Source organism: Podarcis muralis, chromosome 4 (assembly GCF_964188315.1).
Source record: "Podarcis muralis chromosome 4, rPodMur119.hap1.1, whole genome shotgun sequence".
Taxonomy (NCBI): domain Eukaryota; kingdom Metazoa; phylum Chordata; class Lepidosauria; order Squamata; family Lacertidae; genus Podarcis; species Podarcis muralis.
The window spans coordinates 17,401,305-17,473,393 of NC_135658.1; the positions used below are offsets into that span (position 1 = coordinate 17,401,305).

The window sequence follows — 72,089 nt, forward strand, 5'->3', positions numbered from 1 at the left end:
TCTATTCATCTTTATACACCCTTTCCTCTTATATATGCAGGCTTGTTTGTTTGTTTGTTTGTTTGTTTGTTTTTACAAAATATTATTATTATCTTTGCAAACACTGACTAGTGCATCACAAAATCTGAATAAGTGTGAATTTTGACAGATGGCTGTGCTTTGATTCTCATACTGTTTGGGAAAGGGATTATATATGATAGATCCACAATCAAATGGGTTACACCATCAGGAAGCTCTTGTTGTGTCAAACGTGTGCCGCTCCCCAAGGGGAGAGACTCTATCAGGCAAGGCTTTCTTCTACCTGTCTTGCCCCACTCCCTGGCCCTGGGACTCCTCATAAGGAAGCTGTGCCTGGAGGAAGAACTGTGAGGGGAGAGAGACTATTAGGCAAGGCCTTTTTCTGTTAGAATTCCTGCTCCACGATTGCAGTCATAGGATTGTTGTCTTTCACATGACGGTATATGTTTTGACTCCACAGAGTGGGATGTGACGGAGACAGGATGTTTGTGTTACTGTGTTCCGTGAAGTGGGACTATTGTCCTTTGTTCCTTTTCTCTTTGCTATCTGATGCTAGAGAGAGAGGGAGCCATGTTGCAGTGCTCCATGTGTGTTTATATGTAAATTAAGTGAATTAGCCAAAATGCTGAGTTGCTGAGGTCTGTCACGCGCATGATACGCAAACTCTGTGGATCCCTAAGTGTGCTGGTGTTGGTTGCTGTGATGTTCGGGATGAAGAAAGCTTTTGAAGCTCCTGAAAGATCGACCAGGAGGGAGAGAACATGCCAGTTGGACATGTGTCTCTGACAGGGTCCTACTCGAGTGTAGGCCGAGCTCCTGACAAAAGCTTGGTGATTAAAATGAGGAGGGCAGTTGCACAGCCACCATCTGCTCTGATCAGCCACCTGTCCAAGGTCTGAAAATGCTTCCCTTTCTGGAAAAAGGTACTGGAAACCAACGCTCTTGCCTAGTCTGTTGTTGGTGCTCTCAGAAATAATAATCTCTTTTGAAGCTCCCAAACGATCAACCAGGAGGGAGAGAACATGCCAGTTAGGCATGTGTCTCTGCCAGGGTCCTACTTGAGTGTAGGCTGAACTCCTGACAGTTTCCACCTCCTCGCCCCACCTCCCGGCCCTCATAAGGAAGCTGTGCCTGGAGGAAGAACTGTGAGGGGAGAGACTTCATCAGGCAAGGTCTCCTTCCACCTGCCTTGCCCCACCCTCTAGTCTCTGCTTCTCAATTTGTATTGTATTATTTTATGTACGGTGGCTTGCCATTGTTTTATTGATTATAGTTTAGAAATTATTTATTGTAACTGTTGAGTGGATTTCTGTTTAACTTTTATATGTTGACATAATTATTTTATACTACTCTAATAATTGTTGAATATTACTTTTTGATGTAGGTTGCTTATTTTAAAGTTTTGTTTTATTATCACATTTGTGTGTTGCATTAGATTGTTATAAACGTACATTTTTTTGTTTCTTCAGCTTGTAAACCGCCTTGAGTATTGTAAGATAGAAAGACGGTATACAAATAAAATAATAATAATAAGTGTGTAGGTTTGTGGAAGTGCAGTTTTGTGCTGGAAGAAATTCAGCCAGACTCCCAACTCTTCAGTCAGTTCAGTCCTTTACTGACAGGGCCAAAGCCTTAAGGCAGTTTCACTATATACAGGCTTCTACTAGATCCCTAGCACAGTGTTTCCCAACCGGTGTTCCGCGGCACACTAGTGTGCCGCGAGACGTTGCCTGGTGTGCCGTGGGAGGGAGGCGGGCGAGTCGGGCGGCGAGAGGCGGGGCGGCGGCGGCGAGGATCCGCGTCGAGCCGGGGGCGGCTCCGCGGTGGTGGTGCCGAGGTTTCTCTCTCCATTCTCCCCTCACACACACACACAGGAAATAACACAGGATCAGCTGACAGGACCAGGCCAATGGGGCGGCGGCGGGGCAGCGCACGCAAAAGGGAGGAGCGCGAGACAGCGGACGAGGAGGAGGCCGGCATGTCCGGGCAGCAGCAGCAACAACAGCAGCAGCAACTCCCGGCGACGGCTCCTCAAGCTCCGGGCAACCCTACTCCCTCACCGGCCTCGGCCGCCCTCCTGCTCCACCCGCCGCCGCCTCCCCCGCCGCCGCCCCCTCCTCCGCCCGCTATCGCCGCCACCACCACAACAGCCGCCGCCGCCTCAGCTGGGCCCATGCCTGCCGGGAGCGGCGGCGGCAGCAGCAGCAGCGCCCCGGCGCCCTTCCCTCCCGGTGTGACGCTGCGCGCTGATGTCACGGGGCTGTAATGGTGGTGTGCCTCAAGATTTTTTTCATCAAACAAGTGTGCCTTTGCCCAAAAAAGGTTGGGAAACACTGCCCTAGCAGAAGGTGCAAGCTTCAAATGCAAAGCAAGTACAACTCACAGCATGCATACGACACAGAGTTCAGCATCAATTTGGCAGAGCTTCCTTGCAATGAAGCAAAGAGTCAGTGTACAGCCCCCTCTTCATATACCCAAGAACCACCACACCCTTGGCAGGTTGTCAGAACACAGTGACCTACTTGGCTGGTTGCCAGGTCACAGTGACTTTTAAACACTAATGACAAGTCCTGCAGGTGCAAGATAAGGGAAGCACAGTGCTTTCCAGCAATTAAAGGAACCTCAAGAGCTCTTCCTAACATTTTAATTTGAACCTATTGGTTGTGGGTCCTGCCCTCTGGAAGCAAGAGTTCCCTCTGTCATTTACAAGATAGCGCTTTGGATATTTGAAGATGGCTATCATATTGCCTCTTAATTGCCTCTTCTCCAGAATCAACGTACCAGCTCCCATCAACCTTTCCACATTGGGCCTTGCTTCCATTTCCCTAACCATCTTTGTCACCCGCCTCTAAGACATGTTCTAGAACTGAAGTCTGTGCTCCATCTGAGGTCTGACCAAAGGAGCTAGGTCTTCCCTCATCGGATTTGGTCTTCAATCTCCTCGCTCTTGTTTCACCAGCTGCTCTTTTGATGGTGCAGAGAGTGGCAATGCAAGACGGGGTCTTCTCAGTGGCAGCTCCCTATCTGGGGAACGCTCTCCCCTAGAAGACATGCCTGGCACCATCATTGTGCTTAGTTTTTTTCTGTGACGCATGAGATTGGCAGCGTTTGTGCGTCGGCTGAGTGATTTCCTCCCCAAACAAAGCTCAACTACTCTGGGCCATCTCCTCCGATTTTCTTAAATCGGAGTCCCCAAAAGTAGGGGGCATATTATGCATGGGGGCGTGTTATACACGGGAAAATACGGTAGCTTTTCTCTATGCAGAGGCACATAAGAACCTAATGAGTACCGCTGGGTTTTTTTATTCCATTCTCTGCTCTAGTAGGAAATTCAGCATTCACAGGATGCCAGTTTCTGCGGCGCTGTCTGTCTTCCTATATTTTCCACTCCTACTAATGAAGAGTTTGAAGCTTTGGAGAATTGGTTCGAGATAAGCTTGTAGGGTGGAAGGAGGGGAAGCAGCAGAGACGCATCTCCAGGCCGCAGCTATAAAACTACACAGTATAAAAATGAAAGAACAACGGGGAAGGAGTAGCCTACGGCAGGAAAAGTGGTGCGCAGAGTGTTTGATGGCTTCACTATAGAGGCTGTTGCTCAGTTTTCTTTCCCAGAGCACAAGCACAAACAGGGACTTGGGGGAGGCAGAGAATAAACTGAAAGTAGGACTGACCTGCATCTCAAAAAAGCAAATCTCTTAACACTAATCTGAGACAGGGAACCCCTTGGCAATAATTCAGAAGGCATTCTTTTCTTTAACACCCCTCACCAAAAAAAACCTTCTGCAATACGTTATTTAAAAGTATACCGCTTTGCCTTAGAGACGCGACTCAGGATGATTTCTGATACGATCGTTTTGTAAGTCATCGCAGCTCAGTTCCACGGGGCACACTTTTGGCCTGGCAAAATTTCGAACTCCTTTGCACTTTGTAGTTCCTAACATCCCTGAAGCTTCCTCTGTAGTTGTTATGGAAGTGGAAGCTTACAGAGCAAGGATAGTCAATGTGGAGCCCTCTCCAGATATTGTTGGACTACAACTCCCATCAGCCCTGGCCATGCTGGGTGGGGCTGATGGGAGATGGAGTCCAACAGCTTTTGGAGGGCACCGTGTTGTCTACCCCTGTGGCAGAGTATGCAACTCTTTTCCTTTTGATGGGGGCAAAGGTAAAGGTAAAGGGACCCCTGGCCATTAGGTCCAGTCGTGACCGACTCTGCGGTTGCGGTGCTCATCTCGCTTTATTGGCCAAGGGAGCCGGCGTACAGCTTCCGGGTCATGTGGCCAGCATGACTAAGCCGCTTCTGGCGAACCAAAGCAGCGCACGGAAACACCGTTTACCTTCCCGCCGGAGCGGTACCTATTTATCTACTTGCACTTTGATGTGCTTTCGAACTGCTAGGTTGGCAGGAGCAGGGACCGAGCAATGGGAGCTCACCCCGTCGCAGGGATTCGAACTGCTGACCTTCTGATCAGCAAGTCTTAGGCTCTGTGGTTTAACCCACAGCGCCACCCGTGTCCCTTATGATGGGGGCAAAAGATGAAGTCAATTATTCTGGGATGCAGGGAGGAGTCCTTTTAGCATCCCTGGTGCAACACCCACCCACAATCCATTGCATCCCATTTGACTCCTGTTAATTCTTCATGAACAAACCCATCTGATTTGTTCCCTTTGTACTTGCTACAGATTCCATTGCTCATATTCACATTTGGCATTGTTGTTGTTGTATTTCTTTCTTTTGATTTTTTAAAAAACCCACTGTTCCCAGAGCAGCATAAAGTCCACGAAAAGACAGTCCCTCACGTTGACCATCTAAAAGGACATGGCACGAAAGGAAAGCAGACTGGGAGGAAAGAGGAAATGAGCAAACTCAGGTTCAAGTTCATAGTTACAATATGTTCTAATGGAGAGGAAAGTTCAAGGAGAGGAGGTACCAAATGTTCCCAGTCCCTCAGCTGTGCTGAAGGAGTGACTTGACGTCCCTTGTTTCCCCCTCTGCTTTAGCCTGATGTAAATTATTTATTTGTATCTTATATCTTTTTTTTATTCTGATGATTATTCTGATCTGGGTACAGCAGAAAAAAGCAGGCTGAAATATGTATCATCGTCATCACTATTAACGCTATTGACAAGGGCACCACAATGTGCACCTGTCGTTTTAGAATATAGTCATTATTTATTTGCTTGCTTTTTCCATTTGAACCATGAAGAGACGGGTGCTGTTGTGTCTCAGCACTTGGACATTTCAGACAACTGGTGATGCCACTGAGACATTTATTTTCCAACATGAAAATGTTAATTCTTGGTGGCTCATCATGTCCACCTCGAAAGCAGCCCAAGCATAACAGCCCCACAGATTTTTCTCCAGCAAGGGGTTTTTATCTGTGCCATGGTAGAAATATCAGGAATTGTGGGTAGGAAGATGGGAATATCTAAATTAATGGTTCTTATTAGTCTGAGTAGCACCGAGTTAAAAACAAAAGAGTAAATGGGTAAAATTGATGGTATCTGCAGCCAGACAGGTTATAGCAAGCAATTGGAAAAATGCAGAAGAGCTAGGGGTAAACCAATGGAGGAAAAAACTAAATAATATTATAATTTTAGAATATCTAACTGTGAAGATACACAGAACGAAAAGGTTTAAGGTCAGTGAGAAAGAGGAGGATTGGTTTGTGAAGATATTGAATTGTTTGGGTAGATTTGAACAATTTGGGGCAATTAAAATGTCAAAAGTTAAATAAACCCTGTGGATGGAGGAGTCTTAACATTTATAAAATTGTACATATGGTTGATTTGAACATGTTATTATTGATTATGTATACCCAATGTATCAGCCCCCTGGGGGATTTCACTGTGTTTCAGTTGTTGTGTTGGTAAAAAAATAAAAAAATAAACATTAAAAAAAATCTGTGCCATGGAAGAAATAAACTCCTCCCTTCCTTCATTCTATAGTTAAAACTATGTAATTTCCCTCCCTCCCTCTCTCATAATAGTAGAAGCTAGGATCATCCAAAGAAGCTAGGTGCTGGGAGATTCTGGACAGGCGAAAGAAAATACTGCCTCACAAAGCACATACTTAAAGCTATTGAATTCGCTCCCAGCAACTTGGATGGCTTTTAAAGAGGATTGTACAAATTCATGGAGGAAGAGGCTGTCAATAGCTAATTGCCATGTTCTACCTCCACTCTCAGCGGGACGCGGGTGGCGCTGTGGGTAAAAGCCTCAGCGCCTAGGGCTTGCCGATCGAAAGGTCGCGGTTCGAATCCCTGCGGCGGGGTGCGCTCCCGTTGCTCGGTCCCAGCGCCTGCCAACCTAGCAGTTCGAAAGCACCCCCGGGTGCAAGTAGATAAATAGGGACCGCTTACTGGCGGGAAGGTAAACGGCGTTTCCGTGTGCTGCGCTGGCTCGCCAGATGCAGCTTTATCACACTGGCCACGTGACCCGGAAGTGTCTGCGGACAGCGCTGGCCCCCGGCCTCTTAAGTGAGATGGGCGCACAACCCTAGAGTCTGTCAAGACTGGCCCGTACGGGCAGGGGTACCTTTACCTTTACCTTTTTACCGTTCTCGAAGCTACCAGCATGAGTTTGACCAAACTGTGGGAGGCAGTGGAAGACAGGAGTGCCTGGTGTGCTCTGGTCCATGGGGTCACGAAAAGTCGGACACGACTAAACGACTAAACAATAACACAACAACACCTCCACTCTCAAGAGGCAGACCCTGAATACCAGCTGCTGAGAATTACAAGGAGTGAGAGTACAGTTGTGCCCAGGTCCTCCTTCTTGTGGACTTCTCAAAGGCATCTGCTAGGTAGACCACAAGAAGAAGAAGATTCTGGAGAAGATGGGCTGCTGATGGAATCCAGCAGGGCTCTTTAATTCAAGCATTGCACAGCAGATCAATATGTTTGGCCAGAACAGGACAAATTGTTCTCTTTTCTTTTCTTTTCTTTTCTTTTCTTTTCATCTTTTCTTTCAACAAAGCACACTTCTTTCTCTAGTAAAACTGGCTCTCAGCCTTCTTGAACACAATAATACTGTATTTTTCGCCTTATAGGATGCACCGGCCCATAGGACGCACCTAGTTTTTTTTGGGGGGGGGGAATAAAGGGGAAAAAATTTATTCCCCCCCCAGCCGCGGATATCTGCCCAAAGCGCGGGGCGCTCTGCTTCAGTGCGCCCCACGCTCCGGGCAGCAGGCTGCTATCCGCAGCCTAGGGAGCCCTGCAGGAACTCCCGCGGGCTCCCCAGGCTTGCTGATAGCTTCCTGAAGCCTGGAGAGCGAGAGGGGTTGGTGCACACCGACCCCTCTCGCTCTCCACGCTTCAGCGAAAGCCTGCATTCGCCCCATAGGACGCACACAGATTTCCCCTTCATTTTTGGAGGGGGAAAAGTGCGTCCTATAGGGCGAAAAATACGGTAATATTTGTGAGGCATCCAAGAACAGGAATTGACTGTACTAGACACCCTTTGAATACAACACACATTGATTTTTCAAGCGTTGAGTTGTCCTTGGCTATTAATTTCCCTGAAACGTCCTCTTAGGACTGCAAAACTGTTGGGACAGGAAACTCACAAAATGATAGCACAGCCAAGAAATACCCCTCCTACGTCTCAAATGGTAGGGTTAGGCCTGTTTTGTGGCTTTTGCCTTTGCCTGTTGCGGTGAGTGAAATTGATTTGAAAATTATTTTTGAGGTGCATTTTTTTTAAAAAAAGATAAACTAGGCCAAATTCTGCAGAAACTCCCGTATACTAGCAGTGATTCAATCAGTGCCCCTGCTTAGTTTCAGATGCTTGGTTCATAACCATGTTTGGTTCATAACCATTCATGATGCTTTTGCATCATGAATGCTTCTCTGGTGGTTTAAAAATAAATTTAAAAAGAACTGGTGCTTTAAATATCTGAAGTTTCCAAATGTTTGAGGTTTAGGGAGTAATCCTATGTGCAGGAAACTGGTGCGAAGCAAGACAGCATAATTTAAGCCAGTGTATCTGACCCCCTAGGGGAACGCGGGTGGCGCTGTGGGTTAAACCACAGAGCCTAGGACTTGCCGACCAGAAGGTTGGCAGTTCGAATCCCTGCGACGGGGTGAGCTCCCGTTGCTCGGTCCCTGCTCCTGCCAACCTAGCAGTTCGAAAGCACGTCAAAGTGCAAGTAGATAAATAGGTACCGCTCCAGCAGGAAGGTTATTGGCATTTCCGTGCTCTCTGGTTTCCGTCACGGTGTTCCATTGCACCAGAAGCGGTTTAGTCATGCTGGCCATATGACCCAGGAGCTGTATCCTGTCTCCCTCGGCCAATAAAGCGAGATGAGCGCCGCAACTCCAGAGTCGGTTTTTAATTTTGCATATATTTTTAAACAATTGAACATTGCTTTAAGAACTAGATAGTGGAAAGCAGAATGTGTGTGTGTGTGTGTGTGTGTGTGCATTTCACGCAACCCTTCTCCCGCGAGAGAGAAGTAAAGGATCATAGCACAAAAAATACTCCCTTTATTTCAGGTACGGAGAGTGGGAAATCAGTTAGGTCGCATGAAAATGAACTGCAGTGAGTCAATCAATTAAGCAACTCTAGGCAGGAGAAAAGAAACTCCATAAATTGACTTCTGAACGGGGGGGCAGGGGGGCTGAGTAGTTAGCTGTGCACGGAAGACAGCTTTATTATGTGACTTGGGAGTGAATGAATATATTTATTGCTATTGATGAATTACTGCTCCAAGAAATGCTAGGAATCAATGAACTACAGAAGAATAACATACCAGGAAACAGGACACGAAACAAAGCCAAAGTAAGAGTGCTAGCTGACCAAAGGATTTCTCAGCTGATGGTTGCTTATTTGATTTTTTCACAAAACATTTCCCCACTAAGGGAGTCTGAACAACACACACATTCTCTTGCCAGGTGGGTACGATGATTTTTTCCTTCTTCCTAATGTGCACCTCTGGATTCCAGGTCCATCTTGGGCTCTTCCCAAAGGCTGCCTAAGAGTTCCTGGTTAAAAGGAACCTATCCTCACCAGATTCTGAAACTCCCAAGGCTGCGGAGAGACAGTTAAGATAAGAGGCAGATTACATGGACTCCTTAATTAAGGCATGAACTAAAAACCCAATGCTCTCTACCCTGTTCAATGAAGGAGATAAAGGAGGATTACGCAGATGTTTCCAGGGCTTGATTACCTTATCTTGGATTTTCAGGCCGTACAAGGAATTAATGAATGACAGAAGGTCCCCTCTACCAACGTCTGCTGGAGCAGCCTTCGGACCTCTAAAGGACCTAAAAAGTTCAGGTCAAAGGTCCATCTGGTCGAACATCACCTATGAGAAAGTTCCAAGCCAGACTGAACACAAGAGAATTTTCAGCGGATCAATGCCCTTTCACCTAAGAAGGATAACACTAAAAGTAAAGGTAAAGGACCCCTGGACAATTAAGTCCAGTCAAAGGCAACTATGGGGTGCGGTGCTCATCTCACTTTCAGGCCGAGGGAGCTAGCGTTTGTCCACAGACAACTTTCCGGGTCATGTGGCCAGCATGACTAAACAGCTTCCGGCGCAATGGAACACTGTGACAGAAGCCAGAGGGCACGGAAACACCGTTTACCATCCTACCGCAGCAGTATCTAATTATCTACTTGCATTGGTGTGCTTTCGAACTGCTAGGTTGACAGGAGCTGGGACAGAGCAATGGGAGCTCACTCCATCATGGGGATTCAAACCGCCCACCTTCTGATCGGCAAGCCCAAGAGGCTCAGTGGTTTAGTGTGGAGAAAGGGAATCAGCAGAAGTCTCTCTCCTTCTCTCAAAATAGTAGAATCCAGAGCCATCTAATGAAGCTGCCAAGTGAGAGAATCAGGACTGTTTAACTACAACACTCTTCACGAGGTGCATATTTAATCTGTGGAATATGCTACCCACAGGACGTAGCGATGACCACAAGCTTGGAGAACTTGAGAAGGCAATTGGGCAAACTCATGGGGGGATGTGGCTATCAACGGCCGCTGGTGATGATGGCTATATATTACCACCAATATCAAAGGCAGCTTGCCTCTGAATGCTATCTGCGGGATAGCACAAGCAGTAGTGTTACTGTGCTCGTGCTCTGCTTTAGTTGACCACCACGAGAAGATGATGATGACCCAGATAGGCCTGCTGTGATCCTGCAGGGCTCTTTTTACCTTCTCATATGTTTCGGGCATGGGACGCGGGTGGCGCTGTGGGTAAAAGCCTCAGCGCCTAGGGCTTGCTGATCGAAAGGTCGGCGGTTCGAATCCCCGCGGCGGGGTGCGCTCCTGTTGTTCGGTCCCAGCGCCTGCCAACCTAGCAGTTCGAAAGCACCCCTGGGTGCAAGTAGATAAATAGGGACCGCTTACCAGCGGGAAGGTAAACGGCGTTTCCGTGTGCAGCTCTGGCTAGCCAGAGCAGCGATGTCACGCTGGCCACGTGACCCGGAAGTGTCTCCGGACAGCGCTGGCCCCCGGCCTCTTGAGTGAGATGGGCGCACAACCCTAGAGTCTGGCAAGACTGGCCCGTACGGGCAGGGGTACCTTTATGTTTTAGGCATTGGACAGAGTGAGATATCTGGGTTCGTGAGCTCATCCATGAAGCTCGATGTGTGTTCTTGAGCCAACCACTATATCTCAGCATCATGTACCAATGTGCCATCTTCTCCTGCTTCTTGATGAAACGGCATTCACGCATGTGTGGATGGATCCAAAATCAAGGGATGGTCCGAATGTCTGGAGGCAGCATTACAGACTGCACACTGAGCTTTCATGAGTCTCAAAAAACCCCAAAACCTACTCCTATGTCAAGGCCACTGTCATGCTCAACTTCAAACCGTCAGGTGATAAAAGGTCAATTGGTGACTGTGTGAATCGGCACAAAGACAGACATTGGGAGATGCAGACACTTCTTGACAGCCATTGATGGTAGAATAGCACTGCCATTGTGTTGTGGCAAGAGCACTTGTGTCCAGCATGGTGCCCTCCCTATGTTGCTGGACTACAACTCCCATCACCCTGGACCATATAAACTCCCAGAAAAATGAGTAAGAGGAGTTGCAGTCAGGGCCGACTATATGGTTGCACGCCACCCCAATCTCCAAGCGATGTGAGATTCCAGAGACTTACTCAGCACTTACTCAGAGTTTAGTTTCCTTGGACCACAGGGAGGTTAGGCTGGCCTCAACCAGAGCCGGGGCTTTTTCAGCTGTGGCCCCGATCTGGTGGAACGCCCTACCGCAGGAGATCAGGGCCTGCAGGACTTGACATCTTTCTGCAGGGCCTGCAAGACAGAGCTGTTCCACCAGGTCTTTGGCCAAGACACAGTCTGACCCGCCTCCTTTGGTAATCCTCACAGAACTCTAGCCCAATGGTTGCCATTAATTTGATTTTGAATTGATTTTAAAATGAATTGATTTTAGAATGCTGTGTTACTTTTATTGTTGTTAGCTGCTCTGAGCCCAGCTTCAGCTGGGGAGGGTGGGATATAAATAAATCTTTATTTATTTATTATTATTTATTGGAAAGAGGGTCAGCAGAGATGGTGGTGTCTTTAGGATATATGGTTTATTTACACATTTGTACAACCTGGGCCTATGATGGAGGGGCTCAACACCCCCCAAAAGGGCTTGCTTTCCCCACAGCCACAGCCTTGGTTCCAGCAGAAATCAAGCATGTCTCTCCCTCACATGCTTCTGCCTGCAGCCTGCTTCTAGCTCTCTTTCACACAACTCTCCTTTCTTCCCTCTAGCTACCAGCCAGTTAAGGGAGAGGGGGGTAGATCTACGCACTTGCCCTCTGGTGTGGAGCTACTTCCTGTTAGGATATAGTTCCGTTCCACCTTAAAAGGGAACAGGCATGACTGTTGTGTGTCACATGCCTGTTTACATTCCAGCAGTCTGCTGGGAAGTTCCGTTTGTATATTGCTCTTGCTATGTTGCTGTTTGTTGGACACAGAAGGGAGGCAGACATGTTTTTCCTTTGTTCCTGAACTATGCTGAATAAATGCCTATAAACAATGCTTACACATGTCACTGTCTGCCACTTCCATTGTGAGAAGTTATTCACTCTGCTGATTAGAGAGTGCACTGTCCTCTGAAGGTTTTGGAGGCTCGTGTCGCTGATTGATGCTGTACCGGGAACAGGTGTTCGCCCGGCTGCCGGCAAATGCCCCTGTCTCCCCGGCAGCATCCCAACACTTCCTTTGTTCCCTTAACAACCCATCCTTAGGGAGCCATTACCTCAACAAGAGGCTCAAGTGGCTATTCTAGCAATGGAATATTTGCTGGATCCAAGAACTGGAAGGAGCACAGGCATGCATCCTAACCTCAACCCTCAACCCTCAACTCACAACTCCCCCCTACAAAACGTGACTGTTGGGTTGAAATAAACGACAGACGAGTGGCAAGTGTCATGTGGGAGGCATCTCCCGAGCATGTCTCAGGGAGTCCCTTTTATTGAATATTACAGCATTGCCACATATGTGCTTGTTGCTGATTGGTTAACACAAATACAATACAAGGGTCGCATATAGGCATTAATCGTCAATAGATTAAAGGTTGGGAAAGGGAACACAGAATTAGACAGGCATGAAAACCTCCTTATTAAACAATTACTAATGATTGATATGGCAAAACTTAACAGGGCATAACTATTGTATTCCATAGATGTGGTCAACCATGCATTAGGAACAGGTCAGGATATGATGTTTCATGAACTCAATGTGAACTGAACATTCTAGGATGGGTGAGGCGATGTTTCAGCTTAGAGTGGTTTGCCAAAGTCATGTGCAGAAACAAAATGTCCCATCACGTGACACTGAGCCTAGAATTCAATTTCCATAGAATGTCACGTTCCTGGTGTCCTCCTTGTTTAACAGCACTGCTTCCCCCCATGGTTACCAAGATCTAGTTACTGGCTATTTCCCCATGGACTCTCAAGAAACCAAAGCAGCTGCTAAGAATGGTTTCCAGTCATCAGAGACAGCGATTCCGTGCCATATACAGCTCTTAGCTTTTCAGTCAGATTAGCAGAAATTGAATCAGATTTATATATATATAAAAGACTAGATATTGGGCTCGCTTGCTTAATATGCATTGTTTATAGAGCCCACAGGATCAAGTTCATCTCAGTGCACAGTTTGGACTTCTTTGTGGAGGTAACGCTCCGCTTTGCGAAGGCACACCTCGCACCAGACGTGCAACAGTATGTCAAGGAGGGTTGCGCCTGCTTTCCCTGACCTTTCACCTTCTTGACTAGAAAACAGGGTTCTCCGCCTGACCTTTTGTCCTCTCACAATTTGTTGGACATATCACTTGGCTGGAGCATGACCAGGGACGCAGACGTAATCAAGTATCGGGGAAAACTTTGAGGGAAACACCTGCTGACAAGTGTATATGCTAACGCTAAAAATGTGCTTAGATGGAAATACGTTAAGTTCAGGGTGGTTTCACTACTGTTTCCAATTGTTGACTTCTGCTAATAAAAGGAGCCTCAGCAGAGCTAGCCGGCAGCTTGCTTGGAGCATGCTTGCCAGTGTGCTTCTGCACTGCGCACCTGCATTCAACCTCCTGTCGTCTCAGTTATTCCTACACTTCTTATTTTCAAGCAGAGGACACTCAGTGCTGGTTATTCTTCTGCATGATAGTAGCACTGCAGATGACAGGAGTGTGTGTGTGTGTGTGTGTGTGTGTGTGTGTGTGTGTGTGTGTTCCTGGATTTAGAGTGGTGCAGGCGGTTCAACTGCACAGCTCAGCCAGGGATCCTCCCAGCTCAAGGAACCTCCCAGCTCAGCCAGGAATCCAGTGGATCCTAACCCACCCACCCTGGAGCATCTTGCTATAGGGTTGCTCCCACCATTTGCCCACCAGTTGCCTTAGCCTTTGTTTCCAGCTTTAACAAACCCTGATGAGCATATATTTATTGCATTTTTTTACTATTTATTGGAAACTGTTAGGGTTCCAAGGGGTTGCTCGAGAGCAAGCAGGCAAATAACTCCCTGCTCGGCTGTGAAGCCTTGCTTTTGATGCCAAAATAAACTTTATCTGTCCAGAGTGCCACTCTCCCGTGGCTGGCTCATTCACTGGCAGAATCTGTGAGTGGGCGGTCCTTAAACCTTCCCCAGCAAAGTAATTTATTGACGCCCAGTCTGCGCCTCCCCTCTCAGCGCGAAAGCTTACTACGCAAGTAGGGCGTGGGTAACGGTGGACCTCTCTCCTCCCTGCTTTGCCCAGGCAAGGTGTCCTGGCACCGCCTCGCCTCCTCCGAACCCTGCAGCTCCTCTCCGCTGGAGGCGTGGTTACTCTCCTCCGCTGAGGAGGAGCTGCTTCCCACGATCTTTGGGGGCTCTCTGTAATCCATCCGGCTTTTCCTCTCTCCCTCCTGAACCAATGGCAGTTCCCTGACAGAAACCATTGCTGTTTCATGAAAGTCCACATATCAATGATTTTGAACAAATAAAATAAAATGACGTTCTGTTCTTTGGTGGCCAATCAGATGCCCATGGGAATCCCACGCGGAGGATGTGAGCAGGATAGCTTTCAGGGCTATACAGCCTCTCACCATCAGTAGCAGCTACACTGATAGACACTGATAGGGGGGACGCGGGTGGCGCTGTGGTCTAAACCACTGAGCTTCTTGGGCTTGCCGATAGGAAGGTTGGCGGTTTGGCTAGTCACCTTTGACTGGACTTAACCGTTCAGGGGTCCTTTACCTTTTTACCTGCATAATCATAGAATCGTAGAATTGTAGAGTTGGAAGGGACCCCGTGGTTCATCTAGTCCAACCCCCTGCAATGCAGGAATCTCAGCTAAAGCATCCATGACAGACAGTCGTCCAGCCTTTATACCTCCATCGTCCTGCTTTACTCACCTCCTTTTTGCTGAACTAAAAAAATCCGAGAGCTGCAACCTTTCTTCTTAGGGCAGCTTTTCTCAACCTGTGGGTCCCCAGATGTTGTTGAACTACAACTCCCATCATCCCTAGCTAGCAAGGCCAGAGCTCAGGGATGATGGGAGTTGTAGTCCAACAACATCTGGGGACCCACAGGTTGAGAACCACTGTCTTAGGGAGTTCCTCTAGCCCAGGCATAGTCAAACTCGGCCTTCCAAATGTTTTGGGACTACAACTCACATCAGCCCTAGCTAACAGGACCAGTGGTCAGGGACGATGGGAACTGTGGTCCCAAAACATCTGGAGGGCAGAGTTTGCCTATGCCTGCTCTAGCCCCTTGATCATTTTGGCTGCCCTTTTTCTGCACCTCACCAATTTGCATCTATGCTGCATATATTTAGGACAGCGTACTAAGATAGGAAATACAAATAAAATACCCTGTTGGAGGGATCAACCTCCACACAGAAACGATTTCTAGCAACACCCCTACCCCCACCCCGCCCGCCAGGAGCTGTATCATGAGAAGCAGCTTTAGATCATCTTAGCTGTTGCCAAATATACTAGGGCGTATTGCCATAAGAAATTGAATGTGTATTCCAAAAATAGCTTTAATAATTTGGCATCCTCCCTGGGGCGTCTGTTGTGGATGAGAAACAACGGGTGATGAAAGAGTTGGATTTTAGCTTTGGAATGTGCGCGCGCGCGCACACACACACACACACACACCAATTTGATTTGGGTCCTAATGTGATGCTTTGGAGCAGCTCCCATCTGATAAAAGGAATAGCCTGACCTGGAAGGATCCAATGGTTGACCCAAACAGGATCTGGACTGGACACAGTTTTTAATTGGGGTTTAAACCCCTAATTAAACATGTGGTTATTGGGAGGCGGGGGAGAAGGAGTAGCACAGAGGCTGCATACTCACAAGCATGGTTTCAGAATAAGGGAAATCCGCCGATTTCAATTCTCTCATTTTTCCAATCTTAAATTCAACTCTCTGCATTTCTGCAGCGCTCTGCAAATTTCTCGTGAAAATCCACTAGCGTTTTAGGGCCAGTTTCCTCTAACGAACGTTTTTGTGTGCAGTTTTGACTAATATACGCATCTACCATGGTTGGGAGTGTTGACAAAGTGGAAGGATCAGGAGCTGTGACTTATGCAATTTAATATTTGTGTGAACAAGAACATCGCTGGCTGCAGTTCTAGACATCAGGATGTTGCGATAGAGGAAGAATCACAGAGTTGGAAGGGACCCTGAGGATCATCTGGTCCAACCCTCAGCAATACAGGAATATGCAGCTGTCCCATATGGGGACTGAACGTGCAACCTTGGCGTTACCATGTTGTTAAAGTCAAAGACCCAGGGCCAGAGAAACCAGGATTCCACATGGTACTTGGTTGGACAAAGGCATGCACTAAACTAAATGGGGAAAGTGCAGTTCTTTATCTCCATGAAAGGCCGAAGCTTTTAGAAGGATGCAATCCCAGCTGAACGAAGAAAGGGCCTGCCTCCAAGTAAATGTATTTACGATCAGGCAAGACATGCGAAATACAGAGCTGCCGTGAAATTGAGCCCATGTGCTTTGGAATAACTATTGCTGTGCTCAATAGGGCACACTCACTTGTAGAATGCCCAGTGGTGTGTATTCCTTAGTACAAGGTGTGACGTTAACATATGAGAGTGCTGGAGGTGAAATAGTTAAACGGGTTACCCAATCAGAACCCGGGGGTAGAGTCAGCGAGACTATAAAATCAGCTCTGGGAGGGGCGAAGGGAGGAGTTTGTTGGGAGTTGGGTGGTTGCTTGGAGTGGGAGTGAATGGGGATAGAGTCTGTGGGTAGGTGGAGTTAATGTAGCAGAATAAGCTGAGTCAGGAACAGTTAGGAGCTAGGAAGACGAGTAAATATCTGAGAGGTGGTTTAGTGAGTGAGAGCAGGTAGCGGAAGTTATAGGTCTGGATAGGCAACCCATGTTTGTAATTGACCGATACTGTTTATGAAACCACACGCTTGTTAAACTGAAATAAATAAACAGAAGTTTGTGTTCTGATTTAACCCTGACAGTGAAACCTCTGGAGACCCTGTGTGATCACCACAGAAAAACTGGGTGCCCAGTTCCACCATCCCTGACCATTGACCAGGCTGGTGGGGGCTTACGGGAGTTGGAGCCCAACCACTTTTGGAGGTCATGGATTGTCCACCCTGTCATAGGTGTATGCCATGCTTCACCAATCTGGTCTCCTCCAGATATTTTTGGAGGCTACAACACCAGTCCGTTAATGGCTATTGGCTGTGCTGGCTCTGGCTGATGGGAGATGGTGAGCAGTGATATCTGGAGGCGCATACAGGTTCTCCACAGCTGCCCTAGTAAGCATGTTTGAGATTTCAGCCTTACAGCACAATCCCACACCTGCCCATTCAGGAGCAAATCCCACGGCATTCGGTGGAACCTTTCCCCAAGGTAAGTGTGCATAAGATTAGAGCCTTAGAAAGCTCAAGTATGTTGGTGTGCAATGCAAAGACTCTCACTCAGAGTAACAGCCACCAGTTCAGAGGGGACTATGAAATTTCTGAAGGAGTTGTTTGACAATGGAAACATAGAATCACAGAACTGGAAGTGTTGGAGGGGACATCAAGGGTCATCTAGTTTAACTCCCTGCAATGCAGGAATCTCAACTTGAGCATTGGAGTACTGTGTCCAGTTCTGGGCACCACAGTTCAAGAAGGACACTGACAAACTGGAACGTGTCCAGAGGAGGGCAACCAAAATGGTCAAAGGCCTGGAAACGATGCCTTATGAGGAACGGCTAAGGGAGCTGGGCATGTTTAGCCTGGAGAAGAGGAGGTTAAGGGGTGATATGATAGCCATGTTCAAATATATAAAAGGATGTCATATAGAGAAGGGAGAAAGGTTGTTTTCTGCTGCTCCAGAGAAGCGGACACGGGGCAATGGATCCAAACTACAAGAAAGAAGATTCCACCTAAACATTAGGAAGAACTTCCTGACAGTAAGAGCTGTTTGACAGTGGAATTTGCTGCCAAGGAGTGTGGTGGAGTCTCCTTCTTTGGAGGTCTTTAAGCAGAGGCTTGACAACCATATGTCAGGAGTGCTCTGATGGTGTTTCCTGCTTGGCAGGGGGTTGGACTCGATGGCCCTTGTGGTCTCTTCCAACTCTATGATTCTATGATCCATGGCATGTCTGCCGACAGCTGTTCTCCAGTAGTTTCGAGGCAGGACTTTTTGAATTCCAAATGTGAGGGAGATACAGGGAACATGTGTGTGTTGCATTAATGCCTAGGTTGTGGACCTCGCAGAAGCATCTGACCGGGCACTGCTAGAGAACAGGATGCTGCATAACGGCTCATCTTATGCAGCTATGTTTGGGAATATTGTAATACGAGACACAGAATATTCTTTTATTGATCCATCCAATGTACATCACAAACACACACTTTGGAACCCCCCTGCTTGTCTAACTTTTGTTAAACTTTTGACTATTCAAACTGTTCGCAAACGATCTGTTTCTAACCTGCGCCTGTGGCTGCATACACAGCATGCATTTGAAGCATCCACACGCCCCAAGAATCCTGGGAACTATAGTTTGCCAAGGGTGCTGGGAAACATAGCTCTGTAAGGGATAAAATGCAGCTCCCGAGATTCTTGGGGAGCGGCGTGCGCTTGAAACACGGGCTGTGCATGCAGCCGCCACCTATTTCTCTCCTATTTCTTTGCAGCGTTTTCCAAAATAGCGCGCATCTGCCAACAATGAGAACAATTGCGATTTGCAGTCTCGCCGTTGCTCCCCTCCCAGTCCTCCTGGACACTTCTTCCCTTCCGCGCACCAAAACGCGTGCTCTCCTCCTCCTCCTCCTCCTCCTCCTCCGTCCGCGTTTCCACACAGCTAATCCGGTGAGTAATCGGCGTGTGTCACTCCGTGTCGGCGTGCAAAGAGTAAGGGACACCTTCCCACCCGCGCGCCTTACCTCTTCAGAAGCTGCCGGCGAACTGTAAGCAGCGAAGAAAAAGTTCCCTCGCAGCCTGGCAGGCCCCGCCTACGTGGGGGCGGGGCCAGGGCGCCAGTGGGCGGGGCCTGGCGCCTTGACCCCTCCTCCCACTCCCCTCGGTCCCCTTTTCCCTTACAGGAGTCGAACGAGAGGGGGCGGGGATTGGGCTGGAGCCCCGCCTCCTTTCCTTTTTTTAACAAAAGAGCCGAGTGCGAGGGGCGGAGCATGGCGAGTGGGAAGCCGTCTATTAAAACCCTTGGCGCTGGCGGGAGCCGGGCAGTCACCGGAGGCAGCGCACCTGGGACGGGGCAAGGAGAGGAGGGGAAGTCCCGGAGGCGCCTCTTTCCGATGCGAGCAGAGGGAGCGCAGCGAGGGCCGGGCTGGGGGCGCAGGGGTCCGCGATGCTGGAGAATGGCTCCTTAAGGAACTGCTGCGGGCTGGGCGGCCGAGGGGGCTTCGGCTTCTCCCAGCGAGGGGAGGCCGAGGCAGCGGCGGATGCAGAAGCGGAGGCGGCCGGAGGAGAAGCAGCAGGGGCGGCTGCTGGGGCAGCAGACCCCCGGCCGGGCTGGGTAGTCGCGGCGCTGTCCAGCGTGCTGATCTTCACCACCGTGGTGGATATCGCGGGCAGCCTGCTGGTCATTATCTCGGTGTTCAAGAACCGCAAGCTCAGGAATTCAGGTAACAGGAGGACGCGCGCGGGTGCGTAAAGCGAGCGCGTGCGGGCAGGGCTTGAGTCCTTTGCGCGCGTTCCAGCGGCGATGGGACGGGGAGAGGGATGGCGCATGGCGTTGTGCAGCCTTATTTTTGGGATGCGGGGTTCTGGCTGCTTTTGACAGGCTGAGTGAGCTGTTGTGCGGGTGGCGATTTGCCTCCAGGGATCGACCCCTTCTTACATTTCTCCTGGAACACAGAGGGAGAAAGTATGCGGAACCACCGGAGCCTGCAAAAAGTTTGCTTGTTGTTTATTTAAGATACATTGCACACTGCTAGCCGCCCAAATAGAACCTGAATCTCCACCTCGGATCTCATCCTAATACCGTCCCATACTTCTAAAGGAATACCAGATGCCACCGTGCTCCCCGTTTTTACTTTCTGAAGTCCCAAGATTCAAACCTCCCTCCAAGTCCCACAAGCCTCTATCTGGTTCGTAAAATAATCCCGGCTGGATCAGACCAAAAGGTCTAGTTAGCCCAGAATCCTTTTTCCAAGAGTGGCCAAGTAGATGCCTATAGGAAGCTCACTTGCAAAGCTTAAAGGCTGTAGACCCCCCTGTTCTTGCTCCCTGGCAATGTCTGGTATACTCTCATTGAACACAGAGTCTCCATTTAAGTACCATAGCGAATAACTATTGATAGATCCATCCTCTGTCATTCGACTTAACTTGCAAACAGTCCAGCTTCGTTCTGTGTTGTACTTTGTCAGCCCTAAAAGCTACAGGGCGCACAGTGTGATTCTGCAACTTTGCAATGAACTTGACTGAACTACTGTGCCACAACTGCATGCTATGCTGCGTCCAGCATTGCTATGATACTAACCTCAACACTATTCGAGACCTTCTGTTGATCTTTACACCTACGCAACGCATTGAACTGAGGGACCATCCTCTCTCCACCCTGGTCCCAGTTTGCACATAGTCAAGCTGTGTTGGACATCTTCAGCCTTGTGTATAAAGAGACAGTTGCAGTCCCTTCCAATATACCTGCCTGAAGATCAATACATGCTCTAGATACAAATCTTATCGAGTTCACACACCGACGGGGTGGGGGAGAAAGAGACCGGAGGAGTGGGTTGCTGTCACACAATTCTTACCCGATCTACTTAGAAATAAGTTCTACTGGCTATAAGCAGTTTTATTTCCTTTTGTGTGAGTTATCATTCCATCCTTGTTGCAGTCTCCTGAAGTAACCCTAAAACTGTTTACCAGGAAGTAAGCCCCATTGCTCTCAATGGCACATAGCAGCCAATCTTATATATCTGGTTGTCAAGTTCACACCGTGCTCACTTACCATCTGCAACAGCAAACAGAGTTAAGCTGCTATGAAATCCTGTTGGCTTCAGGAGGATAGAGTTAAACACGGTTGAACTCTCCCATTAAACGCAGTGGATCTTAAACACGCTTAGACTGGGCTGGATTGTGCTCAGTGGTTGCCAGTTTTGTCTTGTAATTTTCAATAGCCTTGGCCATTTTATGAATGGTGGGATTAAAGCAAGGGAGCTCTCCGTAGTTTAGAGTTTAGATCCCGTGGGAAACTGACAGCAATTCATTTCCAGCAGTGTTTGCAAAACTCTCCCCCTGTGGGGAGTTCTTCTTAACTGCAGGCTGCCGGAATGAATGGAAATCTGTGAGCTTTTCAGCACTCTGTGGTAGACGGACTGGACAGCTCCAGCACTTGTGACCTCACCCATATTGAATGGGGAGCGTGAACGAGCTGAAGATGGGGATACCCCCCCCCCCCCGTTTTAGGAGAGCTTTGTAAAAGTGGGTTAGATAGGTGGTGGGAGTCTCCATTTCATCCTTAAAGGAGACGAAATTGCTTCACTTTTACTCTGTTGGTGTCAATAAATCCCAGAGAGGAGCTCTCTTCAAATATTCACAGAGCTGTCACTCGGAAGAAGATGGAGCTGGATTGTTCTTTCGTTGCTCCGGCTGGACTAGAACCGATGTAAGGGAGCAGATTTGAATTAAACATTAGGAGAAGCTTCCTAATGATAAGAGCCATTTGGCTATGGAACAGTCTTCCTCATGAGGTGGTAAGCTCTCTTTTTCTGGAGTTATTTAAGCAGATGCTGGCTGGCCACCTGTCAATGATGTCACTGGATCCTCCATTGCAGATTCTGCATTGAACAAGGGGTTCTCCTAAATGGCCTCTATGGTCCCTTCCAGCTGTACGATCCTAAGCTTCTGTGCTTAGTCTATTGCAGCAAACACAGAAGGAATCTCTGGGGTACCACACGACCAACATATTTAACATATTGTTGGGGGATTACTCTTGCCGCAATGTATCTGCTAGGCTGTAAGGGGTCCGAAGACTCTTTCTTGTCTGTGGGTCGAGGAGATGCTTGCTCTGTTGATGGGTAGTAAGAGAGAGTTGACAGCAGTGTGGTGGAGTGGGTGGAGTGTTGGACTTAGTCTGGGTGGATCTGGGTTCAAATCTACATTCTCTTAGGGAGTTTATAAAGTAACAGTGGGTCAGAGCACATCCCTCAGCCAAACCTCCCTCAAAGTGTCGCAAAAATGAAGGGGGCACACAGATGGTTTCACTTTCTGAACTCATTGGAAGAAGGATGGGATAAAAACATTGGGTAGGCAACAGGCACTCAGCATATGCTCTGGGACACTCTCATCTTCTCTTTCATCATATATTATGGGGTTGCTTCCAGACATTGGAAGAAGATGCCAGGGCCAGGGACAAGTTGTTGTTGTTGTTTAGTCATGTCCGACTCTTTGTGACCCCATGGACCAGAGCATGCCAGGCACTTTTGTCTTCCACTGCCTCCCGCAGTTGGGTCAAACTCATGCTGGTCGCTTCGATAACACTGTCCAACCATCTCATCCTCTGTCGTCCCCTTCTCCTTGTGCCCTCCATCTTTCCCAACATCAGTGTCTTCTCCAGGGAGTCTTCTCTTCTCATGATGTGGCCAAAGTATTGGAGCCTCAGCTTCAGGATCTGTCCTTCCAGTGAGCACTCAGGGCTGATTTCCTTCAGAATGGATCGGTTTGATCTTCTTGCAGTCCATGGGACTCTCAAGAGTCTCCTCCAGCACCATAATTCAAAAGCTTATTTTTTTATAGCTATATAGATGTAGAATAGATGAGAGCATCTGCTGAGTGCCTGTTGCTCACCCAGTGGTGAATAACTGTATACTGTAATGTGCTTCCACGTATCAGGGACTAGAACTGAAGTCTTAAGAGGATGGCATTTTGAGGGAGATCAGAGTCTCTTTCTCTAGAAATAGTGTGCCGTATCTTAAACACTGCCAAGTGAATAATGAAGTCTTGGGGAGAAATCACTCTCTTTGAAGTGGTGTGGACCCTCCAGTTCAGCAGATGTTGCTAGCTTGAACTAAACTGGGTGCCTGTAAGGTTTGTTTTAAAATGAAGGATCTTGGGTGGTATTAGGGGATGGCAAAGGGAGGCAGTGGGTGGGGGCATCCATCCACTTCTTGTGCAAATTATTTCCCATGAAGAGAGTGTACCTAAAGAACATGAAGGATCCTGGCATTTGAACCATTGAACTAAAATGTAATGTGAAGTCTGTAACTTGGTCCCTAACAGAACTGGCTTATCTTGCAGCCAAAATGGGAGTAACCTTTGTCCATCTACACGTTGCTTAACAATAGATCATCTCTGACCATCTGGTCTACGGATTGGGGCTGATGGGAGTCAAGTCCAGCAACACATCAGGACTGACCACGGTCCCATCCTTGCCTTCCAGAGGATTGAGACAACATATATATTTGAATACCCAGACAACCAGGTTCCTCCATCATTGAAATAAACACATATTCTTCTCCAATTTACCTTGAATCCATCTTCCTCTGTTTTTCCCCACGTAGAACTTTAGCTTGTAAGCTATTTGCAGGCAGAAAACTACTCCTGTTGTTTTCTGTACAGAACCAGCCATGCTGAAGTTACTATCGATGAACTGACAATATCCCCTACCAATTCACCACCCTGCTGGGGGCAAAAAATGGGGGGGCATATTTAATAATTTGGACTGGCACATTTTCCAAAAGATTTTGAGAGGTTGTGCAGCAGTAGCACATCAAGAAGCTTACTTGGTGGCTGTCATGGCCTGCTGTGACCCCATCCCTTAATGCCTCATATGTGGTATTGCCAAGGGGGCTGCATTAGTGGGAGAGGCGATTAGTCAATTAGTTCTTGTTCTTGTTTTTATTAAGTACAGTCATACCTCGGGTTAAAGTAGCTTCAGGTTGAACGTTTTCAGGTTGCATTCCGTGGCGACCCGGAAGTAATGGAACGGGTTACTTCCAGGTTTCGCCGCTCGCACATGCGCAGGCGCTCAAAATGACATCACACACATGCGCAGAAGTGGCAAATTGCAACCCGCGCATGCTCAGATGCGGGTTGCATTCTGATGAGGATGCGAACGGGGCTCCGGAACGGATCCCGTTCGCATCCAGAGGTACCACTGCACTTTGTGTTTTTATTTTGTGTTTTTCTGCTGTGAAGTTGACAAAGGGCAGTGTACAAATGTAATAAATAAATTAAATAATTAAGACAGTGATCCACAGAAAACCTGACTGCCATTTGCTCCAGCCGAGCTCTGAAGAGCAGTTTTCTCCAAGGTGAAAGCAGTAGAAGAACAAGAAGGTGTTTGGATAAGCCCATTGTCTACAGTGACTTGCAGCAGTTCGGTGAGGTTTCTGATAAGAAACGTCAGCTGTACCTGGAACCAACTAGGGACCTTCTTCATATGAAGCAGATGCACTACCATTGAGCTAGTGGGACGCGGGTGGCACTGTGGTCAAAACCACTGAGCCTCTTGGGCTTGCCGATCAGAAGGTCAGCAGTTCGAATCCCCATGAATGGGGTGAGCCCCCATTGCTCTGTCCCAGCTCCTGCCAACCTAGCAGTTCAAAAGCACACCAGTGCAAGTAGATAAATAGATACTGCTGCGGCTGGAAGGTAGACAGTGTTTCTGTCCACTCTGGTTTCCGTCACCGTGTTCCGTTGCGCCAGAAGTGGTTTAGTCCTGCTGGTCACAGGACCCAGAAAGCTGTCTGTGGACAAACACTGGCTCCCTCAGCCTGAAAGCGAGGTGAGCGCTGCAACTCCCTAGTCACCTTTGACTGGACAGATCTGTTCAGGAGTCCTTTACCATTGAGCTACAGTTTTCCATGGAGACCACATAAAACAGCACAGTGGGGATTGATGAACCTGCTGAGCTCCCCTGGAACACTGACTGACTGTTGCAAGGGAGAAAATCTGAGCCCTGGGTAGGAGAAGAAATTGAAGAAGAGTGGAAGGAGAGGCACATTGCTGAGACAACCAGCTCCTTATCTTGGAGAGGTCATTTTCTGGTCCACCTTCGAGAAGCTATTTTTAAACACCCCAAGGATGGAGGTGAGAGTTCTCTGCAGAAATCAATGGCGAAATCAAAGGTTTTAATGTAGCTCGCTGTTCCTAAGGGTGACACAGTGGGTCAGTGAATCTGGCTGTTAACCAGAAGGTTGGTGGTTTGAGCCCACCAAGGGATGGCTGTGGGCAAGTCTCTTGAATTGAAGGGGTTGGACTGGATGACCTTTAGGGTCCCTTCCAACTCTACAATTCTATGATTCTATGACTGAGACCACTTGTGCCCCCTTCCCCGCAAAAAACACCTGAAATCATCCAACGGGAACTGAGCATGCTCAGTGGGCATAGAATGCTAATTAATATGGATGGCGGAGGAGAACAGGAAGCTGAGGAGGATGGGATTTGGAAAGGATTGTCCAGAATGCATTGCAGGGGGTTGTTGTTGTTGTTGTTGTTGTTGTTGTTGTTGTTATTATTATTATTATTATTATTATTATTATTATTATATTGAATTTATATACCTCCCTATACCCAGAGGTCTCAGGGCGGTTCACTGAACAAAATCAAAATATAAAACTACAAAATATATAATCAAAATAAAAGCAACAACCCAATAACTCCCCACCCAAAAAACCCCCACATTTTAAAAGGGCATAGAATGTCCATCAAATCAGCCAAAGGCCTGGTTAAAAAGGAATGTTTTTGCCTGGCACCTAAAGGTGTATAATGAGGGCACCAGGGATACTTCCCTGGGGAGAGCATTCTACAGACAGGGAACCACTGCAGAGAAGGGCTGTTCACCCTCAGGACCTCTCAAGGAGGGGGCAAATGAAGGACCTCAAAAGATGATCTCAGGGTCCAGGTAGGTTCACCTGAAAAGAGGCGGTCCTTGAGGTATTGCGGTCCTGAGCGGTTTAAGGCTTTATAGGTCAAAACCAGCACTTTGAATTGGGCCCGAAAGCTAGTTGGAAGCCAGTGCCATCAGACCAGGATTGGTGTAAAAAGGTAAAGGTAAAGGTACCCCAGACCATTAGGTCCAGTCGCAGACGACTCTGGGGTTGCACACTCATCTCGCTCTATAGGCCAGCGTTTGTCCACAGACAGCTTCCGGGTCATGTGGCCAGCATGACTAAGCCGCTTCTGGCAAACCAGAGGAAACGCCATTTACCTTCCCACCAGAGGGGTACCTATTTATCTACTTGCACTTTGATGTGCTTTCGAACTGCTAGGTTGGCAGGAGCAGGGACCGAGCAACAGGAGCTCACCCCATCGCGGGGATTCGAACCGCTGACCTTCTGGTCGGCAAGCCCTAGGCTCTGTGATTTAACCCACAGCGCCACCTGCGTCCCTTGAATAAAGCTCAGTTGGATGCTAATAGTAGATAGTGAGAACATAAGAAGAGCCTTCTGAATCAGGCCAATGGCTCATTGAGTACAGCATCCTGTTCTCACGGTGGCCACCCAGATGCCTGTGGGAAACCCACAATGCAGACAGAAGAGCTCTCTCCCCTCCTGTAGTTTCCAACAAGTACTGTTCAGATGCAAAGAAATGGATGTCTCGTATACCCCAGGTAGTGTGGTTGCTGACCTTGAGCCAGACATCCTGGAAAGTGAAGTCAAATGGGCCTTAGAAAGCATCGCTAATAACAAGGCCAGTGGAAGTGATGATATTCCAGCTGAATTATTTAAAATTTTAAAAGATGATGCTGTTAAGGTGCTACACTCAATATGCCAGCAAATTTGGAAAACTCAGCAGTGGCCAGAGGATTGGAGAAGATCGGTCTACATCCCAATCCCAAAGAAGGGAAGTGCCAAAGAATGCTCCAACTACCGCACAATTGCACTCATTTCACATGCTAGCAAGGTTATGCTTAAAATTCTACAAGGCAGGCTTAAGCAGTATGTGGACCGAGAACTCCCAGAAGTGCAAGCTGGATTTAGAAGAGGCAGAGGAACCAGAGACCAAATTGCAAACATGCGCTGGATTATGGAGAAAGCTAGAGAGTTCCAGAAAGACATCTACTTCTGCTTCATTGACTATGCAAAAGCCTTTGACTGTGTTGACCACAGCAAACTATGGCAAGTTCTTAAAGAAATGGGAGTGCCTGATCACCTCATCTGTCTCCTGAGAAATCTCTATGTGGGACAAGAAGCTACAGTTAGAACTGGATATGGAACAACTGATTGGTTCAAAATTGGGAAAGGAGTACGACAAGGCTGTATATTGTCCCCCTGCTTATTTAACTTATATGCAGAATTCATCATGCGAAAGGCTGGGCTGGATGAATCCCAAGCCGGAATTAAGATCGCCGGAAGAAATATCAACAACCTCAGATATGCAGATGACACAACCTTGATGGCAGAAAGTGAGGAGGAATTAAAGAACCTTTTAATGAGGGTGAAAGAGGAGAGCGCAAAATATGGTCTGAAGCTCAACATCAAAAAAACGAAGATCATGGCCACTGGTCCCATCACCTCCTGGCAAATAGAAGGGGAAGAAATGGAGGCAGTGAGAGATTTTATGTTCTTGGGCTCCATGATCACTGCAGATGGTGACAGCAGTCACGAAATTAAAAGACGCCTGCTCCTTGGGAGAAAGGCGATGGCAAATCTAGACAACATCTTAAAAAGTAGAGACATCACCTTACCAACAAAGGTCCGTATAGTTAAAGCCATGGTTTTCCCAGTAGTGATGTATGGAAGTGAGAGCTGGACCATAAAGAAGGCTGATCGCCGAAGAATTGATGCTTTTGAATTGTGGTGCTGGAGGAGACTCTTGAGAGTCCCATGGACTGCAAGAAGATCAAACGCATCCATTCTTAAGGAAATCAGACCTGAGTGCTCACTGGAAGGACAGATCGTGAAGTTGAGGCTCCAATACTTTGGCCACCTCATGAGAAGAGAACACTCCCTGGAAAAGACCCTGATGTTGGGAAAGATGGAGGGCACAAGGAGAAGGGGACGACAGAGGATGAGATGGTTGGATAGTGTTCTCGAAGCTACAAACATGAGCCTGACCAAACTGCGGGAGGCGGTGGAAGACAGGAGTGCCTGGCGTGCTCTGGTCCATGGGGTCACGAAGAGTCGGACACGACTAAACGACTAAACAACAACAACAACTGTTCAGATGCATGACTGCCTCTGATCATGGAGGTAAAGCAGAGCGTTGGCTAGTAGCTATCCGTAGCCAGATGGGCGGGGTATGTATGTATGTATGTATGTATGTATGAATGAGTTAGTTAGTTAATTAGTTAGTTAGTTAGTTAGTTAGTTAGTTATACCCCACCTCCCCGACCAGGGCTGGGCTCAGGGCAGCTAACACCGAATATAAATTGCAATAAAATGTAATAGAAAAAAAGTAAAAACAGTTAATTAAAATACGGATTAAGATGCACCTTATTTTCTTTTCCTTCTCCTCCTGCAATGAGGCTACATTTTAATATGTTGTATTTTATTTTTGTTTTTAAGTTGTAATCATTCTTCTTGTTTTTATTATTGCTTGTAAGCCGCTCTGAGCCTGGCCTTGGCTGGGGAGGGCGGGGTATAAATAAATTATTATTATTATTATTATTATTATTATTATTATTATTATTATTATTATTATTGTAGTGTGCCGGGTAATATGCTTCCTGGCATAACGGGGTATATACCAAATGCTCGTTTAGCACAAAGTAGACTGCCTATCACCAACCTTTCACCACATCACACAGACAGATCTGTCTATCAACCACACTTTGAAACAAGTAGCAGCTTGTTCCCGTTAGCTGCAGCACAGATACTGGTATTGGAAACTGCCAACACTGCTAGAGCTCTCTAAATGAGAAAGTAAGCTCTCTCTCTATATATATATATATAATCCATATATAATCTATATATATAATCTATATATTAATCCAGAATGCGGCAGCTAGACTGGTGACTGGGAGTGGCCGCCGGGACCATATAACACCGGTTCTGAGAGACCTGCATTGGCTCCCAGTACGTTTCCGAGCACGATTCAAAGTGTTGGTGCTGACCTTTAAAGCCCTAAACGGCCTCGGTCCTGTATACCTGAAGGAGCGTCTCCACCCCCATTGCTCAGCCCGGACACTGAGATCCAGCGCCGAGGGCCTTCTGGCGGTTCCCTCATTGCAAGAAGTGAGGCTACAGGGAACCAGACAGAGGGCCTTCTCAGTAGTGGCGCCCGCCCTGTGGAACGCCCTCCCATTAGATGTCAAAGAGATAAATAATTACCTGATATTCAGAAGACATCTTAAGGCAGCCCTGTTCAGGGAAGTTTTTAATATGTAACGCTGTACTGTTTTTAACACTGATTGGGAGCCGCCCAGAGTGGCTGGGGAAACTCAGCCAGATGGGCGGGGTATAAATAATAAATTATTATTATTATTATTATATATATATGCACTAATATCAGAACCAATGAATTGCAGGAACTACATATAATACAGGTCATTGGCTGTAATTAAGAGATGGGATTCACAGAAACAGCACAAGAACCTGCCTTTTAGCACAGCAAAGGTTAGGCCAGTAGCTAACTTACTCAATATCAGCTACAGGGATTGGTAGCAGCTCTGCAGAGTTTCATACAGAATTCTCTCCAAGTCCTCCCTGGAGATTCCAGGATTGGATATGGGACCTTCTGCAAGCCCTAAGCTGCGGCCAGTCCACAATGCATTCAATTATATTTATGTGCAGGAAAAGAGGCAAGCATGAGACTGTTTTGTTCAAAACTGGATAACATTTGGATTATTGGGAAACAAACCACGTTCTTCATGTGATAGAATTTGTGCTGATGAATTACTAAACATTGTAAATGAGGTTAGGCTTTGTTCGCCATCTTCCCACAAAGAAAATTGTATACAGGCAGCAGTAAGCAAGCAAGACAGCGATTCATAAAAATGATCAATGAACATTTCAAATAAAATTGCAGCATAATATAAACATTTCAACTACGTCGGAGGATCTTGGGAAAACTCTATGCTCTTCGGTTGGGTTGTATTAAATGTACAACAAATACAGATAGGGACACGGGTGGCGCTGTGGTCTAAACCACTGAGCCTCTTGGGCTTGCCGATTGGAAGGTCGGCAGTTCGAATCCCTGCGATGGGGTGAGCTCCCATAGCTCTGTCCCTGCCAACCTAGCAGTTCGAAAGCACGTCAAAGTGCAAGTAGATAAATAGGTGGCGGGAAGGTAAACGGTGTTTCCGTGCGCTCCGGTTTCTGTCACGGTGTTCTATTGAACCAGAAGCAATTTAGTTATGCTGGCCACATGACCCGGAAAGCTGTCTGTGGACAAATGCCAGCTCCCTTGGCCTGAAAGCGAGATGAGCGCCATACCCCATAGTTGCCTTTGACTTGACTCAACCATCCAGGGATCATTTACCTTTCTTTACCTACCTTTAAAAGGGATGCGGGTGGCGCTGTGGGTTAAACCACCGAGCCTAGGACTTGCCGATCAGAAGGTTGGCAGTTCGAATCCTCGCGACGGGGTGAGCGCCCGTTGCTCAGTCCCTGCTCCTGCCAACCTAGCAGTTCAAAAGCATGTCAAAGTGCAAGTAAATAAATAGGTATCGCTCCAGCGGGAAGGTAAACGGTGTTTCTGTGCACTGCTCTGGTTCGCCAGAAGCAGCTTAGTCATGCTGGCCACATGACCTGGAAGCTGTACGCTGGCTCCCTCAGCCAATAAAGCGAGATGAGCGCCGCAACCCCAGAGTCGGCCACAACTGGACCTAAAGGTCAGGGGTCCCTTTACCTACCTTTACACAGGATTTCCCTCTATGTGGTACAATGTTTCCTAAAGGAAGTTGGCAGCTTGATCCTGTCCTCTTCTGGCCTTTGGAAAATGCTGGACTGGAGACAGTTAAGAGGGCAGGGAAAGCGTATGCCATACAAGCTGAGTGGAGAAAGTGCCAGTGTTACAAACTGCTTTAATCTAAAAGCAATTTTGTGTCTGGAAACAACCGTGTGACTGTTTAGTCATCAATTGCCTAGTAACATAGGGATGTTTGAAGCAGGAGGAGATGGTGATGAGGAAGCCATGAAACAGAATTTGAGTAGCTTGTGAGCTATTTCCCCATGCCGTACGCCCTGTGCACGTATAAAATAACGATGGTGTTCTTTTTGCCATTTTCATGTAACTCCCTTTTAACGGACTTCAAAGTGTATATGGTTTTAACCTTTAAAGCCTATACGGCCTAGGACCCTTGTACCTACGGGACCGCCTCTACTGGTAAGTTCCACGGAGGACCTTACGGTCTTCAAACAAAAACGTCTTGGAGATCCTGGGCCACAGGTAGGTTAGGCTGGCCTCAACCAGAGCCAGGGCTGTTTCAGCTGTGGCCCCGATCTGGTGGAACGCCCCGGGGGACTTGACATCTTTCTGCAGGGCCTGCAAGACAGAGCTGTTCCACCAGGCCTTTGGCCAAGGCATAGTCTGACCCCCTCCTTCTGTAATCCTTAGAACTCTAGCCCAATGTTTGCCATTAATTTGACTCTGAATTGATTTTAGAATTAATTGTGATTTTATGTAAACTGTGTTATTTTTACTGTTGCTAGCCGCTCTGAGCCCAGCTTCGGCTGGGGAGGGCGGAATATAAATAAAATCTTATTTTTTAATTATTGTTATATATAGCAAGGATGAGCCTTCCATCGCATTCTGCATGACCTTCTGAGGACCACATGCCAGGGGTGGGTGGGGCCAAGGGCAAAAGTGGGTGGGGCAATTTATGTAAATTTCACACCTGCACAGTAGCCTAGTTTGCACACACACTCCCTTCCCCTACTCCCTGCAAGAGGAATTGTCTGAGCTCAAGGATGTATTTCCGTCTGGCAAAAACGTTTGGCGTGGAGAGCATTGAGGGGTGTGACCTGAGGAGAGTTTCAATGGTCAGGTGGAAAGGCATGTAGAGCCTTTAAAGCCCTAAATGGCCTTGGTCCAGTATACCTGAAGGAGCGTCTCCACCTCCATCGTTCTGCCTGGACGCTGAGGTCCAGTACCGAGGGCCTTCTGGTGGATTCCTCATTGCGAGAAGTGAGGTTACAGGGAACCAGGCAGAGGGCCTTCTTGGTAGTGGCACCTGCCCTGTGGAATGCCCTCCCACCAGATGTCAAAGAGAACAACAACTCATTGTTCTTTTAGAAGACATCTGAAGGCAGCCCTGTTTAGGGAAGCTTTTAATGTTTAATAGACTATTGTATTTTAATATTCTGTTGGAAGCTGCCCAGAGTGGCTGGGGAAACCCAGCCAGTTGGGCGGGGTACAAATAATAATAATAATAATAATAATAATAATAATAATAATAATAAATTTATTATTATTATTATTATTATTATTATTATTATTATTATCATTGTTGTTGTTGTTGTTGTTATTTCCCTGTACTGGGCCTGTACTAGCTCCTGGCTTAAAGCATGTGTTACTGGTTGCCTCACATGCTCCTACTGGCCCACTCAGCTCCCCTGAGTTTTTATCTGGACAGAGCTGATTGCAGTTGGCAAAGAGAAGGTTAATCTTCGAGCCCCACACTGGGCAAAAAGATTCCTGCATTGGACTAGATGGACCTCGTGGTCCCTTCCAAATGTACAATACTATGATTCTAAGATCAGATGCATTTGGGACTGAAAGCAATTGCTTTAAAAGGTTGGTTAGATTTGAACAGAGTAATGCCCTATAACAGCCCTTCATATAGGATTGTTTTTTGGAAATCGGGACACATGGCCACCCTATTGGGGCCCAGGGAGATCTCTAGCTTTACAAAGGACAATCCTTTATTTCAGGTTTCCAAACTAGCCCCCTCCGTGAAAATTGCTGAAGGTCTTGATGAACTGTTTGGTTATTTTTCTGCCTGTAATGAAACATGCTAGGTGTTCTGTGATTTTTAATTGTATCTGCACTGCTTCTTTTATCAATTTTCATTTATTCTCACTCTCTCTTGCTGCTAATCCTCTCCACACCTTCCGAGGGTGTTTCTACCCCACCCCAGTCACTCCCAGTCCATCCTCCTCACCTTGTAGACTGACCACTGGTGTTCTTAGAATGATGCAACAGCTGCAGTGCTCACTTTTTATATATGCTGCTCCTGCCGTTCTTCACAGACTTGCTGTGGACCACCCAAATGAAGCTCATGGACCACTGGTGGTCTGCAGACCAACAGTTTGGGAACCCTGGCTCAACTTGAGGGGCTGTCAGAGGCCATTCCCGTGTTGAAAGGTCTTCCGTTTCTGAAGAGCTGTCTGGTTTGAGTCTTGTTTAAAGATGAAGACCACCAAGAAGGAAGATCTGCAGGGGCTTTCGAAGCTGCTCATCTGCACTTCTCACCTGGGCAGCAGACTGAGCAAGCACGCAGCTCATCTCCATGTATTCCATCTCTATTTAAATCAGAGTAATTTTATCCAAATCTCTGTATTGAAACCTTTTTTTTGTTTTAGGCAAGGCTACGCAAACATGTCATTTTCTTATGTATGGGGAACACTCGAAGATGAGGTGTGACTGAGTCTAGCTTTGCTGCAGGCGTTCAGCCCAGAAGTGAGGCTAAAATAGGAAAGTGGAAGAGGGACCTGGTTTACACATGATAGCAGGATGAGGCCGTAGAGTCCTGAGCAGTGTTAGAAATGGGGATAGAAAAGCTGGCTCCTGGGACCTGGGTTGTGGGCCCCAAAACAGGACATCTGGTTGCCATTGGGGGCAGCAGCACATTTTATTTATTATTTTGATAAGCATGAACTTAAGTAACACAGTGTTAATACCACATTTTTAACATAAATTGTTGATACAGTGGTACCTCAGGTTAAGTACTTAATTCGTTCCGGAGGTCTGTTCTTAACCTGAAACTGTTCTTAACTTGAAGCACCACTTTAGCTAATGGGGCCTCCTGCTGCTGCCGCGCCACAGGAGCACAATTTCTGTTTTCATCCTGAAGCAAAGTTCTTAACCTGAGGTACTATTTCTGGGTTAGCGGAGTCTGTAACCTGAAGCGTATGTAACCTGAAGCGTATGTAACCTGAGGTACCACTGTACGTGTTAAATTTTGTGTTTACAATTAAAAACATTGGTACTGCAGTTTTCAAAACACACTCACTCTTTATTGTTAAACTCCCTAACATATTGTCTATCAAAGCACAGACATTTCAGTAATCCTTGAGTGTCAGCCAGGCACAGAAAATGGCACCCAGACTTTTTGAGGTGATCGCAAATGGAGAATCTTTAGATGTGAAATGCGCCTGGTGCCCTGCTAATTTCGAACCCTGGTCCTGAGGTGAGTGGACGGTACCATATTAGCAGGCCCATAGCTATAATGTCATATCATATCATATATCATAACATAACATCATATCATATCATTGGCTTAAAGAGGTATACGGAGCAGCCAGAACATAAACTCAAAGGACTTAATATGCTTAAAATTAATCAACTGTTGTTACTGCACAGAGGGCATTCCTTCGGCAAGATCCGCAAGGATGAATAGCTTAGGATGCAGCAGATCTCCGGATCAGCCAAATGATCCCCAGCTCAGCCAGCATTAAGTTTCCAACTCTTGCTCAGTCAAAGATACAGTGGTACCTCGGGTTACAGACGCTTCAGGTTACAGACTCCGCTAACCCAGAAATAGTACCTCGGGTTAAGAACTTAATTCGTTCCAGAGGTCTGTTCTTAACCTGAAACTGTTCTTAACCTGAGGTACCACTTTAGCTAATGGGGCCTCCCGCTGCTGCCGCACCGCCGTCGTGCAATTTCTGTTCTCATCCTGAGGCAAAGTTCTTAACCGAGGTACTATTTCTGGGTTAGCGGAGTCTGTAACATGAAGCGTCTGTAACATGAATTGTCTGTAACCCGAGGTACCACTGTAGTACCTCTGCAGCAGCAGGAGGGCCCATTAGCTAAAGTGGTACTGACGAAGCCAGCCGTTACAAATGGCGCTTGTTTAGCATAAAATAAAGACACCGAGAGCCAGCAATATTTCCATGGACGGAGGGCAGCTCATTCAGACTTCTTCTCCTCTCCGGTCACTTTTTATTATCCTTTGTTCTCCCCAGCCGCATGGCTGCATTCCAATGTCTCACGTTAACTCATCCGGTCATGGCTCCCCCCCCCCTCTCGCCCCATTGGTCAATCACTGCTCAGAGGAAATACAATTCCTTTTAAGGTCAATACATTCTAATACATTGTAAGGCACGGACATGCTGGTCACCGAGGTCAGCAAGGCACCAGGTAGCGCTACAAGCCTTTGCCATGACTTCCTGGCTCCCACATGGTACCTCAGGTTAAGAACAGTTTCAGGTTAAGAACGGACCTCCGGAATGAATTAAGTTCTTAACCCGAGGTACAACGGCAGTACTTGCTCATCCCAGCTGAGCTGAGGATGGTTTAAGTCCCCCCCAATGGGGTGCTCAGGGTCATGGCAGCACCCATTGGATCCAACTCCTAGGGGCCAAGGGGTCTTTGGCCCTCCCAATAAAATATTTGCGGGGGCCACACCCACACCAAGTAGATTGGCTTTGCCATTCAAATGGTGTCTCATGTGATTGATTATGCAGGGCTTACTTGGGTCTCCCCCAATATTTTATTCAAGTTGCACCCCTGGGACTTAGACTGGATCAGCTTAGTTATGTGACCTAGCAACTTGTGCCTATGCTTGCTCTCTTGGAGTTCAGTGTAGTAGAATACTCTTTGCATGCTTTCCCCTGTAAACCGCTGGTTTTGTGTTTTTTTAAAAAAAGCTAGTTATTTAGGTGAAAACTGAAATTCAGGGAGCGGTTTGGCTTTTCCCTCACCCCCTCCCTGACATGGTTGCAGTTCTGCACTTCAAATAAATGCATGCATGCATTTCCTTTCTAATACTCTTCCATATCAAAGCAACAACTGATCCCTGCAAGAAGAAAGCTAGCTCATCAGGGATTGCGGTCCTCGTTTTATTTCTCTTTCTCTCCAATTTGCTGGTTTTCTATTTTCGGGCGCCCTGAAGCGGTACAATCCAGCCTGTCAACTCATTCTCCATACAATAAAACACACTCTTTCTGCTGCGTATGTAGATCTTAGCCTCAGCTGCCAGTCATCAGGCGGTGAATCATCAAGCGCTCCCATGAATCAGCCTAAGAATTAATAGCTCAGCGATGCACTTAGAATTCCTCCAGATTGCGTGCAGAGGGAGTTCAGCCATTTTGGAAATGGAAGCAGAGAAGGAGGTGCAGGGGAAAAAATGCAGGTGGTTCTCAAAGAAAGGCATTTTAAAATTACTTCTGAAGAGCAAAATTAGAGCCTATTTGTATTGTGGAAGAAATGAGTCAGAGAATGACAGTTTCGAAAACAGCAAAGAAAGTTGGAGAGGATGCGCGGGGAGGGATAAGTGTTGCTGGAAGGTAAAAGAGAAGTAGATTTCATGGGAGTTGAAAGAGCAATTTAGAAGAGAGAGCATGCAAAGGCATCCAACTCGAGATGATTTCAGAAGCTGAGTAACTTCTCAACAAAACCTGCCTGGGAACAACATCAGGCTCTGGCAGGAAAGAAAGGCATTGGTTTTTGGAAGGAGTCCAGATTCTGGATTGTGTTTATTTAATTTCCAGTGTGATGTAGTGGTTAAGAGCGGTGGACTTGTAATCTGGTGAACCGGGTTCACTTCCCCGCTCCTCCACATGCAGCTGCTAGTCACACTTCTCTGAAGTCTCTCAGCCTCACTCACCTCACAGAGTGCTTGTTGTGGGAGGGGGGGAAGAGAAAGGAGATTGTTAGCTGCTTTGAGATTCCTTAGGGTAGTGATGGGATGCGGGTGGCGCTGTGGGTTAAACCACAGAGCCTAGGACTTGCCAATCAGAAGGTTGGTGGTTCAATTCCCCGTGACGGGGTGAGCTCCCGTTGCTCGGTCCCTGCTCCTGCCAACCTAGCAGTTCGAAAGCACATCAAAGTGCAAGTAGATAAATAGGTACCGCTCCAGTGGGAAGGTAAACAGCTTTTCCGTGCGCTCTGGTTTCTGTCACGGTGTCCCGTTGTGCCAGAAGGGGTTTAATCATGCTGGCCACATGACCTGGAAAGCTGTCTGAGGATAATAATAATAATAATAATAATAATAATAATAATAATAATAATTTTTATTATTTATACCCCGCCCTCTCCAGGCCAGAGCTGGGCTCAGGGTGGCTAACACCAGTAAAATTACAATTAAAAAACCCCCAACCAATTTAAAATACAGGTTAAAATATACTTTAAAATGCAGTCTCAGTTTAATAGTAGCCCATAGATCAAAACCATAAGGGGAGGGAAACATAAGGGTCAGACTGAGTCCAAACCAAAGGCCAGACGGAACAGCTCTGTCTTCCAGGCCCTGCAGAAAGATGTCAAGTCCCGCAGGGCCCTAGTCTCTTGTGACAGAGTGTTCCACCAAGTCGGGGCCAGTACTGAAAAGGCCCTGGCCCTAGTTGCGACCAATCTAACCACCTTGCAACTTGGGACCTCCAAGGTGTTGTCATTTGCTGACCTTAAGGTCCTCCACGGGGCATATCAGGAGAGGCGGTCCCATAGATATGTGGATTCTAGGCTGGATGAAAGCCATCTCCCTTGGCCTGAAAAGTGAGATGAGTGGCGCACCCCATAGTCGCCGTTGACTGTACTCAACCATCCAGGGGTCCTTTATCTTTTTACCTTACCTTGGGAAGAGCATTACACAAAAGGGGAGCCACCACTGAAGAGGCCCGTTCTCGTGTTGCCACCCTCCACGCCTCCCTAGTAAAAGGCACACAAATATTTCAGGGTGTGCAAAACTAACTGCGCTCAGTGAAGCACTTCCTCGCATGCCTCCTGACTGGACAGAGGAGCAGTGATTCTTGTGAGAGGTGCAACGGGAGTCTTGTCTGGGTGCAGGTGGTTCAGTTTCTCAGTGTGAACAGGGCTCCAATGACCCTAACCAGTCATACATGGAAAGCATGTAAGAGGAGGTCACGGAGATACACCAGTTGTTTCTTGAGCGTGCTGTGCATCCCCAGTCCCTGATGGCTATGTATCTCGGGGCTGTATAAAACTTCCCTAAATACATAATGATGTTGGCACAAAGGATCCCTTCAGGTGACTGCTCCAGGTTTGGCTGGTGACCCTTGAGGTCCCACCCAACTCTACAGTTCTATGATTCTAAGAGCGCTGTGGATCATGGAGAGAGGCAGCAAGGAACCTCCTTGGGGAGTAGACACTCTGGCTTATGGGAATCGCTCCTAAATGTGTTCTCTTCGCTTGCTAACAGTTCTCTTGTGACACACTATTTGGGAGTTTTTGAACTACCGTTTACTAGACTCTCCGTCTCTTGCCCTGCACAACATTGGACTAGTGTAGTCATGCTGTTGGGACAAAATAATGTGTTCTGATGACTAGTGATTCAACCATCTGCCATCTAATGCAGCCAGAATAAAAATGTTTGGCAGTTATCCCTATAAACACACAAGTCTTTACTCATTATTTTATTTGCTCCATGTGTCTGGAGATGGATGAGAGTTGTATGTGGCCCCGCCTTTATGCAATGACTTCCCCAGAGAGACTCACTTGGGTTTGAACTTTAGGTCTTCGTGGTGCCAACAGAATAACTTTCCATTTGCCCAGAGATGGCTTTTATTTGGTATTGATCCTGTGCTGTATTTTATCTGTTTTTTGTTGTTATTTGGATTTTGAACCCATTCATTCATTCATTCATCCATTCATTTTTCCTCCTTTTGTCCTTGATGGAGAACCAAGCAGCTTACAGCTAAAATTGTTGTTGTTGTTTAGTTGTGTCCGACTCTTCGTGACCCCATGGACCAGAGCACGTCAGGCACTCCTGTCTTCCACTGCCTCCCGCAGTTTGGTCAAACTCATGCTGGTAGCTTCGAGAACACTGTCCAACCATCTCGTCCTCTGTCGTCCCCTTCTCCTTGTGCCCTCCATCTTTCCCAACATCAGGGTCCTTTCCAGGGAGTCTTCTCTTCTCATGAGATGACCAAAGTATTGGAGCCTCAGCTTCAGGATCTGTCCTTCCAGTGAGCACTCAGGGCTGATTTCCTTCAGAATGGCTAGGTTTGATCTTCTTGCAGTCCATGGGACTCTCAAGAGTCTCCTCCAGCACCATAATTCAAAAGCATCAATTCTTCGGCGATCAGCCTTCTTTATGGTCCAGCTCTCACCTCCATACATCACTACTGGGAAAACCATAGTTTTAACTATACAGATCTTTGTCGGCAAGGTGATGTCTCTGCTTTTTAAGATGCTGTCTAGGTTTGTCATTGCTTAGAAACAACTAAAAACATAGGGGTGAGGGAAACAGCAATCAATAGGAGGTCCCAGGGTGGCTTACAACAATTCATAAATACAATATTAAAAGCAGTGGGAATGACCATAAGCACAGAAATTTTTCTGATCCTTAAAGATCTCCTTCACAGAGATATTGAAATGCAATATGAAGGAGCACCTCCACCCTCATTATTCACCCCGGACTCTGAGGTCCTCCTCCAAGGGCCTTCTGGCAGTTCCCTCACTGCAAGAAGGGAACCAGGCAGAGGGCCTTCTCGGTAGTGGCGCTCGCCCTGAAATCGCCCTCCCATCAGATGTCAAGGAAATAAAGAGCTATCTAACTTTTAGAAGACATCTGAAGGCATCCCTCTATAGGGAAGTTTTTAATGTTTGATGTTTTATTGTGCTTTTAATATTCTGTTGGGAGCGCTGGGGCAACCCAGTCCAATGGGCAGTGTATGAATAATAAAATTGTTGCTGTTATTATTATTATTATTATTATTATTATTATAAGCAAGCTTAGCTTTGTTCTCCTCCTTTTCTCCCTTGTAAGAATCTGATAAATCACCTCCTTAGGACAGTGCATGTGGAACTGGGGTTGCATTGGAAAGATGCACATGGCTGCAAATGGTTTGATAGGGTATAGGGTATGGTACTTGGCTTTGACTGATACACAACACTATAGTATGAGGCACGGAGAAACAAAACAAAACAAAGATACTTTCTATGTTGATTAGTATTTATTTATTTTATTTTATTTTATTTTATATATTTATATTTATATTAACTGTCACCAGAGGAACATAGACTCATCTATCTTTTTGGTTTGGTTATTTGAGTCCAATCCAGCAGAGCTCTTCATATGTTTGTTTAACTTGTGCTATAGTTGCAAATCTGCCTATGGAGTAGCGTTGAAGGAAGGAAAGCATTTACAAAGAGGGTTGTATTTAAACATCTGAAAGCTTTTCTTGCTATTGCATACAATAATTGGTATGAATCAGCAGCACTTTGCCGGTTACATAAATGTATCTAACCTCTTTTGTAAGATGTGGAGTAATATCTGATCTTTTGAAATAGTGGGGCTCGGGGAGAAATTGGTGCTTTCATTGTGTCTAATTCTGAAGGAGAAATAATTTTGCCCAAGATAGAGCTGAATTAAAACTTCACTCAAAGAAACAAGCACAAATTGTCCAATCTTTATCTCTTTTTGGAGATGGGAGTGTGGAACTGATGATAAAAATTGCTCCCAAAACTTCTGCAACGATGATGCTTCGAGTGAGCAATTCATTCCTTTGGCCATCAGTGGACTGAATTCTTAGACTGGCCTGTTACGTTTGATGTTATATTTCATGGAAGATGAAGCTATTCTCTTGGCTATTAGCTATGATGACTATGTCTTCATAATACCTGTTTCTGGGGACCACCAACTGTTTCCTGGCAGAGATGTCAACATTCTGCATCTCTCCATATAAATCAGCACAAGCAAATTTTACCCAAATCTGTGTCCTCATTTTTCAGCAATGCATTTCCTATTTTCTGGGGATGTGCAAGTGGCCACACTAGAATAATACTAAGCCAACTGAAGCCCATGTAGTCTTCTTTCATCTGCTTCTTCCTTTCCCCAGTTGGGCTGTAGCAAGATTTAGCAGCGGGGAGTTTCAGCACCACTTACAATGGAAATGCAGCTGTATGAATAAGGCATTGAAGTTTGGTTGCACGCATCCTGGCTGCATTCCAGAGGGTGCGCTTTCATCCTATTGGAATCCATTTCAGCGAGCTTTAACTGTGCACAACTTTCTCTGGACAGCTGCCAGAATATATTTTATCCTTGGTTGCTACACAAAGAGGTGTTGGCTGCAATCCTACTCCTGTTGAGCTGGCTGGATGCAATTCACTAGAGATCAGTGACAATCATCAGGGTTCCCCCCCCCCTTAATATGTGGGTGGGTAAAAGGAAAAGTGTTGGTCATTGGGATGGAGAGTACTGTTCAAGTATGAATGAAGCAAGCACTGTCTCTACTTGCAAGGATCTATTTTATTTTGTGGGGGAGGGTGTCTCTCTTTTTAAGTTATATGGTGCTTCCATTTAAAACAACTTTCTTACTGAGGCCCCACAAGTTCCTGGTATGCAAATGTTTTTTTTATTCTTAAGTTATAAAGTTTGCAGGGACGCGGGTGGCGCTGTGGGTTAAACCACAGAGCCTAGGACTTGCCAATCAGAAGGTCGGTGGTTCGAATCCCCGCGACGGGGTGAGCTCCCGTTGCTCGGTCCCTGCTCCTGCCAACCTAGCAGTTCGAAAGCACAAAGTGCAAGTAGATAAATAGGTACTGCTCCGGCGGGAAGGTAAACGGCATTTCCGTGCGCTGCTCTGGTTCCCCAGAAGCGGTTTCGTCATGCTGGCCACATGACCCGGAAGATGTACACCAGCTCCCTCGGCCAATAAAGTGAGATGAGCGCCGCTACCCCAGAGTCGGTCATGACTGGACCTAATGGTCAGGGTCCCTTCACCTTATAAAGTTTGCAGGCTAGAAATTCTTGCTTCCTTCTTGCCTTCCTTCTGAATGCCATTGCACTCAAGTCCTGCTTTCATTGGTGACCCCAATTAGACTGGTGAACAGTTCTAAAGAACATTATTTTATGACATTTTTGGTTGGCCTAATAAAAGCATTGCCCCAAACTAGTATTGCGCCAGTATAGATTTTGGGATATTTCTTATGGGAAAACGTGGCTGCCCTGACTTTTTTTTTAAAAAAATAATAATCTCTGTTTGGGGACTGTTCACAAGTGGGGGCAATTGGCAAGCCCCCAGCTGGCTCCAGCCCACCGGCCGGTGTGCAAAGCAAACTCCAGTCCCTTGGTACAGAATAATAATAATAATAATAATAATAATAATAATAATAATAATAATAATAATAATAATTTATTTATACCCTGCCCATCTGGCTGGGTTTCCCCAGCCACTCTGGGCAGCTTCCAACAAAGTATTAAAATACAGTGATCTGTTAAACATTAAAAGCTTCCCTAAAGAGGGCTGCCTTCAGATGTCTTCTAAAAGTCTGGTAGTTGTTGTTCTCTTTGACATCTGGTGGGAGGGCGGGTGCCACTACCGAGAAGACCCTCTGCCTGGTTCCCTGTAACTTGGCTTCTTGCAGTGAGGGAACCACCAGAAGGCCCTCGGCGCTGGACCTCAGTGTCTGGGCAGAACGATGGAGATTTAACTCAGTCTCTTAAAATCAGTTCCGAACATACAGTCATCATCATTTCCTCACATTGCCGCATCGTTTCTTATTTAGAGTCCAGTTGACATCCTTCACTTGCCGTTAAACCGTTCTTCCAGCTGGCCTCTTTTTCCACCTTACAAACAGCACCTCCACTACATCTTATAAATAAGGAATCAATGTCACTCTGTGTTGCCTCCTTAAGCTGTGCTCTGCCCCATTCATCATTACGGCCAGACTATTTTGCTGCTCAGTCACATATATTTTGTCCCTTGCATTCTGCTTGGGCAGAGAAGATAACGAGTGATGTAATGCAAAGGTATTTGTCTGGTTCAAATCCTGGGATCATGTTGACTCTCGTGGAGAGGCAGACAAGGGTTTTCTTTGCAAGCAAGTTTGAGCCTGGGATCTTTGAGGTTATTGTTCCATGAATTTGCTAGACTTTCCAGCCAAAGCTTTAGGAGAGAGTTTGCTTGAATCAGTTTTCCATTGCACCCGTACTTTTACTCACCTTACCAATCTGCAGTAAGGTAAAGGTAAAGGTACCCCTGCCCATTTGGGCCAGTCTTGCCAGACTCTAGGGTTGTGCGCTCATCTCACTCTATAGGCCGGGAGCCAGCGCTGTCCGCAGACACTTCCGGGTCACGTGGCCAGCGTGACATCGCTGCTCTGTCGAGCCAGCGCAGCACACGGAATGCCGTTTACCTTCCCGCTGGTAAGCGGTCCCTATTTATCTACTTGCACCCGGGGGTGCTTTCAAACTGCTAGGTTGGCAGGCGCTAGGACCGAATGACGGGAGCGCACCCCGCCGCGAGGATTCGAACCGCCGACCATGCGATCGGCAAGTCCTAGGCGCTGAGGCTTTTACCCACAGTGCCACCCGTGTCCCAATCTGCAGTACATTGTTATAAAGATGAGGCATACCAACAGACGATGGCTTTTAAGGCCCTTTTCCCCAAAGGAGCAGATGGTTAAGACTAGCAGTGGCTCATAACAGCACTTGACTCCTCAAGCACATGCTGGGTAATGTGCCTGCTTTTTGTAGTTATTAGGTACAGAAAGGGCTCGATTTTCTAAGAGCTGTTGTTGAGTGCAGGCTGGTTGTCATAGCCTCATCTGGCAAGTCAGAAGCCAACGCAGGAGAATAGCATAGGAGCCAACTCCTTGGGGTCAAGTTCCAATAATAATAATAATAATAATAATAATAATAATAATAATAATAATAATAATTTATTTATACCCCGCCCATCTGGCTGGGTTTCCCCAGTCACTCTGGGCGGCTTCCAACCAAATATTAAAAACAATACAGTGTCAGACTTTTAAAACTTCCCTAAACAGGGCTGCCTTCAGTTGTCTTTTAAAAGTAAAATAATTGTTTATTGCCTTGACATCTGCTGGGAGGGCATTCCACATGGCAGGCACCACCACCGAAAAGGCCCTCTGCCTGGTTCCCTGTAACCTCACTTCTCGCAGTGAGGGAGCTGCCAGAAGGCCCTCAGCGCTGGATCTCAGTGTCCAGGCTGAACACATGGGGGTGGAGACACTCCTTCAGGTATACTGGGCCGAGGCCGTTTAGGGCTTTAAAGGTCAGCACCAGCACTTTGAATTGTGCTCGGAAATGTACTGGGAGTCAATGTAGGTCTTTCAAGACCAGTGTTATGTGGTCTCAGTGGCTGCCCCAGTCACCAGTCTATGTTTTAAGCCAATGAAGATCTTTAAGGACCGGTGTTATATGATCTTGGTGGCCACTCCCAGTCACCAGTTTAGCTTCCGCATTCTGGATTAATTGCAGTTTCTGAGTCACTGTAATGGTTCTAGGGGTTGCTTGTGCGTAAATCAGTGCCACCCTTGGTTGGTTGCCTTAGTGAACCCTTTCTGTCTGGACAGCCACGCGCCCGTGGCTGTCTCAATCGCTGGCAGAATCCGTTAGTGGGCGTTTCTTGAACTTCTTCCAGCATAAAAGCTCTTTGACGCCTAGTCTCCGCCTACTTTCCCTGCGCGGAAGCCTTCTGCGCAGGGAGGGTGTGGGCATCGGAGGACCCGTGCTCTCCCCACTGGTCCCCGGCAAGGAGTCTTGGAGCCACCTCGCCGATTCCCCCATCTGCCCCCCTTCTCCACTAGTGCTACACTGATTTCCTTCCCCAGAAGACGTGCTGCTTCTCTCCCGGCATCCCTCTGGAGCCCTCCCTCTCCCTCTGGCTCCGATGGCAGTTCCCTGACGGTCACCTTCAAAGGTAGCCCCACATAGAGCGCATTGCAATAGTCCAAGAGGGAGATAACTAGAGCAACCCCCCCCCATAAAATATTTGAGGGGACTGCTTCTCCCAGGGTCTATCTTCTCCCAAAGTTATGGAAGGGAAGACCAGTTATGGAAGGAGGACCAGTCATGTACACTCCTCTCAAAATGTGAGTACAGCACAGAAGCAAATTTCTTCTGGGAAATACCTTTAGCAATATGTAACATTTTGCTTATGTTCACATGAACACAGTCAAGAAATAGCTTTTCAGCTTTTGGGGAGCAGGAAATAAGTGCTGGTATCTTTCAATATTTGATTTTCCATTTTAAAACAGATTCTATATTGTTTTAGGAATGACTTTAACTGGACTGTAGGAAATTTTTCATCACTTTGCATGTCACGCCTCTTCTTGTTTTACTCATGTGTACAATGTCATTTTAAAGAAACTGTTATCAGGTAATGAAACTTTGGGAAATTGTCTTTAAAATGATATAGAACATGTTATCTATATACTGTATATCAGGCTTGTCCAATTTCCAAGAGAATGTGATCTACTCCCGCTATAAAAAAGCTGGCGGTGATCTACTCACTGGATTGACCAAAGTTGTCGGGCTTTTTTTAGAAAGTCGAAATCAAAGTTGCTGAGCTTTTGGGGGACAGTCAATTTTTTTGACCTTTTTTTTTTTTGGAGAAGTCAAAGTTGTTGAACTTTTTTGGGGAGCTCAAAGTTCTTTTGGGGGGGTGGAAGGGGTCCTGCGATCTACCGCGATCTACCACAGGCACCCCACGATCTACCAGTAGATTGCGATCTACCTGTTTGCCATCCCTGCTGTATATAAATGAAAAATGAGTCTGTAGGCTGACATTTTCATGGAATTACCCTGAGACACAAGGTGGCAACAGAGAGTCATTATAAACACCTTTATTAATGCTGAATGAGATCTTCTTGGGAGGCGGTAGCTGAGTGGCTTTATCTGTGTGGGGGAGCTTAAAGCCCCAGTTAACAAGGGAGTGACGAGGATTGTTTATTTTGCCACCTGTGGTAGATTAGGAGAGTATGCTAACAGAGAAAACACCTGCAGCGCTATGGACCTGTTGCAGACCCCTCCAAGGGTCCCTATTTTCCAGGGACAACCCAGATTTAGAGAAGCCATCCCAGTTTCTGGTTTGGTCCCACTTTTCATTAGGATGCACTTATTTTCATTGGAGAAATGTTGAAGGGTATGGAGTTATCCGACCCCTGAGCCATCTGAAGGCAATCCTGTATAGGGAAGGGTTTTTTTTAATTAATGTGTACTGTTTTATTGTTTTATTAATGTTCAATGTTTCTATATATGTTGGAAGCCGCCCAGAGTGGCTGGGGCAACCCAATAAGATGTGTGGGGTATAAATAGCAAAATTATCATGATGGAATGGTACGTTCCTATTTTCACCGGAGAAATGTTGGAGGGCATGCTGTTGCTTGCTAATCAGGAAACAGAACAGAACTGAGATGACTCAATTTGTAGAGGATGAGACTCTTAATCTCAGAAGTGTGGGCTTGGGGAAAGGGTTCCTGAATTGCAGGGGGTCGGATGAGATGACACTCATGGTCGCTTCGAACTCTACAATTCTACGATTCTTGGATGCTGTATATCAAGCACATATTTGTGGCTTTGGGTAGTTTATATTATGCTTCCAAGATTTGGGATATGAAAAGATCTAGTGTATTTGCAAATAGTCTTAAAATTTCTTCCAATCTTCTTCCACCAGCTCTTCTCCTGTTTGCAGAAATATTGTAAAATATTTCAAAAAAATATTGCAAAAAGACTATTTGCAGAAATATTGTAAAATTGATGAATGTTAAAATGATGTTGGATTGAAAATAAGTGGTATTGGTAACAAGGCTAATAAGAATATGCAAATATGGATTGATAATGGATGAAAATAAATAGTTATAATAGGTTAAGATATAGAGTTAAGATAAATGAAAGAGGGTAAGGATTTGCTGAATTGATTATGTAAATGGGAATACAAAAAAGGGGAGGTGTGAGGAGGTCAAGGAAACAAGCAAATGAGCTTAAAGACATCGGAAAATGGATTTATTTTTTAAATTTTTTCTTAGTCATTTGTTTTTTGTATTTTGTATTCCTTTTTTTTTTCTATGTATTTTTTGATAATTCTTGTATTTTTCTCTTTATTTTTTTTCTTTTATTTTTTTCCTTTTGTTCTGTAAACTTAGGTTTTTTTGTAAAATGCTAATAAATATATTATAAAAAATAAAAGATCTAGTGTATTTGGCAGCAATCAAACTGCAAGAGGAAGGTGGGAGCAGGACAATAGGTCGGCATGATGATGGTGGTGAATTTATATATTTTACTGCCCCTTGCTTTCAATTTAAGGTTGCAACAATTTAAAATACAACATTAAAAATAGTTTGAAAACTTACCAAAATATATATATATAGAATCACAAAAAAGAGGGTGGGCTCTGAAAACATATTTCTCCGGTGTCACACAGTGTCCTCCATACGCTGTAGGATTCCAGCTCCCTGTTAGGATTCCTGCTCTGTGTTTGCGGTCTTGAGATTGTTGTCTATCACATGACTGTGTATGGTATGTATGGAGTGTTAGGGGAGAGGTAGTACCTCTGGTGTGGGACAGGTCGTGCTTCTTCTGGGGTAGTTTGTCCACCTTTGGTCCCCCACCTTGCACTCAGCTCTTACCTGTGGCTCCTAGAAGCTGCCAGCATGAGACAGTGGCCTCACCCTAGGAATGGCTTCCACTGGCCAGCTAAACCAGGTGAGGGTAACCGACGGGTCTCAAACCCTCAGTGACTTAGAGACTTCGCCTGCGTGCAAAAACAGGCTCTGGCAGTCGAGATCAACTGTGGGTCCAATAGTCAAGAAGGCAATTTCTGCATATGCTGTAGAGAGAAGTGAGGGGGCAGATGGGGCTCACCCAGCTGGGAAGGTGGCCTGTCTAGCAGAAGGAGAACTCTGATCCTGAACCTCCACTGCCTTGCAGGGCATCTTTGGGAGAAGAAAAGGCTAAGGTGTAAACCCAACACAGATCTGGAGTGGAGTCCCTAAGATGGTTGGGTGGCACCTTGTATTCCTCCTTCCAGCAGCTCCTGCAGCCAAGCTAGTGCCAAACGTACTGTTCTGCTTTCCTTTAGATGACGTGAGCGAGGCCAAGAACAGGGTCTTGTCACCTGAGCAGCCCAGGACCTCCATACACACTGCCCAGCCTTGCACCCCAGAGAGGTCATCTCAGTGCTGCTAACATATTGGTTTGACTTCATTCTCAGATGATCACTCCATTGTCCCCTGAGACGGACGGGTGCCAACCATTAGGAGCTGTATCCCAACATTATCTACAAGAGTGTAGGTTCTCCACCCATGCCCAGTGGCAACCACCAGTGGAGCCCATTGTAGTTATCTGTCTTGGGAGTTATGGGTTTACCACCATGACCAGCCTATTCTCATCCCAGAATGGTCGTAGCTGATGAACCAGCAGAAGCTAGTAAGTGGCTCTCACAATGGAGGCTACTTGTGTCTCCGTCAACAGTGTTGGATGTGGAGTAAACTCAGGCTGTATACCTGTTTCTTAAGGGAGGGTGCAACCCCATCTAGAACAGGCTGCCATACACAATTCCTGGACTTGGGAGCCACTCAACCGCATCGCCTTTATCATGTCAGGACTCGCTCTCTGCTCCGCAGTCCTCATCTTGGTCCTATACTTGGTTATGTTTTGTTCAAGGTCAGAAGGATATAATGGTAAGGGCAGAGTTTCGCTTTTAGATATTAGCATCTCTCTGTTTTTTGGTGTGCTGACAACTGTAGTTGTAGTTCTCCATTAATGTATCTGGCAGATTTCCATTGTTGCTGTTGTTCATGGCAACTTACTTCTGCATATATTTTGTTCCACATCAGCTGGCAATAAGATGTCTCTTCTCCCCACTGGGACTGGCTTTGCATAATCTATATTTTAATCTTTCAAAACAAAACGAAATTGCATATGCATTCACTACAAAGAAAGGGGAACTAGTTTAATTAAGGCTACATTTATTTGGGGCATAACCCTGCATAGGAAAAGGTACCAAGGACACACACAAGGAGGCACCGTAAGGGAAATACTGAGTATCTTCCACCATGGGGACGTTGTACTTTGAAGCATAGCCAATATGCATTTTCACCACCCCTCTGTATTAAAAATCAGGGGCATGCTTCCACCTTCCACCTGTAAATGGTTCTTGTTAGGATGCATAAAACAGAGGTGCAGGGCCTTTTTCAGCCTTCCCAGAGGCCACATTTCCTTCTAGTCAACTTTACAAGGGCCACATACTGGGGGGGAGGGGTTAGAAGCAAAACCAGGCACCATCAGAGGTGCAGTGAGCTGTGGTTGCCATGTGTCTTCTTTTTCCAGGACATGTCATCTTTGTCAGGGGTAAAATTTCTGTCCGGGTGGACATCTTTAAAATTCGCCAAAATGTGTCTGGCTATACTTTCTGGGTGAGACATAGACATAACTGCTGGTTGAAGACTTGCTTTCCTCTTCTTTTCTCCTGCCCCCCCCCCCAGCAATATATCACAGCTTCTATAGCCTACATATAGTAGGGGTACTTAAAACGAGAGCCGTTGTAGCATCCTCTTTTTTGCTCTTCAAAATATGGCTGTTAAGTTGTGGGTGAACATATCAGACGACACAGCGATTCTTCAAACAGCTCTTGTTTATTCACAGGCCAGGACAGAACTGAACTGAAGGGTTCAGCCAGCCTGCTTATATAGAGCTCCAGTACAACGTTATTGTAACAACTTTCTAAAACTATCCAATCACTGAACGTCACTTTCGATCCCTTATTTGCATAACTATCTACAGTATCCCCCTACTGGCCCAGGGTGAGAACTTCAGTACCTAACAATGGCAACCCTAAACTGTGAGCAGAAGGCTCTGAATGCATCATTCCAGTTTTGGAAGCAAGATGAAACTCTGGGCTGTGTTTAGGCTGGAGGAGAAAATTCAGGCAACAGTTGTGGAGGACATTTTAACGACCTTCAAATATCTGAGAGGCTGTCCCACAGTAGATGGAGCAGACTTGGGTCACACCTGCACCATGGGATTCTCATTGTCAGGGGTTCAGCCTACTCTCGAGTAGGCCCCTGGCAAAGACACATGCCCGACTGGCATGTTCTCTCCCTCCTGGTCAATCGTTCGGGAGCTTCAAAAGCTTTCTTCTGCCCGAACATCACAGCGACCGATGCCAACCGACACCGGCACACTTATGGATCTGCAGAGTTTGTACATTTCGTGTGACAGACCTCAGCAACTCAACATTTTGGCTAATCTACTTTATTTACATATAAACACACACGGAGCACTGCAACATGGCTCCCTCTCTCTCTAGCGTCAGACAGCAAAGAGAAAAAGGACAAAGGACAATAGTCCCACTTCATGGAACACAGTAACACAAACATCCTGTCTCCGTCACGTCCCACACTGTGGAGTCAAAACATACCCCGTCATGTGATAGACAAAAATCCCATGACTGCAATCATGGAGCAGGAATTCTAACACTCATATCACTTCAACAGCCATGGCTTCCCCCCAAATGAATATGGAAACTGTAGCTTCTTAGAGGTACTGGGAGTTGTTAGGTAAAGGTAAAGGAACCCCTGACCATTAGGTCCAGCCGCGGACGACTCTGGGGTTGCGACACTCTCTGGGGTTGCGACACTCATCTTGCTTTACTGGCTGAGGGAGCCAGTGTATATCTCTTGCAGACCTCCCATTGCCAGAGGTCCTTTGGAAAAGGAATTGACTCTAGGGATTGTAACTCTGTGGCAGCATATGTGTGTGGGGGGGTGTCTTCTAACTGCTCTCAGTGCCCATAACAAACTACAGTTCCCATGATTCTTTGCGGTGAAACATGGCTGGCAAAGTGGTATAAAAGTGTGTTAAATACAAAGATGTGGAAGCAACCTTGTCTCCTGTTGTACCAGAGGGAAGAACTAGGACCAGCAGATTTTGGATAAATATTAGGCGGAACTTTGTAATGGTAAGAGGTACAGTCTTCATCCTTGGATGTTGTGGTGATCACACAGGGTCCCTGGACGTTTAACAGTCTCTTGATCCCTGTGCCACCAATGTGCTCGCTTCCCCGCTGCCACCAACCAGTTACTCTCTGGTAAAACACTGAGTCCAGTCGGTTGTTAAAAGTGAACCAAAAAAAACCAAGTTTATTTTACAAACATTAATAAGTTCATGGTTTCTCAGATAATATTCCTGCCAGTATCTTAACTTTAGTTTCTTTACTGGCCTTCCTAATATACCTTCCTAATACCTTCTGACTGATTATCTCAGCTGTTTGACTGACTCCTCTTAACAAATTCTCTCACTCTCTCTCACCAGACTAGCCCAACCCATAGACTTCTCTGTCTCTTCTAACTCCAGACTGTCTTCTCAACAACTCTAACTCCCTAAAAAAAAATCTCTCTGTGCTTAAACCGTATACACAGTTAACTCTGCCCCTGGGTTCCCATTGGTTAGTCATTTTACAATTAGTTAACCCTTTCCCTATGAACCCAGTATGATGTCACACACATAGGAGGTCAAACGCCACATATGCTTATGAAGTATGGTGTGATTATCTACCAGGGATTGCACTCTGTGTTTAGCAGTGGGTTGGAGTAGATGACCTCTGAGGTGTTCTCCAACTCTATAAAAATTTCAGATGGATGGATGGATAAGTGCATTAAAAAAATAAAAAGCAAGTTATTTTTTATTTACCAAACAACAGTTCTATACCTCTTGATTATATCTCTGAATGGTGTACAAGAAATATTAAAATCATCAGTAAAAACAACAACAGTTAGAACAATTTAAAACATTAATTAAAATTAATAGTAAAAGGGATGAAAACATCCTGACTTCTGTGTGTCTGGGTAGACTTGCCTAAACAAAAATGTTTAAGCAGGCACCCAAAAGAGTACCGTATTTTTTGCTCAATAAGACTCACTTTTTCCCTCCTGAAAAGTAAGGGGAAATGTGTGTGTTATGGAGCGAATGCAGGCTGCGCAGCTATCCCAGAAGCCAGAACAGCAAGAGGGATCGCTGCTTTCACTGTGCAGCGATCCCTCTTGCTGTTCTGGCTTCTGAGATTCAGAATATTTTTCTTGTTTTCCTCCTCCCAAAACTCCCAAGTCTTGTGGTCTGGTGCATCTTATAGAGCGAAAAATACGGTATATAACAAGGGCATCTGCCTGATGTCAATAGGCAGGGAGTTCCAAAGTTTATGTGCCAACCACACCAAATGACCAATTTCCAACACGACTGCAGGCTGAGTATTATGAGGCATTTCCAATAATGCCAGGTCCACAGATCAAAGGGGTTAAGTGGGTATATGGGGCAAAGTGGTGTATATTACTTTTATTTTCATAAAAGCAGGCAAGCAAACAGCGATCCAATTAAAGCTCCCCATACCCATTACTGCCTAGATATCAAAAACCTACTATTAAGAGCTTTCCTATTATAAATACAGTTAGAAACCACTGCAGATTTGACTTGGCCTTCATCCCACAAACTCCTCAGAAGAAATGTTGTGAGAAATGCGTTCCTTTCCTCCCCCCCCCCCCCAAATATCAATTTTAATATCCTGCTGTTGGGAGGCGGGGAGAAAGGAATTGCTTTTTATATAGAGAGAGCAAAGTGATGAAAGGAACATCATTTAAAGATCGACAAAGAGCTTCCACTGCTTTGCCAGGAGGGGAGGAATGCATTTCATTCCCAGAGACTTCTAAGCATTTGAAAGCTTTTGTTTCTTTTCCTTGGGTTCTTATTGCTTTGAGTTTTCTACATTGTTGCCAGCATTTTGGTAAGGTATAGAGGAGGTGCTTTCTTCCCAAATTGCTCTCTGGTGGCAGAACATCAGTGGTTGAAAGCAAGCAGCGCATCATCACTCAAAGGAAAATACATTCCTGCAGGTCAGTTCAATTTGTGCCGTTTATCAGAAGAAGAGGCAAGTGATCCATTGTCACTGTTCCAGAATATCTTTATTTGATACCTTTAAAGCCTGTCTCTCTTTTCTCCACGGAACTCAAGCCAGTGGTCACCCATCCAGGCCGTGACCAGACCCATGCCTGCTTAGCTTCAGTAAACAGACTGCATCATGAACCATCAGTCCATAACAGGGGCTGTTGGTTATCATTCCTTTTTTTTAGCTTGCAAAAGGAGTAACAAGAGTAGTTTCGTCCTCTTAAGCAAACCCTGCAAAGGAGATCGGTGTTGCACCCATTTAAGGGACAGGAAACTTAAGAGACAAATGGCTTGGTAAAGGCCATAGGAACATAAAAACACAAGAACAGCTTATTGGATCAGGCCAGTGGGCTGTCCAGTCCAGCACCCTGCTCTCACGGTGGCCAATCACATGCCTGTGGGAAGCTTGCAAGCAGGACCTCAGCACAAGAGCACTTCCCCCTCCTGAGGTTTCCTGAAACCCAGAAGCAATTACAGGCTTGACTACTGTAATTTGCTCTATGCGGGGCTGCCCTTGAAGCTGTCCCAGAAACTCCAGCGGGTGCAGAATGCTGCAGTGAGGCTCCTCACGGGGTCTCTGCCATGGGAGCATATTCACCCAGTGCTTTTCCAGCTGCACTGGCTCCCGGTGGAGTACAGGGTCAGATTTAAGGTGCTGGTTTTGACCTTTAAAGCCCTTCACGGCCTAGGACCCTCGAACCTACGGGACCTCTCCCGGTATGCCTCACGGAGGACCTCAAGGTCCATAAATAGCAACACCCTAGAGGTCCTGGGCCCTAAGGAAGTTAGATTAGCTTTAGCCAGAGCCAGGACCTTTTCAACTCTGGCTCTGGCCTGGTGGAACGCTCTGTCTCATGAGACCAGGGCCCTACAGGATCTGATTTCTTTCCGCAGGGCCTATAAGACAGAGTTGTTCCACCTGGCCTTTGGCTTGGAATCAACTTGACCCCCTACCCCTCTTTCCTTTCTCTTTCTGTGATGGAACTCCTATTTGGGGACTTCCCTGGCTTTTTTCTGGCCCCTGTAGGACCAGTCTGGATAGTTGGCCTTGGTGAAGATTTGACGTTTTCATCCCCCCCAAAGTTTTTGATTTGAGTTTCTACTGAAATGAGGCTGTATTTTAATCTTGTTTTTAAGTTGTATTTTAATCCATTGTTTTTATACCTGAGCCTGGTCTGGGGAGAAACAGGCTGGGGAGGGTGGGGTATAAATAAAAATTATTATTATTATTATTATTATTATTATTATTATTATTATTATTATTATTTTCCCCATTGTGGGATGGAGGGCTTTATTTGCAATTCTGAGAAATGAATGAGCATGGTCATCCCATCCACCAGCATCCTGATCAGTTAGCAGAGTCTAAGAAGATTATGAACTGACAGGCATACTGTTGTGAAGTTTATACCAGGGGTAGCCAAGATGGTGCCCTGCAGATGTTGGACCCCCAACTCCCGTCAGCCAGCATAGCCAACGGTGATGGATGATGGATCCAACAACATCTGGTTGGATATCACTTTGGGTATCCTTGCCTTCTAACACATCATGGGCCAACAGGTGTCCTCCTCCTGAGTTTAAATCACAAATCATGAGAGCAAATTGAGGAGACTTCAGCCATTTTGAAGGGCCGGAAGGGAGACTTACTGGCAGATCAACGGCAGATATCTTCCTGACTATTACTGAGAGGCAGCCACCAACTCCCCACCCCCCAAACTGCACCTTCTGAAGACCACTATGAGAAGACATAGTGTTGTGTTTGGGTGATTGTCCCTAAGACTCTTCAGGTGGGCATAGGTTGGTAGAACACAATATTCAGTTTTGGGGGAGTTGTCTGTATTTTAGAGTTGGATTTTCAGTCTTAACAGGCATACATTTCTGGTATTCTGTTGCTCCTTATTACTTGTCACTTGAAGGTGTTTGTTAGTTTCCTGTGAGTTAGGATGTCCAATTCATTATTATTATGTTTGTGTTTTTTTCTCTTTCTCTCTCCTTCTCCTAGGTAATGCATTTGTGGTGAGCCTGGCCCTGGCAGACTTAGTGGTGGCCTTGTACCCTTTCCCTTTAGTGCTCTCGGCCATCTTCCACAATGGCTGGTCCTTGGGGGATATGCACTGTAAAGCAAGCGGCTTTGTGATGGGACTGAGTGTCATTGGCTCCATCTTCAACATCACCGCCATCGCAATCAACAGGTACTGCTACATATGCCACAGTTTTGCGTACGACAAAGTGTACAGTTGGTGGAACACCATGATGTACGTCTGCTTGATTTGGGTGCTGACGGTTATCGCGACGGTGCCCAATTTTTTCGTCGGCTCTCTCAAGTACGACCCACGCATCTATTCGTGCACCTTCACCCAGACGGCCAGCTCCTATTATACCATTGCCGTGGTCGTCATCCACTTCATCTTGCCCATCACCATTGTGAGCTTCTGCTACCTTCGAATCTGGATCCTGGTGATCCAAGTGCGGAGGAGAGTAAAGTCAGAAGTCAAGCTGAGGCTGAAGCCGAGTGACTTCAGGAACTTTGTCACCATGTTTGTTGTGTTTGTGATCTTTGCCTTCTGCTGGGCGCCGCTGAACTTCATTGGGCTGGCTGTGGCCATCAACCCTTCCGAAATAGCGCCCAGAGTCCCCGAGTGGTTGTTTGTGGTGAGTTACTTCATGGCCTACTTCAACAGTTGCCTTAACGCAATAATCTACGGACTTCTGAACCAAAACTTCCGGAAGGAATACAAACGGATCTTAATGTCCTTGTGGGTGCCGAGGCTGCTTTTTCAGGACACATCCAAAGCAGGGACCGAAGTTCATAAGAGCAAGCCGTCTCCTGCTTTAAATAACAATGACCAGTTCAAAACCGAGACCTTGTAGATAGGGGGACAGTGGATGCAAAAGGGCGCCATTTTGTGAATTCCAACACTGCTTTCTTAAAGTTGTACATCTTGTTCCTGCTTACCTTGTCCTGCGTTCTCCCCCACCGAATGAGCGTGCTGTGGCAACTGGAATCTTGTCTTCTTGGCAACGCACCTTCTGTTTACATGTTTCTATATTTGATAGCTAGGTATCAATATGAAGTTGGCTTTGGAATACAGAAGAAGAAGGTAAACAAACCAACAGGCTGAAGCCAGCCATGGACTTGGATGTAGAATCAGCAGGTCTACCAGGGTCCTTCAACGTTTGTACAAAATATGGTTCTCAGGAAGCAGAATGCTTGCACTGTCTTGTCGGGATGTGGTGTGGATGGTGACTTCTAACAATTTCCCCTTCTCTTAGGGAAAATAAAATTAATGACTGCATCTTCAGCTGAATGCCAGCCCTATCTTATGTATAACATAGAACAGATATTGCCCCCAAGCTTTCAGGAACAAAGAAAGATAAATCCATTCATTTTAATGCAGATCAATGAAATCTGGACCTTCTGAAACTATGTGCAGACCAAAACTACAGCTATCATTTGAATTGACACTTCTCAAAATGGTGCTGTTTTCCAAGCAGAATACACATACAAAGAAAAGCATGTATAAGAGGAACATGCATATTAGTAAAAAAAAAATGTTCAAAAATATTAGGGGGAAATTATTGCAAAAATGTGTGCATTAGTACAAAAACAGGCGCTTAAATGAGTACAAATTTTCCATGTGGATTTATAATACAGTTCACAACGTGATGCAGAAATGGGGCAAACCAGACTTAGGATCGGGGCGGGGGGTGAGAAACTGACACTTGCATATTTGTCCGTTCCAACTCTGACATGGCTAACCTATATGCACATGGTGAACAATCGTCCAGTTTTGGCATCGCAGCAGCTTGTCCCACTGCTGTCATGAGACGGCATCTTGTTCTACTTGGGCATGACGGCTGCATGAGCTACAGGCTGATACAACAATCCTCTTGCCCAACCTTCATCACCTGCCACCAGGACAAGGCTGTAAATGGAATGGTGGCTCTGCTGCTCTGTGCCCCATTCTGCCCTCCGCAATTTGCAGCTGGGGTTTGGATTGCCCCCTTAGACTTGTTTATGGCACACCTCAACCCCCAAAGAATCCTGGGAGCTGTAGTTTAACCCTCGCAGAGCTAGCATTCCCAGCACTTGTGACAAACTACAGTATCCAGAATTCTTTGGGCTTCAGAAGTATTTGACATGGACTGAATCACGCTCATTGTTCGTCCATGGTGAATGTTCTCTTTTATGAGCAATACTTTGTTTTTAAACTGTATGTTCTTTACCTTTTTCCTGCCACTTTACTGCCTAACATTGATTCAGTCCTTCTTGCAACCTCCCATCGTAAAGACACTGTAAATGCAAGGGGCAATTAATTCTGATATGGCAAAGAAGAAAAAGCTATTTTAGTAAATTTTGACAGAGGTTATATGTTTTTAGTGTGACTTTGAAACTCAGGAAGGATATACCGAAACTGTGTGGAGACCTCTGTATACTTGCATATTTAAGAAATTATCAGTTCCGTTTCGAAGATTTACAGAATTAATACCAGCATTTGAATATATATATATATATATATTTATATATGTCAGGGAAAGAAAAGAAAGCTGAAGTTTAATGTTCATAATGCAAAAAGGAGGGGAGCAGGGGGAGATGATGACAGTTTAGAGATCTACTGCTTTCAGAACAGACAGGTGTGTTCTCTTAAGCATTTTATTCTCTCTTTAATAATGGGTTTCCGTGAAGGGATTGTATTTATTGCCAACAGAAGATACACATGTGATGTGCATTTTCTTCAGCGTGTGCAACTGGCAATAACTCTGGAGCCTACGAAAGTCCTTATAGTCCCCAAAGACATGCCATGGTTTCTGCCCATGGCGCAGAAGCCACACAGGCGCATGGGAGGACATTTATGTGCCATGGACAGACAAATGCATTCCGCCCAGTAGCCAGGAGTAGGAATGGAGGAGGGATTTGATTTTGGGCTGCTTTTCACAGTGGGCCAACCTAGTCTGAGCTCAGTTGCAGACCAGAATGCTGCTGCCAGCAGTATTCAGCACATCTCCAGATTTTGCAATATAGTTTCGGTCTGGGAAAAGTGTGTGTGAAAACATACATTGTATCTTAAGGATAAATGCATCGAAAGTGGCATATTTTATGTGAAATGTGGGTACAAAATGCAGGCAGCCTAAATGTGGACTTCGTGTCCGCTCCGACAAAAAGAAGTCCGCGCAAAATGGGACAAGGCAGAGCTATGAGGTGAGTGCCAGTGAGAAAGAAACAAGATGGAATTGGCAGTTTAGCTCAGCCCTAACTTAGAGATGGGACGCAGGTGGCACTGTGGGTTAAACCACAGAGCCTAGGACTTGCCGATCAGAAAGTCAGCGGTTTGAATCCCCGCAACAGTGTGAGCTCCTGTTGCTCGGTCCCTGCTCCTGCCAACCTAGCAGTTCAAAAGCACGTCAAAGTGCAAGTAGATAAATAGGTACCGCTCCAGCGTGAAGGTAAACAGTGTTTCCGTGCGCTACTCTGGTTCGCCAGAAGCAGCTTAGTCATGCTGGCTACATGACCCAGAAGCTGTACGCCGGCTCCCTCGGCCAATAAAGCGAGATGAGCACTGCAACCCCAGAGTCGGCCACGACTGGACCTAATGGTCAGGGGTCCCTTTACCTTTAACTTAGAGATGGGCAGATTCTGTCGAACTCCTGTGAGGCACTTCCCTTCATGCTATATGAGGCATAGGGAATGTGTGTGTCAGGCTCGAGGAATTCTCTCCTCCCCCGGTAGCATCGAGGATCACAGAAGAAACAAGAGAGTTCATATTTGTGGTTTTTATTCAGCAATTGTGGAGCAAGGCAAACAGCCCAGTCTTAATGTTGCTCACTCTGAGCCCCTTCCTTCCCCAGCAACATCCCGTGGCTGTACGGGAGGCATAAGGAGTCAAAAGTCATCGAGCCCTTTGCTCTTGAATTCTGAGTGAGCGACAAGTATGGGCTGAGGGTGGGGCTTCTGTGCTCTCCAAGGAAGTCTCTGCTGGCAGTTCTCCAACTCCCTCTCCTTCCCCTAAGATCTCATAACTTGGTAGCTTTGTGTTTTGCTGTAATACAATCCTGAAGGAGCGTCTCCACCACCATCGTTCACCCTGGACGCTGAGGTCCAGCTCCCAGGGCCTTCTGGTGGTTCCCTCACTGTGAGAAGTGAGGTTACAGGGAATCAGGCAGAGGGCCTTCTCGGTAGTGGCACCCGCCCTGTGGAACGCCCTCAGATGTCAATGAAATAAACAACTGCCTGACTTTCAGAAGACATCTGAAGGCAGCCCTGCTTAGGGAAGCTTTTAATGTTTGAAGTTTCATTCTTATTGGTGATCTGTTGGGAACCACCCAGATGGGTGGGTAATAATAATAATAATAATAATAATAATAATAATAATAATAACTGTTCTCCCTCTTCTTACTGGGGAAAGGGGAGCTGGTTCCCCCCTCCTCCTCCAAGGGAAGCAGAGGGGAAGGAGGGGCCGGTTCAGTCCAGTCCCTAACACTGTGGTTTCGCTCTGTAAATTTTGATCTGGTCTATGGTCAACCAGAAGCTTTTGATGAACTGTAATGATCTAGCTATATTGAAATCCTACTGTTGTGTCACAGTCTAGTGTGACCAAGAGACCGAACCCAAAGTGGCACTATGTAGATGAAGAGCAGGGCTTGATTCTCAGTGGCTGAGTCTCCTCCTCCCCACCTACTTGATTGTCCTGCTGTCATCCGCACCGCACCAGTCATAATGACAGACAGTTTGCTAGTCAAACATAACAAACAAGATGTCATGGATGCTTTTGTTCAGATTCCTGCATTTCAGGGGGTTGGACTAGATGACCCTCAGGATCCATTCTGACTCTACAATTCTACGATTATACGAATGTGGCTTCGCTACCTCTCTCCCCTCCCATTGGTTGAGGACATGTCCGAATTCAAACAGGGTTAACTTTTGTCTGTGTGCTTCTATTTATTTCCTTTCAATTGGTGCATGAGGTGAAGAGTTTCAAAGAGACTTTTCTCTGTGCAGAAATAAAAGATATTGTAAATATGTTGTGAATACAAATATGTTGTATATTGCATTTTTCCTGCAGGACTTTCTCTTGGAGCTGGGGGGAAATCCTGTTTCCTAATCTGTTGGGAATTGTTGTTTTCACTGGCTGGTACTATGAATGCTATCATACTAAATACAGAGGCTGCCTCAAGGTTTATCAAGCGTGCGAGGAATTAATGTCAAATTGTATAATGCGTGATTGACTTTTTCTCCCCAGCTTCCTTGCTATGCGATTAGCTACATCTGGGGGCAATGGAGGACAGGGAATGGATAAATCCTGGCATTATGACCCGAAGTCTATTTTATTGTAAATATTTTGTAACTGCAATGGGCTTGATCTAACCTCCAGCACAAGTGCTATTTTTAATTACATTGTAAAGGAAATCACTAATATGATGTAAGAGCGAAATGGCTTTCCTCTTGCTTAGTAGCAAGTTGACCTGAGCTTGTAAAACACGACGAGGGCATGGAATATTTATGTCTCCTTTATGTGCTCGCCGGCAAAAAAAAAAAAAAATGATCCTGCAGTTTCTTCACCAGGCAAAAGTTCTGGGCCCAAATTTCAGGAGTTACGATGAGGTTTCAGCAGTTGTACAAAACCACTTTTAAGTGAGAATCCACCAAGCTCCTGCACTTATTGAGTTGTGATGACGTGACTGAAATCTCACGGATGCCTGGAATGCTTCCACAAGGAGTTCGTTTCAGGGCACAGAACATTTTAAATGATATCATTAGTAGATATGTTCGTGCTGTGCCAAATATTTCTTTGTGTTCTCCTCCACCCTAACATTTGTTGTCAATTCACAAGAAAAGAAATTGCATTCAAAAATTATCCAACAGGAGAGAACATTTGGGGAACATTCTCATGAGTAGGGGGCAGGGTTTTCATTGCGCTTTACCTTACTTTCAAGATGGCCAGTTTTTTGTTGCTTTTTTAAAAAAATGAGTATCAGTTCTTTTCATTTTATGAATCATCTTTATGGAAGTCTGCATTTACACTTCCTATAAACCTTGTGATGTCCTCAGCTGGGCTTGCCTGGAAGTCTGGTAAGCCGGGGAAGCTGTCTTCACTCTCCTGACAGCTGTCCGGTGTTGTTATAGAAGTCATAGGATGCTACTTTCTACTGAGTCAGACCACACTACCCTCAGCCACCTCGCTATGATAAGGTTAACTCAGCCCCATACCCACTGAAATTATGAAGTGTCCTGCAAAGGAGGTAGAAAAACAGAACCTTCATTCATGGGGGAAGAAAGTAGCTGAGAAACTGAAGGAGAGCCACCTCACCATGATAAACAGAGGTACACTGGAAGTTGTGGCCAATAAAGACATTGTTTTAGCTAACAGAGCTGGGAAACTTTGCAGAAAGTTTCAGAAGGTCCTAGGTTTGATTCTTGCCATCCCCCATTAAAAGAAGGCTCAGGAAGGAGGTGACAGGAAAGAACCTTAGGAAGACAGGAAGCTGCCCATATTGAGTCATGCCATTGGTCCATCCAGCTCCATATTGTCTACAGCAAGGCCTACACTGGTCTACACTGAGTGGCAGTAGACCTCCACATTTCAGGCAGGCGATCAGTAACACTCCTCCTTTAAACTCTGGAGGACTGCTGTCAGACAACGCTGGGCTAGAAGGGTCAATGGTCTGAATCATTGTGGTGGAGTAGCTGAAGCTTGGAACTCAAGGTGGCATACGTAAGGATTTGAGAAAGTCTTATCCAGGCAGAGACCAGACCCAGATCTGCTTAGCTTCAGCAAGCTTGCCGTATCACATTCCCTCAGACCATATCACAGTTTTGTTTTCTCCAACCCTTAGCTTAGCCTTCTTTCTATGCATCATGTTCTAGCAGCCCACTATGAGAACAAAATACTGGACTACGTAGGGCCTTTAGTCTGATCCAGGAGCAACAAGAATTATTCTGGAACGCATTAACACTTTCTGTAAAGAATGCATTTTATTTGACCCGTTGTAGGTGATGGGCCTTTCACCATCTGATATGTTGTCAAAGCATGCTTTTCAAGAAGGAGGAGGAAGAAGAGTGAGAAAGGAGAAGAAGAAAAGCAAGAGTTCCCTTTGTCCCACACTAGAGGTAGCCAAGGGACGTGGGTGGCTCTAGTTGAGGCCAGCCTAACTTCTCTGTGGCCTGGGACCTTCAAGATGTTTTTATTTGAGGACCGTAAGTTTCTCTGTGGGGCATACCAGGAGAGGCGGTCCCGTAGGTATGAGGGTCCTAGGCCGTATAGGGCTTTAAAGGTTAAAACCAGCACCTTAAACCTGATCCTGTACTCCACCGGGAGCCAGTGCAGCTGGTATAGCACCGGGTGAATGTGATCTCGCAGCGAAGACCTCGTAAGGAGTCACGCTGCAGCATTCTGCACCCGCTGGAGTTTCTGGGTCAGTCTCAAGCGCAGCCCCACGTAGAGCGAGTTACAATAATCCAGTCTGGAGGTGACCGTCGCGTGGATCACAGTGGCTAGGTCAGGGCGAGAGAGGTAAGGAGCCAACTGCTTAGCTTGGCGGAGATGGAAAAATGCCGCCTTTGTTATAGCTGCAATCTGCGCCTCCATGGAAAGGGAGGTGTCGAAGATTATACCCAAACTCTTAACAGACGGCGCTAGCACTAATTGCGCCCCCGCAAGAGATGGGAGTTGCTCCCCCAATCCCATATCGCCCCGTCACAGCCACAGGACCTCTGTCTTCGAAGGATTTAGCTTCAACCGGCTCCCACATAACCATCCAGCCACAGCTTCCAAACATCGGGTCAGTGTGTCTGGGGCCGAGTCAGGATGGCCATCCATCAACAGATAGAGTTGGGTGTCATCGGCATACTGATGGCAACCCAGCCCAAAACTCCGAACAAGCTGGGCGAGGGGGCGCATAAAGATGTTGAAAATGTCAACTGCAGTGCCAGACTGAAAGTGGACTTTTCACACTTTGAGAATGTTTTGTACAGTTAGCAACTATAAACTCTAGAGGCGTGCGTGTTCAGCTACCAGCACTTCAAAGCTGGATTCTTCAGTGCTGCTGGAGGCAGCTGCCAGGCAGCGAGCCTTTGAACAGAAAAACTGCCCCAACGGCACATCTAATAGCCCTCACTGCTGTTTAACACCGACAGACCTGGCACTCTCGTTGCGACGCAATGCGCCTACTCTGTCCTTCTTTCTACCACAATGTCTTCTGTACTAGTAAATACCATTTGTAAGTGATTCCAAGGTGTGTGTGTGTGTGTGATTGCCTGATTCTGCAACACGCATGCATCCTGATGAACGCAGGGGCCTCTTAAAGACTGGCTTCCTTCTTCATTTAAATGGAGGGAGCAGGTTGACATGCCCATTCCTCTCTGTGGACAGATGAGGAGGAGGATTAGTGCTTTTTTTCTGGGAGTACTCAAGCGTACACAATACCAGCACCTTTCCCTTCCAAATGTTTAAATTGTGGCATGGTGAGTAATGATACTTTCCCCCCTAAAAATAAAAAGCACAGTACCGTCGTACCTTGGCTCCCGAATGCCTTGGGAGTTGTACGTTTCGGCTCCCGAACGATCAAAAACCAAGAGACTGTTCCGGTTTTCGAACGTTCTTTTGGAAGCCGAACTTCCAGTGGGGCTTCTGTGGCTTTCGATTGGCTGCAGGAGCTTCCTGCAGCCAATCAGAAGCCGCAACTTGGTTTTCGAATGTTTCAGAAGTCAGACGGACTTCCAGAACGGATTCTGTTCGACTTGCGAGGTACGACTGCATTATTATTATTATTATTATTATTATTATTATTATATTCACCCCATCCTTTTTACCTGCTGGGACTTAAGGCAACTTACAGATAAAAACAAGAACCGCTAAAAAATATGACAATCAATCATTAAAATGCAATTAAACACTGGTAGAATTAAAGCTATACACATATATAAAACCTGTTTTAAATAATTCCAGTACAAACATCATGGCACCAGCCCTTTCATTAAAAGCAGGTGATTCCCAAATCCTGTTGAAACAGGAAAGTCTCCCCCGGCCACTGGAAGTAGGACAGGAAGGAAGGAGCCAGTCCAGTTTCTCTGGGTGAGGGAGTTTCAAAGCCTGGGAGCAACCACCAAGAAGGCCCCCCTGCTTTGAAATGAATGGAGAATAGAGGGGCCCGGATCCAACAGTGCGTGCAAAGCGGCTGGGGCTGTAGAGTATCCACCATTCTGTCCTCTAGATGTGGTGATGAGTATATTTCTCATAATCCTTGAGCATTGGCTTAATCATTGGTTGGGGCTAGTGGTAGTATAAGCCGGTCAAATCAGCTGCAACTGGGCCAGTCTGCTGTTGGGTGAGGAAGGAGAGCTGGAATGTTAACCTGGTTAAAGAAGAAATGGAAATTCAAACTTGCAAGGTCAGGGAATAAAGAGTTGCTTGCTTCTTCTGAGTCCCTTGCTCAACCCTAGCTCAGCAGTAGAGCATTTGCCTTCAGTGCTGAAGGTCCCAGGTTCTGTCCCTGATGTCTCCAGGTAAGGCTGGGAAATGTCTCTTGTCTGCAACCCCAGAGAGCTTCTGCCAGTCAGTGTAAACAGTGCTGACTGTGGCCGGATCTCCATTGATCTCATAGAACATTATATTTGAAAACGTTAAAAATGTTTCGTGCAGTTTCCCATTGCCGGTGGCTCGCTGCTCTGCAGCACCCCCTGGTGTCACATTTTAATAACACGTTTTTATAATGTTATAAACGATGGGTGCAGATCCGCCCCAAGATGGAATTTACACAAGGCAACAACCTCACCTCTACTGCATAGACAATCAAAGACAAATTGATTAGTTAAAGCTATTGTTCACTTTTGGATGTGAGTGAATTATCGTGTCGCTTAGGGATTATGTTTGCTTTGTTCTGTTTGTTAAATAAATAAGTAAATTTGTGCACCACCCTATACCCGCAGGTCTCAGGGCAGTTACAACCTAAAATCACAAAATTGTTTTACTATTGTTTGAGTCTCTTCGGAGAAAAAAGTGGGGTACTTCTTTTTAAAATAGTAAATACCATATTTTTTGCTCTATAAGACTCACTTTTTCCCTCCTAAAAAGTAAGGGGAAATGTGTGTGCGTCTTATGCAGCGAATGCAGGCTGCGCAGCTATCCCAGAAGCCAGAACAGCAAGAGGGATTGCTGCTTTCACTGCGCAGCGATTCCTCTTGCTGTTCTGGCTTCTGAGATTCAGAATATTTTTTTTCTTGTTTTCCTCCTCCAAAAACTAGGTGCATCTTGTGGTCTGGTGCGTCTTATAGAGCGAAAAATACGGTACATGGTCTCAGTCCAATTCCTCCATGCACAATTCTCTTCCTGACCTTGAACCTTTGGTTGTTGCATTTGCAGAATATTTTACAGAGCGGTGGGCCGTGCAGCCCCAGCTACTAGATCAAGATGGAAATTTCCGCATGCAGCGCCAAATTGTGCACATGATTCCCGATGTAGCTGAGGTATGCGCAGCGCATGTGCAGCAGGTTGCGTGTTCACAAGATATCCAGGAGCAGCCATGGATCTATAGATCGGGGCATATGACTCAGATATACCGATTCTCCCATAAGTGCCATAACTCTGTGTTGGACTATGGCAGAGCAATCTCACAATCTGTTCATGCCTTCATCCTCCCAGAATTTCTCAAGACTTGTAAAGCAACTTCTTCTTCATAGCCAACTGTGTGCTGAAAACTAAATTAAATAAAAATATTCTGCTATTTCTCCAAAGGACTGGACAGTTTGTTAAATTTGTAAGCCTTTATTCTGCTTTGGATTTCGTTTCTTAACCAGAACTTGATTGGCATGCTGCTTTTTTGTCACGGATGTTCAGTGTTTTGTTCAATTTATTAACCTTTCCTCTGTAATGTTCGCCATTTATGTTTTTTCCTCCTCTTGGGGGAGGAGGGGCAAAGGGATCTTCATTCTCTTTGAACAAAGAAACAAATTCACTTCAACTTTGACATTGTTCTCCTGAGTAAATATTATTAAAAACTCTCTCAGAGAAATTCTATGCTTTCTTCCTTATGTTTGATTATGTTTTATTTCGGACCACTACAAAAAGTACCATATCCACATGGTCATTTATAATTGCATTTATATCCTGTCTTTTCTCTGGGGGGCTCAAGATGGTTCTCCTCATCTTCATTCACCCTGGTCTCCAAAGTCCTAGTCTCACACCCTAACCACTACACAACACCACCTTATTTTGTCACACAGCCTAATAGCAATCTAATTTTGAAACCATCTGATTGGCCTATAAGGAAATTCTGAATGAATAGAAGTATTACCCATGGGAGAAGTTTATAAAGGCAATACAGGATAGATAGATAGATGATAGATGATAGATAGATAGATAGATAGATAGATAGATAGATAGATAGATAGATGATAGATAGATAGATGATAGATGATAGATAGATAGATAGATGATAGATAGATAGATAGATGATAGATGATAGATGATAGATGATAGATGATAGATGATAGATAGATAGATAGATAGATAGATAGATAGATAGATACATGATAGATAGATAGATAGATAGATGATAGATAGATAGATAGATAGATAGATGATAGATAGATAGATGATAGATGATAGATAGATAGATGATAGATAGATAGATGATAGATAGATAGATAGATAGATAGATAGATAGATAGATGATAGATAGATAGATAGATAGATGATAGATAGATAGATAGATAGATATAGATAGATGATAGATAGATAGATAGATAGATAGATAGATAGATAGATAGATGATAGATAGATAGATGATAGATGATAGATAGATAGATAGATGATAGATAGATAGATAGATAGATAGATGATAGATAGATAGATGATAGATAGATAGATAGATAGATAGATAGATAGATAGATAGATATAGATAGATAGATGATAGATAGATAGATAGATAGATAGATAGATAGATAGATAGATAGATGATAGATAGATAGATATAGATAGATAGATAGATAGATAGATAGATAGATGATAGATAGATGATAGATAGATAGATGATAGATAGATAGATAGATATAGATAGATAGATAGATGATAGATAGATAGATAGATAGATAGATGATAGATAGATATAGATAGATGATGATGATAGATAGATAGATGATAGATAGATAGATAGATAGATAGATAGATAGATAGATAGATAGAGAGATAGAGAGATAGATGATAGATATAGATAGAAGATAGATAGATAGATAGATGATAGATAGATGATAGATAGATAGATGATAGATAGATAGATAGATAGATAGATAGATAGATAGATGATGATAGATAGATAGATAGATAGATAGATAGATAGATAGATAGATAGATATAGATAGATAGATAGATAGATAGATAGATAGATAGATAGATGATAGATATAGACAGACAGTGCACAATGCCTTTGATCTGACTTGATCCATACACAGAAATATGGTCATTTGTAGGCCTGTTAAAAAATGTGCCAATCCAAGCCTTTGGGGGGGCCTATAGCAGTCATTCTCCCGAAGACCTCTGTGATCAGACAGACATGCAATGGGTCAAATGGTTCTAAAGTACAGGGAAACCAATCATTTAGGTCTTTTTTTTGTCAACACAAATACCTTGAATTGGGCTCAGGGATATAAGGGCAACTCAGAAATCCAGAGATCCAGAAAGAAAGGAAGATAAGATGTCTATCTAGCCCAAATGTCTATCTAGCCCAAAATCTACACAGCTGGCAACTCCACATCTCTGAGAAATCCATTGTCAAGGCTTGAAGGCAGAAGCCGTCTCCCTCTTTTGCTCCTCAGCTACTGGTTTTCATAGACACACTCTTCTGAGCACAGAGTTCCAACATTCACATTGTGGTGAATAGTTCTCTGGGGAGAAGTATTGATTCCATTTCTAAACCACTCTGAGAATCGTGGCTCTCTCAGTCACTCTCAGGACCCTTAGAAAGCTACAGTTTTTTGTTATGATTTAAGGGAAGCCATGACTGTTTAAAGTGGTATAATACTGGGTGGTTTTAAAAGGGGATTAGACAAATTCATGGAGAATAAGGCTTTTTTCTTCACCTGGTGTTATGTACTGAGTTGAATAGGATACAAAATGCAGCAGTCTGATTTCAGGGTGCAATACCTGGAACTCTCCGGAACTCAGTTCCAGCACCTCTCAGGTGGGCACCATTGCCACTAGAAGGGAGGTGTTCATGGTGAGTTCCAGCACCTCATTTTCAAGAAAAATAGCACTGGCTACTAGCCACAATGCTTTTGAATTATTTGATGCTTTTGAATTATGGTGCTGGAGGAGACTCTTGAGAGTCCCATGGACTGCAAGAAGATCAAACCTCTCCATTCTGAAGGAAATCAGCCCTGAGTGCTCACTAGAAGGACAGATCGTGAAGCTGAGGCTCCAATACTTTGGCCACCTCATGAGAAGAGAAGACTCCCTGGAAAAGACCCTAATGTTGGGAAAGATTGAGGGCACAAGGAGAAGGGGACGACAGAGGACGAGATGGTTGGACAGTGTTCTCGAAGCTACCAGCATGAGTTTGACCAAACTGCGGGAGGCAGTGGAAGACAGGAGTGCCTAGTGTGCTCTGATCCATGGGGTCACGAAGAGTCGGACAGGACTAAACGACTAAACAACAACAACAACACTAGCCACAATGGCTATAGTCTCCCTCCACAGATGGAGGCAGCAATGCTCTAGTTGTAAGAGAGGAGAATGTTGTTGCAGGCGTCCAGTGGACATCTTGATGGCCGTTGTAAAAAAAGGATGTTGAACTAGATGGGCCATTGGCCTGATTCATTTATATGTCCTTTGTACAGTCGTACCTTGCAAGTCGAACAGAATCCGTTCCGGAAGTCCGTTCGTCTTCCAAAACGTTCAGAAACCAAAGCACGGCTTCTGATTGGATGCATTAAGCTCCTGCAGCCAACCGGAAGCCATGGAAGCCCTGTTGGACATTTGGCTTCCAAAAATAGTTCGCAAACCAGAACAGTCACAGTTTGTGGCGTTGGGAGCCAAAACATTTGAGAACTAAGCAGTTTGAAAACCAAGGGGCGACTGTATGTTCTTAAGCAATCTCTCCATCACCTGAACTGGCATCCCTCTTGACAAATCCAAACTAATAAGAAACAGGACTCTGGACTAGATGGACCATTGGGCTCTTCTCACAATCTTAACAGCAATGTCTGAATTATTTTCAGTCAGTCTTCTTCTTTGTGCCTTTTTCCATTATCTTTTAAATAGGAAAGATGAACTCAGGGGTGCAGGGTTATTGATAGTGACGTCAAAAGGAGATGCATTAGCCTAGAGACAGAAAATGCAATGCACACACAACATAAATGCATTATCTGATGACAAAAAAATTAGGGAGGCAATCATCTTTTCACTGCAAAAGAAGGATAATCATTGATAAATATTTGTACTCCGTGCCATGAAAAGAGCATATTTCATCCCCTCACAATCATGGCAGATTTCGACATAAGAGTATGGCAGCCATTTGTTCAACGTGGGGTTTAATTTAGGCCTTACGGGACATAGTTTATAAATGACCAAATTGCATCTTGCAGAGCTTAACACAGCAAAAAACAAGCATAATTTTTTAAAGTGTGAGAAGAATATGTCCTGCCTGCCTGACATGTTCTTTGTTCCCAGAGCTCTAACAGATCACCTTACCATGATGCTTTAACACCGTCTTCTATCACCCAAAAAGTGCAGTGTGCAATTTCTAGGGCTTATTGCCTCCAGACTGCCATTATTTTGAGGGAACAATTCGAGCACACACCAGAACTTTAGCCTTGCGCAATTAAAGAGGACTAAAGAACTCTGTCATCCTAGCACAACTAATCTACTTTTAAAAAAAAACAAACGGCCATTTTGTGGTTTGGAAAATGATGGGGAATTTCATTCAAAAGTGTGGGGTGAACGAATGAGTAACAGGAAGATGTGTAAACACCCCATAAGCAAATCAGGATCAATGTTCATCGTCATGAAAGTCAGATCAGAAACCCCATCATTTTTCTCCTTTGTAGCTGAACCTGGGCTTCTGCAACAACTTTGTATATATGCTTACACTTATTTAAATGCTTTTTTTATAATAATAATAATAAAAAAAAGACTCCGCCATTCCTGAAGTCCTCACACTCTTTTGGATTAGGAGCAAACAGATAAGATCCTCACCACCACACAAATCACTACGGTGACCATTTAATCGACTGTGCAGTCCTATACACATCTACCCATATGTAAGTACCACCAAGTTCAGTAGAGCTTACTCCCTGGTAAGCGAGTACAGGACTGCAGCCTAGCTCAAGCCGACTTTGAGTGCTCTTCTGTCCGTGCAATTGTGTTGAGAAGCCCTCGCTGGCTCTCCCTCATTCACTGCATCCCATGCTAACTCCATCCTCACACTGTCCATGTATTGGGGATATGTCTACAGAAAGGAAGCCTTCTGAGTCAGTGGTGGACCTACATTTTGGGGGCTCTGAAGTTTGAACTGTTATGGGGGCCACTTTGCAACCAGCAACGAGGTCTGGGTAACCACTGTTATCTTCTTCAGTGGGGATGTTTACAACAACCTTTACAGCATCTGTGCTACTGACTCTCAAACTTTGGGATGGTTGAAAACAAAACAAAAAATCAATTTGAGTTGTATGACTCAAATTTGGTCTTTGTTGTTGTTTAGTCGTTTAGTCGTGTCCGACTCTTCGTGACCCCATGGACCAGAGCATGCCAGGCACCTCTGTCCTCCACTACCTCCCGCAGTTTGGTCAAACTCATGCTGGTAACCTCGAAAACACTATCCAACCATCTCGTCCTCTGTCGCCCCCTTCTCCTTGTGCCCTCCATCTTTCCCAGCATCAGTGTCTTCTCCAGGGAGTCTTCTCTTCTCATGAGGTGGCCAAAGTATTGGAGCCTCAGCTTCAGGATCTGTCCTTCCAGTGAGCACTCAGGGCTGATTTCCTTAAGAATGGATGCGTTTGATCTTCTTGCAGTCCATGGGACTCTCAAGAGTCTTCTCCAGCACCATAATTCAAAAGCATCAATTCTTCGGCGATCAGCCTTCTTTATGGTCCAGCTCTCACTTCCATACATCACTACTGGGAAAACCATAGCTTTAACTATACGGACCGAAATTGGGTCTACCAGACCACTTTTTTTAAGCAATGCAAACTAAATTTGCTTCTGGGGTCCCTCCAGCATTAGGGTCCCTGAAGTTTAAGCTTTGGGGGGACTTATTCCTACTTATGCCATAAGTACATAAGAAGATCTTGCTGGATCAGGCTCATCTAGTCCCACGTCCTGTTCTCACAGTGGCCAACCAGATGCCTATGAGAAACCAGCAAGCAGGATTTGAGCACAAGAGCTCTTCTCCGCTCCTGTCCGAGGCGGATCTTGTTAATATGGGGCCCTGGGAGACACCAGAATTTGATGCCCTCATGCTGCCTTCCCAAAGCTGAGCAAGCGCTACCTAGGCTTTGGGAAGGAGGCAGAGGGACTCTAGCATCCTTCCCAAAGGGACCCCTGACCATTAGGTCCAGTTGTGGTCAACTCTGGGGTTGCGGCGCTCATCTCGTTTTATTGGCCGAGGGAGCCGGCATACAGCTTCTGGGTCATGTGGCCAGCATGACTAAGTCGCTTCTGGCGAACCAGAGCAGCACACGGAAACGCCGTTTACCTTCCCGCCGGAGCAGTACCTATTTACCTACTTGCACTTTGATGTGCTTTCGAACTGCTCGGTTGGCAGGAGCAGGGACTGAGCAATGGGAGCTCACCCCATCGTGGGGATTCGAACTGACGACCTTCTGATCGGCAAGTCCTAGGCTCTGAGGTTTAACCCACAGTGCCACCAGATTTGACTCAGCCAACTGAGCCCTGGCTGAGCTGGGATAAGCAAGTAGAACCTACTTGCCAGTAGAAGTGGGGGGGGCAGCAGTGTACAGTGGTGCCTCGCAAGACGAAATTAATTCGTTTCACGAGTTTTGTCGTCTTGCGATTTTTTTCATCTTGCGAAGCACGGTGTCAGGAAAGGTTCGGAAAAGCTTCAAAAATCACCAAAGTCTTTAAAAACCTCAAAAAAGGCTACCACACCGCGTTCTATGAGTTGCTCCTCGAAGTCAAGTCGCAACTGTATTAACGGTGTTAAGAAAAAGGAAACAAACTTGCAAGACGTTTCCGTCTTGCGAAGCAAGCCCATAGGGAAAATCGTCTTGCGAAGCAACTCAAAAAACAAAAAACCCTTTCGTCTAGCGAGTTTTTTGTCTTGCGAGGCATTCATCTTGCGAGGTACCACTGTATTAACCAACCTTGAATGTTCAACATCCCTCCCCCCGGGTTCCCTTCCCCCACCTTTCATTGCTCCTATGTTACTTCGCCGCCGCAACCGCTGCCTTCATTCTGTCAAAGCAATCAAGCAATATTGCCAAGAGATACAAACC

General features: G+C 45.8%; 1 protein-coding gene across 1 annotated transcript; it reads left to right on the forward strand.

Moving 5' to 3' along the window:
• The first annotated feature begins 19,071 nt into the window (after positions 1-19,071).
• MTNR1B (melatonin receptor 1B) lies at positions 19,072-55,949 on the forward strand. Its single transcript, XM_028726048.2, has 2 exons — positions 19,072-19,582; positions 54,650-55,949. Exons 1-2 carry the CDS (start codon positions 19,306-19,308, stop codon positions 55,516-55,518), a joined length of 1,146 nt encoding a protein of 381 aa, XP_028581881.2. The 5' UTR covers positions 19,072-19,305; the 3' UTR covers positions 55,519-55,949.
• Positions 55,950-72,089: the final 16,140 nt, after the last annotated feature.

What these genes read in the sequence shown, in the direction of transcription:
- MTNR1B (XM_028726048.2), top strand. Translation starts at nt 19,306, where the DNA reads ATGCTGGAGAATGGCTCCTTAAGGAACTGCTGCGGGCTGGGCGGCCGA. An exon ending in CCGCAAGCTCAGGAATTCAG is followed by an intron (nt 19,583 to 54,649) that starts GTAACAGGAGGA and finishes TCCTTCTCCTAG; the next exon opens with GTAATGCATTTGTGGTGAGC.